At 27.7% G+C, this 72,089-nt stretch overlaps 5 protein-coding genes and 2 long non-coding RNA genes across 17 annotated transcripts in view; 4 read left to right on the forward strand and 3 right to left on the reverse strand.

Annotated features, from left to right (window-relative positions):
* Positions 1 to 10,514: 10,514 nt before the first annotated feature.
* Positions 10,515 to 35,295, reverse strand: LOC126894687 (insulin-like growth factor 2 mRNA-binding protein 1). Of its 4 annotated transcripts, none has more exons than XM_050665877.1 (11): positions 34,981 to 35,295; positions 34,853 to 34,928; positions 21,338 to 21,496; positions 13,309 to 13,476; positions 12,541 to 12,792; positions 12,311 to 12,448; positions 11,968 to 12,084; positions 11,763 to 11,880; positions 11,505 to 11,681; positions 10,979 to 11,440; positions 10,515 to 10,916 (listed from the first exon to the last, which is right to left on the reverse strand). In XM_050665877.1, exons 1-11 carry the CDS (start codon positions 35,156 to 35,158, stop codon positions 10,818 to 10,820), a joined length of 1,944 nt encoding a protein of 647 aa, XP_050521834.1. In that variant the 5' UTR covers positions 35,159 to 35,295; the 3' UTR covers positions 10,515 to 10,817. The 4 variants fall into 4 exon arrangements, with proteins under 4 accessions (XP_050521834.1, XP_050521833.1, XP_050521835.1 ...); XM_050665876.1 differs by having other exon boundaries at positions 11,763 to 11,898; positions 34,981 to 35,293; XM_050665878.1 differs by lacking the exon at positions 21,338 to 21,496 and having other exon boundaries at positions 11,763 to 11,898; positions 34,981 to 35,293.
* On the forward strand, positions 22,978 to 25,755 carry LOC126894698 (uncharacterized). Its single transcript, XR_007701488.1, has 4 exons — positions 22,978 to 23,069; positions 23,480 to 24,197; positions 25,193 to 25,453; positions 25,607 to 25,755. It is a non-coding gene; the product is annotated as an uncharacterized LOC126894698 (long non-coding RNA).
* A 172-nt stretch (positions 35,296 to 35,467) lies between the features above and the next one.
* Positions 35,468 to 39,312, forward strand: LOC126894691 (uncharacterized). Of its 2 annotated transcripts, none has more exons than XM_050665887.1 (8): positions 35,468 to 35,617; positions 35,674 to 35,769; positions 36,003 to 36,189; positions 36,421 to 36,590; positions 36,662 to 36,860; positions 37,317 to 37,456; positions 37,532 to 37,768; positions 37,828 to 39,312. In XM_050665887.1, exons 1-8 carry the CDS (start codon positions 35,563 to 35,565, stop codon positions 37,842 to 37,844), a joined length of 1,101 nt encoding a protein of 366 aa, XP_050521844.1. In that variant the 5' UTR covers positions 35,468 to 35,562; the 3' UTR covers positions 37,845 to 39,312. The 2 variants fall into 2 exon arrangements, with proteins under 2 accessions (XP_050521844.1, XP_050521843.1); XM_050665886.1 differs by having other exon boundaries at positions 37,845 to 39,312.
* LOC126894690 (ubiquitin-conjugating enzyme E2 Q2) lies at positions 39,228 to 44,533 on the reverse strand. Of its 2 annotated transcripts, XM_050665884.1 has the most exons (8): positions 44,291 to 44,533; positions 43,991 to 44,225; positions 43,820 to 43,924; positions 41,431 to 41,667; positions 40,438 to 40,597; positions 39,767 to 40,158; positions 39,571 to 39,637; positions 39,228 to 39,468 (listed from the first exon to the last, which is right to left on the reverse strand). In XM_050665884.1, the coding sequence occupies exons 2-8, from the start codon at positions 44,150 to 44,152 to the stop codon at positions 39,437 to 39,439; spliced, it is 1,155 nt and encodes a 384-aa protein (XP_050521841.1). In that variant the 5' UTR covers positions 44,153 to 44,225; positions 44,291 to 44,533; the 3' UTR covers positions 39,228 to 39,436. The 2 variants fall into 2 exon arrangements, with proteins under 2 accessions (XP_050521841.1, XP_050521842.1); XM_050665885.1 differs by having other exon boundaries at positions 39,791 to 40,158; positions 43,991 to 44,532.
* Positions 44,534 to 48,083: 3,550 nt separating this feature from the next.
* LOC126894693 (uncharacterized) lies at positions 48,084 to 48,947 on the forward strand. 4 transcript variants are annotated; one of them, XR_007701482.1, is made up of 4 exons: positions 48,084 to 48,193; positions 48,299 to 48,479; positions 48,542 to 48,686; positions 48,752 to 48,933. It is a non-coding gene; the product is annotated as an uncharacterized LOC126894693 (long non-coding RNA). The 4 variants fall into 4 exon arrangements; XR_007701479.1 differs by having other exon boundaries at positions 48,085 to 48,193; positions 48,749 to 48,900; XR_007701481.1 differs by having other exon boundaries at positions 48,125 to 48,160; positions 48,749 to 48,899.
* Positions 48,948 to 49,696: 749 nt separating this feature from the next.
* Positions 49,697 to 51,997, forward strand: LOC126894689 (sentrin-specific protease 1-like). 2 transcript variants are annotated; one of them, XM_050665882.1, is made up of 6 exons: positions 49,697 to 49,868; positions 50,083 to 50,186; positions 50,426 to 50,575; positions 50,704 to 50,836; positions 50,932 to 51,036; positions 51,309 to 51,997. In XM_050665882.1, exons 1-6 carry the CDS (start codon positions 49,697 to 49,699, stop codon positions 51,893 to 51,895), a joined length of 1,251 nt encoding a protein of 416 aa, XP_050521839.1. In that variant the 3' UTR covers positions 51,896 to 51,997. The 2 variants fall into 2 exon arrangements, with proteins under 2 accessions (XP_050521839.1, XP_050521840.1); XM_050665883.1 differs by lacking the exon at positions 50,083 to 50,186 and having other exon boundaries at positions 49,724 to 49,868.
* Positions 51,998 to 68,589: 16,592 nt separating this feature from the next.
* Positions 68,590 to 72,089, reverse strand: part of LOC126896808 (von Willebrand factor A domain-containing protein 8) — an 18,809-nt gene continuing 15,309 nt past the window's right edge. For both annotated transcript variants that reach the window (XM_050669901.1, XM_050669902.1), the window contains exon 22: positions 68,590 to 68,895. In XM_050669901.1, the coding sequence (XP_050525858.1) occupies positions 68,787 to 68,895 (109 nt within the window). In that variant the 3' untranslated portion in view covers positions 68,590 to 68,786. The remainder of the gene's footprint in view (positions 68,896 to 72,089) is intronic.

Genomic DNA, 72,089 nt, shown 5'->3' on the forward strand with positions numbered 1-72,089 from the left:
GTTCGTACAATTAATATTTTAATAGGTCGTTATTGGTGTTTTACAATAAATATCTCAAGTCTAATATTAGGAATTTTTAATTTTTTAAATATTTCGTTATAAGGTATTCTACGTTCTTGTTAATGTTACTTGTGCAAATCACAGTTTGGCGATAACTAATCAAAATAAAATAATAATATAACCACCACACGATGTTGTTAATAAGGTCCCGATACTAAAATTATAACTTTTGTTGTTACTTTATGTCATAAGCGTAAGGAGGACCAGAAATAATTAAACGGGACAAAAATAATTGTATGGTGAAGGTGCAATTTGTTTTAGCTTTGGAAAATATCTCACTAAACACAACGCTAATTACGACACCGTTCTGAACTAAGAAGTTTTAAGACGACATTTTTACCTTGGGAAATTTGTTTCTTTATCGAGCTTATTAAAACGGTTTTTTAAATTAATAATATCATATATTTAATGTCAAACAAATTTATGATATACTTTGAATAACGCGCTCCGGATTCTTTCGTGGCATTATACACGAGAAAAATTATTTGTTAAACGCGTAATTATTTTATTCGTGAGATTTTCGTCGCATAACTTTTCTCAGCGCATACCCTTTGGTTTTATGATTATGACCTCCTTGTAATCGATTAATCAAATTTGAATCGTTTTCTTACGGACTCCGAAGTACTTAAACTGGCTTTGTGTAATAATCGAATAAATTATTACACCAAAAAATATTCTATCGGCAAGAATTTAAAATCTAAAACATATTCAAAAAAACTGCTGGCTGTCCGACCCGACACAATTTCAATGAACGCAATACTTTTTAATCATAAATTCTTATGTAAAAACAAGGATAATTTATGTAATAACAACTTTTTGTAATCCGTTTACTTATTTGAATGGGGATTTTTTTTTGATTGTAATAAAAAAATAATTATGTTAATACATTTTCGAAAGAAACGTAGTAATTTTTTTTATATGATTATATTTTTTAAAAAAGGCCAATAAATTAATTAAATTTTATTACAATATTTTTCATTAGCTACAGAAAAGCAGCTAAATGTTTCCATAATTCACCCTAAAAAATGAGTATAACTAACAAAATACGAATACTTAAATAAAATTCGTAACGGTATTAATGGAACGAGCTACCTGCATAAATATTAATTTAAAGATAAACATTTTTGAGAACATTGAATAAACTATTCCTTTTAAAAAACAACAGAGAACGGTTCACCACTTTAACGATAGCATTAGCCTAATAACAATTTCCATTATTTATTTACTAAAACTTTTAAATCAAAGTACATGTAAAATCCTTTTTTAATGGTTACAACACTTTTCAAAAACCTCGACTTCTCGACTAAATAAAGGTTTTTGCTGGATAAAATAATACGTTGCTCTCAACAGAGTTAATTTTTTTATTAAAGAATCGAACCTTTGGCAAAAACATGGTATCAGAGTTGGGTGTAACATTAGATGGTTTTCTTCTTAAAATTAAGTTTCGTATTACTTAATCACGAAACGGTACTTTTTTCGGATTTGGATATCAAAATTGTATTATTTCTCTGGATATCGTTACTTTAGAGTAAAATGTGCTATTATACATTATATACAATATCGTCTGTATACTCTTAGGCGAACTTAAAATATGCATTTTATTATTTATTTAAGATGCTCATTTTTAATTCAAAGATATATAGTACAAATAGACGTATGTCAATCATTTTTAAATTCGATGCCATTTTTTATTTATATTGTAAAGAACAAAAATTTACCATATGTTATTTAGAATATAACGCTTGAACGTTTTTTTTTATTAATAAAATATTGAGAAATGAAAATATGGCGATAAGTAATCAAATTCACGTGATTTATAAACGTTCGATTGAAATCTAAAAAAGTACTTTATTTTATTCTAGAATTGTCAATTTGCTAATTCATTAATGCAAAAATTAATATTATCTCTCGACTGTGGATGAAGACTCAACAAGACTTACTGCTTCCATGTATGCTGCTTAAAACGTGATAATGAAATTAATTGCTTATAGAGTAAAGATAGAATTTATGGATCTATTCGAAGTAATTAAAAATATAATTAACTAAGTCATTGAGAATAAAATCCCAACTAATTTCCCGTTGAAAGTCTGTTTTTTATTGCTTTTGTTTATTTATGTATTATTTACAAATTTCTTAAATTTATTTATATAACACATCTTTAATACAAGTTTATTTCTATAAATTTCTAATTTGTAATTTTTTTTTAGTTATTATATGATAATTATAAGAAAAAACATTAATAAAAAATACTATAAAACAAACGAATTCAGGTCGAGTACCGAGAATATCAGATTCACATATCAAAAGAAAAAATGATTAATTCGATATTTGATTTAGAATGCTGAAAATTGTATACGAATTTACTCTAAATAACAAAATTACGATATTATCATAGTTTATATACAGTGTGTTCAGTAAGTAATGAAACAGGTCAATTGTTAAAAACAATGAGAAAAATAGAAACCCGTTTCCTTACTTATTGCACAATCTTTATATATTTATCACTGAGGAATTGTGTAAGTAAATCAATTAATCAAAACGAGCCAAAAGACTGTGAATAAAATGTTAACTCTCTTGTTAGTTTAATTATTCTTGGGGGGTATTCGGCTCATAAATTTTAAAACTCGGACGGGTATACAATTTCTTTATGAAAAGTCAGTGTAGTGTTAGATTTCTTAAAAATGTTATTTTATATTTTACAAACATAGTATTCGGTAGGCGCTTTGGGATTCCATATTAATGTTACGAGCTGTATCGTTTGAAATTGTTTTATTCCACTGGCTATATAATATATATTAATAACATATCCAATTAACACAACCGAATGTACAGACTACACTTTCAGATTAAAGAAATACAGTAGAGTTTATTGACTATAGTGGTGATGATAGTTTATTGATTAATTTCACGTAGCTGTGGTTCGAGTTGTTCAGGATACACTTGAACGTGTATGTGTTTATTCAATAAATTTCAAAATTCAATACCCTCTTACTGTTTTGATTAATAAATACGAAAGTCAATTTTTCATCCACTTCCTGTGCGTACATGAATTTACTGATAAAGAAAAAATTACACGTTAAAAAGTATTGTTCAATATGTTCTACAGAAATATAATATATTCATTTTTGATAACGTGAAGTTTTTCAAATGTATCTTTTACTAGACTTCGGCTTAAACTTAATAATCATTAGAACAATGTTCAAATGGCTTGATGTTAGTGGTAACTTTATAAACTAACATAAAATTTACACGGATTTGATATGCGCAAACCAAAATCGTATCTTACTAAAAATTATACGCGTATAGTTAAAAAACTCAAAACTTGGTCAAAAACCAACAGAACTTTCAACTTTTAAAACAAAAACGCAGGCGGCAATGAAAGTTTTTTCTCGTATTCTTAACATTTTAATATGTATAGTGGGTGCAGTTATTAATATACAACAGTACGAGCTATACCCACCCGAGCTACATACCCAATCAGTGTTTTAAAACGCTTGTAATTCATTAGGTATTTTTGTACTAAAATTGTTATCAATCTAATAATCATTTTCGTAAGAAAATAAACTACTTTGGAACATAAAAATAAATTAGGTTTTGTTTTTTTTTATATAAATGAATATATTACAGCAAAATATTAATTGCATCAAAAATTATAAAAATTGTCAATTAGATTTATTCCATTCTATATGTATAAATAATAAAAGGAACAAAAAGTTCCACCACTAGTTGTCTATACTGACGGATTGGCTTGTTTTTTACAGTAAAATGATAAGAACTTAATATCATTTTTCGTTGTTGATTTTATTATTAATGACGCTGTTATTCATATTAATGTTAATTATTTATTTTTAAATTAACCAACCTATGAACCATTTGATTTTCTTGCCTTTTTAGGCCAATTAAAGGGTCATAGTGACTTCCCACCAAAGGAAAAGTTTTCTTAACCATTGATACTTTATAACGATTGATAATTCCGTTGCGGGTGAGTGGGATGGCTACTCCAGTTACCGAACTGATCTTTTGTTTGGCATAGAAGACTCCCCTGACCGAGTTTTGAACCCTAAGTAGGGGCGTGACAAGCACTGCCGCGTTACCAACTCGGCCACACTGTTCCACTAACTTTTTCTGTAACTTAATTTTTACTGTATTATTTTAACCATTCTGTAGCAATTTGCAACGAATATTGTAACATACAATGTGACTCATAGATGGACAAGTCAATAGAATTAATTAACTCAAGTTAAGTAGTAACAATGTCGTTAAGACAACCATTAAAAGTTAACAAATTATAATATTAACCAACCAAGTTAAAAGTCAAGTTGAACATTTTTTTTTAACTTAAATCAGTTTTAAAAAAGTTTATTTATCCCACTTGATTTTTGTTTGAAATCGATTTTTTATTGGTCAGTTAATGCTAAGTAAGAACAATATTAATTTTTGTTAGAACCTTTTAAGCAAACGATACAACATTTACTATTTATCTGCTATATTATATTTGCTATATACGTTTTTTTTGTTCACATTAAACTATTTTAAATATTTATTCTCATTTAACTGAGAATTTAGTAGGAAATTAATTTAAACCGCTCGTTTCAATTCTAGCGCATTTGATAAGTAATTGTATTTAAATATTTTTTATTTAAATCACGTGCGAATTGTATAAAGACAAAAAACATTTTACAAAATATTGACTTTAGCTAGCTGATTGTCATTATCTAACTGAAAAAATTTAAGTTATTTCAACGATCAATTAAATTATTTTAGCTGAGAAAAAAAAATGTAACTTTATATTTACTGAATAATATATATATATATACATCTGGGTATCACTATCCAGTGTGTTAGGGGATGTTTACACTATTTTTGGCGCAATAACAGAGTAGTAGTCAGTACTAACAATCTCTAGTACGTGGTAACAATATATTGTGGTAAAAATCTAAACATTCAATGACTGAGATTCAATTCTTTAATTTTAATTTTTGGTTGATATACAGTAGATTAAAAAGGTATATCTATATTCCTTTATAATTTTAATAAAAAGTGAATATAATTACTTTTTTTTTTTTTATTAGTAGTGGAGATTAAAAGAGCTGTAGTAAAATACTACTTATAAAGTAGTGTTGTTTAAGTAGTACTTAAACAACAAAATAGAAATTCATTTAACATAAAAATGAGGGAGGAGAAAAGTAAACAAACAAATTTATCAATAATTGAAAAACAAGAAATTACACAGCTCGACATATTTATGTCGTGATTTGTTTTTATTTGTCGATTTTGAATTTGGTTGACTTTATGGCGCTCATTACAAATATATTGACAGTATTGCTCTACCTTTAATGTTTTATCCGAAAATTGAGTATTTGTAAAATTACGCTTTTTGTCGCATTTATTTGATTCTAATGTTTTCAAATTATCAAAATCTATTTTTACTATGACGCCAATTATTTGAGCAAAATTTAGCCATTTATTTCGTAAAGTTTTGCTAGGACGTTTACAGTTTAATTTTACAGTAATTTTCAAAAATATTAAGTTAAACATTTTTCCAATATAGTTTGTGTAATAATTGTTAACTTGCGCCATGAAGTCTACTAAAATATAAAAAATTTGACTCAACAAATCATTACTTAAAATTTTTTGAGCTGTTTTATTAACATAAAGTAAATAAATAAATCTTATCTAAATAGCATTTCATTGAATATCTTTATCTTATCTAGATAACCAAAAATGTTTAGATTAATAATCATCATAAAACATGTAAAAAACAAAGTAGCCGACTAAAGGGTGGCTCCTCGTCGGCCACCAGCACAACTACCTTTTCACTAAACTCACTAAAGAACGATTAAGCCTAAAACTAGACAGCATGCACACTAACTGTTAAGAACGACTGAAGGACCCAGCAGTCCAATTATGACTCTAGCCGCGCACACACCCACAATTTTATCAACATGGCGGATATGAAGAATTTACACCAAGTGCAGGTTTAGAACTGTTATCTTTTATTTACGTAATGTAAAAAAACACAGTCAAATATAATACAAAAAAATGTAACACGATATAAAATCAATACCGTTTGAAATACAAAGTATCACGCGCTACAGCGTTCTGATCGTAAACAAGACGTTCCTTGTTCAAACGTCCATCAACAACCCTTATTTCTTTTTTCGATTCCTTTTATATATTTTTGTTCACACTATTTTTAATATGCTTACTCTGCATTATCTCCTTATGTGATATTATTATTTTACTTGAAAATTTTAAATTGCTTACTAGAGTTAAAATCTTCTACTGGTACTTAAATGGAAGTTTAATTAAATACCTTTACAGCTGTTTTTACAATCCCCTATGTTACAGAAAAAAATGTGCCCTTATATTTTTATAAAATTAACTTTGGTTATCTAAAAAACTAAATGAATAGAAAGGAAAAAAACGGTTAATGTAATTTTCTTTTGAAATGATCAAATCTTTTAAATAATTTTTATACACAATTTTTTTTTCTAATCTTTTACTAATATTTTAACTCTTTTAATTACAATATTAGCTTCGATACGAAGCTGAGAAGGTATTAATTTTACTATGATGTGTTTCTTTTTTTTTTTATTAATTTATTTTTTTTTATCTCTGTACCACTTTTTCTCAGCTATCACCAAACCGATTTTTTTCAACTATACGTCAAAAGTCGAAGACATTACCCTCAAAAATTGAAAATATTTCCCTCATACCCCACAAATGGGGGAAATCTCCAAAAATATCACAAATTTTAAAATCGCTAATTTTTTTTTTTATATATCCTTTTTGTTGTCATTCACTTTAATTGCATCTATAATTTGTTGTATGGTTTCTTGTTCCTTTCGATTAGCTTCTAATTCAGTCAGTATTCTTTCCATTTGTTTTACTAGTCTTTTGGTCTGATTTCTTTGTTTACGAATTCTTCTTGGGTTTTGTTGTTTGGAATAAGCTTTTTTCGATTTCCTGTTTGATCAATTGTTAAATATCTTACGCTGACAGGCAATGCCATTCTCTGTTAAGTGGTTGTATATATGGTTATAGTAATCTTATGACGTTAATTATTTTTAATATATTTACAATATGGTCAAAAACGCACTTAGTTATTCTTGTGTCATACCTTGGGTTGCGGTAGTTTTGTACACCATGTTTGTTTCCACAAATAAAAAAACGTTTCTTCCCTAGAACCAACATATTACCATTTTTATAACATAACCCTCCTACCTTTGTTAAAAATAAACTTGCCTTGTTTTTAGATTTGTTAAAGTTAAATAAAATACTTTTTATTATCTTTATCTTCGTCGCTGAAATATTTAGAATTGTAATCTCTATGTTAAGTCTTTTTAATATTTTACTGTGCGTATTTCCCCCGAAAACTACTACTACTGGAATTTCTGAATTATTAAAAATTGTCTTATGCTTATTTAACTGCAGCGTTAAATGTATTTTCAACAGTTGTTTTATGGTTCAATATTTATTATGACAAGATTTTAATATGACTTCATGAAAACATGAATTCATGTGGCTTAAAGTTCAACGAGAAAATGAAATTTATTAAATTTCATTTAATAATAAATATTATTATAAATTTTAATCTATGTAACCACAATAATGGATTTCATTTTAAATATATTCTGAAATACACTCATCTTTCAAAAACATTACTATAAGGAAAATATAAAATACAATTTTTATTTAGTTTCACATGTTTTTTATTTATTTTTAAATATATATATAAATCTATATATATAACTAGAATAATTTATTTTTTCCCATGGTAGAAAAAGGAGACTGTAACACAGTGTTTCAAAACACTGGATATTTATACACACATTTATAATAAAATGCACGTTTGTATACAAAACTAATTAACAGTGTGGAACGTCGTTAAAATTAAACAAGAACAAGATAACCGAATACATAATATCTCCGATACATATATATTTATATAATAATAATTAATACAAAATGCAACATACGTAAATAATTATCTTAGTTCTGACTGCATGCAAAGTTATTTTATATAATTCTATTACAAACGACACATTAGAAAAAAAATTCTGCATTCAACGGCTGATGGACAGATTGAAGAAAAAAAAATTCCGAACTGCATCCCCCAGATAAATAATTAATATTCAGATTTAGTTAACTCCTATAGTGTACGGGTGAGGCTGTTTGGTTATTTTCTCCTGGGATTTCTTGAGCTCTTTTCTTGGTCTTACATAACCATATTATCAATTTTAGGAAATAATTATTTTACAGTCGGCTTACCTACCAGTGGTGTTATGGAAATATTGATTATATTTAAAGTTTATAAATTATTATTCATAGTTAAAAACAAATTTTACTAACCCTTTCACCAAACTATTCTATGATAAGTTTTGAAATTAATAATTTTTGTAGAATTATTTTTTAAAAAAGCATACAATAATTTTTTCTATATATAATAAATAATGCTAAGTTCTGTGTTAATTTTTTTATGACCTATGGGTGTTTATATAATATTGATTAATAGGTATACATTTTTTTTTTACTTTTTTGGTTAACTAAATGATTTGAACACAATAATATTTTAATACTCAATAAAAAAAGTATATTTTTGAATCACCACTATTCGCACTAATGAGTTATAAGTTAATTCATGTGTAATTGGGCATTTTTATATTATTTCAGAGAAATTAAATAATTGTATGTTAAAGTACATGCTAGAGAAAATTAGCAAATATCATCGTTAATTATTATATTATTCACAATAACAAAAATAATTTAATTTTCAAATAGGGTATCCCACTAATTTAAAACTCAACTCTTCTACAAATTATATACGCAATGATTGATTTCAGTGGAAAAATTAGTATACAAACATTTTTATCATATACCAATACAGCGAAAATTACTATACTATTTTCTTGATGAATAAATTAAAAGCCCAAGATGATAAAAAAATATTGAAGCACTCAAAAATATAATTATTATAATTATAATAAAAATAAAACTAATAAGATGAGAACTATATAAGTTATACTTGTATAGCATTGTATTGTTAATGTAAAATAAATGTCACAAATTAATTTAACAAAAATTTAAAATTCAAAAAAAAAAAATGGTTTTATAAATAATATAATTGCAAAGTACACATAAATAATGAATAATCCTTTTTTTTTTTTTTTTTTTTTTTAATTTAATGGATTTGAATTTACATGAAAATTATGAGTATGTGGCTTAATAGTTGTATGCATATTAAATTTTTTCTTATCAATCAGCCGTTATAATTAATATTAATGTAATCTAATTTTGACTTATGTTAATCAAAACTTCAATAAAAAATAGTAACAGTATGTACTAAATTAACATTTATGACGGGTGATAAGCTAAAATTATTTTCAAGAGAAAATACAACAAATGAACCCACAGATCTAGTTTGATATAAAAATACATTCTTGTTTGTTTTAATTTTACATACTCAATGCCCATAGTATTTAATACAAGTATATATTTAATTGATGGAAATTAATATTGGTAAGAAAATGTACAAATATATATAATATACTTTAGTAGCCCCTAGTAAACCTGTGAAATGCATTTTTATGATTCTTTGGTTATATGCTTTTAAAAGCTTACAGTTGTTTTTGGACCATTGTGTTAGTTAAACTGAGCACTCTTGTTCTAATATAAATGACTATAGAAAATACAACAAAATAACTGTAAAATAATCTATAGCTCTATAATTTAAATACAAAAATTATTACACTATTGCTGCGAATCACAATAATAAATGTCACAGTAAGTTTTAAATTACAGTTGTAAATAATGCCCATGATATATTGAAGATATATTTAATATTTTATGTATATATTTGTCTAGAACAAGATGCTGAAGACAAAATTAATAATTGTCAACAATTAAATTTGATTTTGTGATAAATGACCTAAAAATTAAAAATTATAATTATATGGACTAGACCTCCTACTAGTCCATTTGGAAATGCTACTGAGGCATAGTTTAAATTTTTTAGTGGGGGATGGATGGATTATCGCTAATTTTTTTACGCCAAGTAAATGTATAAACCTAGTAATTGTTTTTAAATAGATGAATGGATTGCGTTTTTTATTAAAGTTCTTTAATGGGAGATGATGTTTAGTTTTACTGGATTTAATTGATTATTTTTTTAGTATATGAGGGGTATTTTTTTATATTTTTTTGAATTTAATATCTCCATTTTCTATGCAGCCCTCCCTGGGAAACGAAAAGCTGCATCCTAACATAATTATTAATTTTTTTTATAAAATTTTTATAAATATATAAATATATATATAATATATACTTTTTTAAATATAAAAAAAAGTTAACAAAAAAATAATAAATTAAAAATTAAATAACTTTTAACAATTTATCAAAAATAAATTTAAGAAAAAAAACTTTTTTCAAAATGTCTCCCTCTTGATTTATTAAAAAAAAAAAATATCCCTAACTTTAATCATGTATAAAAAGAGTTGATTGTCGTTTTTTGGAAAGGAACAAAAGTCATACCTAACCATAACTGACAATCATTTGTACTCTTGGTCACGCAATCAGTCACATCCCCTCCTTGACCATATAAGTCAATAGTAGCTCTTAAAAATATGGAGTTATGACAGCCAATAAATCCTTATGGCTAATAAACCGACAACAATAATGATTTATCACTTATATTTAAATGATCATGTCGGTGGAGGAGATTTATTTGCCTAGGATCTATGGACGATGTCAATAACTCACTGTTGTGGTGTTTCTGTGGGTCTGCTGTTGCGTGTAGGCCGCGGTGCTGGATTTGCACCAGATGCAACCATAGAGCGAATTCTTCTTTGAGCCGACTTGAAATAAAAATATAAAAACATAAAATAACTAGATTAAGATTGAGAATAATAATAATTACCTGTGTGGCCAAGAAGTGACCAATAATATGTACAGTAGTAGTATCTTCAGAGCCATCAGTTGACCCTTGAGTCGGCAATTTGATAATGGAACCAGTTACTCTTTGTAACTCTCTTACATTAGAGCCTCCACGACCAATGATACGACCAACTTGACTGCTTGGCACTAAAATTTCAACTGTTAATCGCACTTCTTCAGTAGCTGGAACAAAACCTTCATCCCTCAACTTATCAAAAATCATTCCTTGAGCCTTCCATTGGGCTTCTGCTGATCCAACAATTGTAACTTTTCGACTTGCTTGTTGTGCACTATTTGCATCAACAGGAGTACCCGGCTTCTCATTATCTGTTGATGCCACTTTAACTGATGCACCACTAAATCTTATCATACTTCTAATATTTGAACCCTTAGTACCTATAATAGCACCAACTGCACTATTTGGAATAAACAAGAATGCAGTTTCCTAAAAAGTAAATTATTTAAGATAGTTAAAAAATGTGATTAAAACATTAAATAATGTTACAAACCTGCACATCTGCTGCTAAAGCAGGATTAATTGGTGGAATGGTAGATGGATACATTTGAGGATATGGTGCTGGTGCAAATGGTTGATAGTTAGTTGGACCTCCTCGTCCCGGATATGTTATTCCAGAAGCAGACATCATAGCCATTGGATGAAGACCAGGGAACATAACAGTTTGTGGCTAAAATGTAATTATTAATGTGAAAGAAATATGTATTAAAAAAAAAATTAGTATAGATATACTAGGATTATGTAAACTTACCGCCATGGATTGGAGATCATTTTCAAAACTTTGTCTTAATTTAGCACTAATTTGGGCTTCTGCTTTAGACATATTTTCTATTGAGCCTTTGACAGTAATAATTCTTTCATAGTTGAAGCTATTAATATCGTTTATGCTTCAAAGATAATATAAAAAGATAAAATAGTTTGCACATTTGATGCATACATGAATAAATATTATTTACCTGGATACAGTAATTTTAGTTTCAGTCTCAGACATAATTCTTTTGATCGTATTACCCTCTTTTCCGATTATTCTACCAATCAAATTGTTATGAGCCAAAATCTTAAGTATAACATCTCTGTTAAAAAATAATAAAGGTATAAAAATTAAAAATCAAATAGGAATTGTATTTATTTATAGAACAAACAAAAAATATAGCTTTTATATAAAATAATTTATAATGAATTAAAAAAGGAAACTCTATGTTTAAAAATAATTTTTAATTAAAAATGCAATATCAATTTAATATAAGACTTGTATTGTTATGCTATTCTTATTGAAATGTTAAAATTATCCACTCTTACCCTTTATTCGTATTGCTTGCTTCCTGTTGCATAACTTCTAATATTTTTCGGCAAGCATTAGTGCAATTTTCTGGATTACCATAAATAGTGATAGCTTTTTCTAAAGAACCAACATTATCTTTTCTATGAACATCAACTCTGACAAATATAAATATAGAAAAATTAAAATACAGTATAATCTAATTTATATAATTTAAATTTTTTAAGTATTTTATTCTAAATATCATTACCTTGCTCTTGTTTGTTGAGTAATTTGTCTAATAGTTGAACCACCTCTGCCTATAATTGCACCAACCATATCACTATGTACTAATATACGCAAAGGAAACTCAGTTTGTCTATTACCAACACCAGAACTACTGCCAGCAGTGCCAAATGGGACATGGCGTGGTCTGACTCCACTACGTCCTCTTCTTTCCATAGCAGGTTCTATCTTAATTTGACAACCTTCAAGCTCAAAACCTGTTAAATTAGCTAATGCACTGAAAACAAAATAATTAACTTATTTAATTGATGATTACACATTTGTACCATATTTTTTCTTTAGTAATAATTTACTATAAAGAAGAATGAGTAAGTAATAACCATAGTATTAGAATTCCAAATCTTTATTCAATAAAAATATTTCATTATCCGAATAATAATAAAAATATTACCAATCTCTTGTACTTTATAGAATGAATAATTTTGAAGTTTAATTTATTTTAAATTTAATATTNAATTAAGAATGAATAATTTTGAAGTTTAATTTATTTTAAATTTAATATTCATAACATACATGTTCTTCAATTTTAAAAATAATCAAAATAGTTTAACATTTGTGTAAACAACAATAAAAAGCTTAAGAACCCTACCAATTTACTTTAAATGAATATTGTTACATTAACATTAACCATAAATATTATTTTCTATAAGAAAATAAAATAATAAAATTACTATCATTTTAGTAAAACTTTATTAATCAACAATTAATAACACCCAAAACTATGTATACTTACTTATGAGCTTGTTCAGCAGATTCAAATGTAATTTGAACAACTTGGGTTGGGCCATCACGTTGATTTAGTTTTTCTATATCTTTCACCTGACCAAATTGTAATAATACCTGTTCCAGCTGTTCAAATCGAACACTACTAGGTACGTTGCTAATAACTATCTTGTTGGCACTAAAAAAATTTTAAATATCCAATATATATTTTTATGAAACAATTAAATTATATCACGAAATAATACCATATTTAATTAACCTTCTTTTCGGTATACAATAATAAAAAAAACATAATTAATTTTAAACTCCGGTCATAATTCACACATTATTTTTGAAATTTCTATGGCATACTTGAGATAAACTCATTAATTTTATTAATTAACCCTTTGATGATATATCACTTAACATTTTATTTCCCACAGCTTCTTTTATGCTTCCTATCAATCGTTTTACTTTGTACTAGTCAGCATAGTCCCAAAAGTATTAAATCATATGATGTGATATCATATGATTAAAGTAAGCTATTGACAATTTGTACTGTAATCTAAAAAAATACATAAGGGCGGAGTAAAATAACAGTGTCGCCAGGTATTCTACTTGGCTATAGGATATATACAGTGTGACCGCTAAGTAATGTCATCTTTAAAAATTCACCGGATATAATATATCCACTGATATTATCAGTGTTTAACAGTATTCAAAAATCAATAAATCAAATATAATACGAGATGTATATTACTAAGTTAAAAATTGCATTATAGTAGTTCAATAACCATACGGATTGAACTCAATCTCCCGTCTAATTAAAAAAAATATTTCAGAGTTATAAATTTTAACACCTAATAGGAAAAACATTCAAAGATGTTCGATTTATTTCTTATGAAAACTTGCCTAATTGAGGATATTGACGCAAATTATTGACTATTATTAAATTTTAGTTATAAATTAATTTAATTTAATAAATAAAATATTTAGATCATATGGAAAAAAATGTGAAAGACTATTAGATACTAAATAATTACAAGTGAACCTACAAAAATTAAAAAAATTGATCTTATAGCCTTGGATACATTGATGGTATATAGGTGGTAATCAAGTATTTTAAGCAGCGACACAAAAACATTGCATATTCTAAGCAATAATAAATTTGATATCAATTAATTGCAAAATCAAATACTCCATTAGATTAAAATTTCATTTTACTTGTAGTTTGTCAGAAATTAAAACTCCAAATATGCATTAATGTTGAGTATTATTGCTGAATGATGAAAAAGATACAAAAAGAAAGACAAAAAAAATTGCGTCCGAACCACTAATTGGGATTTACAGAGTTCAACCTTGAAACTCAAAAGGCGCTTAAAAAAACATTTTTATATAGATTTAGACATGACAAAATATACAATATTTAATATGATATATNAAACTCCAAATATGCATTAATGTTGAGTATTATTGCTGAATGATGAAGAAGATACAAAAAGAAAGACAAAAAAAATTGCGTCCGAACCACTAATTGGGATTTATAGAGTTCAACCTTGAAACTCAAAAGGCGCTTAAAAAAACATTTTTATATAGATTTAGACATGACAAAATATACAATATTTAATATGATATATTATCTAAGCAATATCACAGAAAGGTACACATTTTTGGAAGGTAAATTTGTTATTTCGTGTTGCTCCTAACAAAGAATGGCATCAACTGAAATTATTTGGTATATTCTAAGAATTTTATTTATGAAAGGAAAAAAAGTTAAGATGTTTCGAATAGTAAATATATGTACAAACACAGAACAGAGTTCTAAACCGAGTACCAATGTTGTGAGCTATGAATTTTTTGTCATGTGACAATAATGTATTTAGTCCATTTTCTAATAAAAATTACACAAAAGCAAATGATTCTTATCAAATGTTATTATTATATTAATGCAAAAAAAAATACCAGCACAGAGGATTGCAGCGTGGTGATAGGATACTGCATAATTGAACAAGAATGATATCTGACAGTGGTTAAATTCACAATCATAAAAAACGATTCGATGCAAATTTGTAGATAGTGTTTAATTTTTAGAATGAATTGTTGGATTTTTCCAATAAAAAATAAATTCCTATTTCATTAATTATAACCTGATTACAAGTTTTATGATTTATAAGTACAATACACGAATTAATACATAATATAACAATTAAATTTATTATGAAATTGATATTTAATAATTAATTGAAGATGAATTTTATAAATTATAAAAAGTTAAAAGTAGTTGTATATTATCCTACCTCTATAGTAAACGTATATCAAGATTGAAAATATGGATTTATTAAAAACAAAGTTAACTTTCTTAATTTGATTATTCTGTAACATTATTAAGTGAATTATAACATCAGTTTTGTAGTTGAAATTATAATTAATCATAAGCCATTGATAGAATATTTTTGTGAAAAAAGCACTCCCTTCTTTTAATTTATCTAATTGGATTTACATCAAATGCTACAAAATTTCTCCCTGAAAATATTTATAATTAACACTTAAATCTTTTTATTACTTTTTTTTAAGATTGGGTTAAAAGGGGATGATTATTCCCACCCACATATATGTCTATACTGTTTGACCTAAAATATATGCATAAATAATAAGTAGAAAATTGTAATAAACGGTTATTCTTTTAACAAAAATAATATTATTTGTTTAACTTACAATATGTAACTTAATTAACAATGATTAAAGTACGGATATTTTTAAAAATAAAGTTTAGAAAATTAACTTTTTATACAAAAGTTGATATTTTCAATTCTTTCCTGTGAAAAGTAAAGTGACTGATTTTCAAAAAATATGAAAAAACGTAAAAAAAAAATTGTTTTAATTCATTCATTTTTCAAAAAGTTATGGCAGTTTTAAGAAAAAAAAAGTTACCGAATTCAAAATTTACGATATTAAAAATCGTACCGGCTTTGGGGGAATTTTTCACATTTACAAATAACGAGGAAATGTTTTCAATTTTTGAGTGTAATATCTTCACGGATTTGTGATATTTTGATATATCGTTCAATAAAATCGGTTTAGTGAGAGCTGAGAACAATAGATTACAGACACAAAAAAAAAAAAATAGATAAATAAATAAACGCAGTAAAATTAATTTTTTTCAGCTTTGCATTGAAGCTAAAAACATAATGATCAAAAGATTTCAATAAATTATAGACCACAAATTGACTAAAATATTTAATGATACTTTAATGTTTATGTTAAATGCATTTTTTTTGACAGGAACATATGAACATATATTGTAAAATTACAAAATTATTTTGATAGTCAACATCAGTAAATACATAAATTATAATCATAACAATGATATTTGTATACGACAAAAAGTCAAATATAATTTCTGAACATTAATAAGTTATAAATTAATTGAAAATTCTACAATTAACAAATTAATTGCATGAACGTTTTTTTATGTAATATTAAACTAAATTATAAAGAGGATAACGAAGAAATAAATTATATTTTTTAGGAAACTTTTAGACTTTTTTCATGAATTTTTTACCTAATGTTAATTTTAATCGACTAAGTTACCGGTTCTATTACGTAAAATGTTCCAATATTATAATAATAATCATTTAAATAAAATACTCCAATCTCATTCCACTGTACGAGAAATTCCTGATAATATTCTTTTTTTGGTTGAACGCTCTAAGGTCAAGGTCATATAATATATGATATTTATTATGTCTGTAAAATTGTACAAACGGGGTGTTTCAATTATTATTAACAAATTAAATAAAAAAAAACTAATATGATAGGCGGCTTAAACAACTATTCAATTCCGAAAAAAATGAACAATAATTGTATTTTGAAAATTTACTAGTTAAAAGAATATCTTGGCGCAGAAGAAGCCGATTGTTCAAATCGGCTTTTGTGTCGATTATTTTTTTTTTATGTTTGGATTAATTCTTAATTTAACCATGAGACTGCCGTTAAAAAAATATAAAAATTACCAATTGCACTAAAAAAAATGTTTGCGTATTAAATGATTATAATTTTAGAACTAAATTATGATTTTTTATATATTAGAAACACCTTTAAAAACAATTTAGAAGGGCCTTTATTGAGCACTCCATTAAACAATCAATAAATAACAATAAACGACTTAGCTTAAGCAATGAATACAATTTCGTGAGTGAAAGTGATGATACAACATAGTTAAATGTTAACAAACATTTAAGACATTTTACGCCGTTTGCAAATTTTAAATATAATAAAATAATGGACAACACGAATGTATTTTAAAACAAACGAGTATTCCTCATATATAAGGCCACTTTCTAAAGAATATTGTCACCAATGTTTTTTTAATCAATGCGAGACTAATAGATACATAAATTTTAATAATAATATCATATAGAAAAATGTGTTCAATGAAAAATATATGAAGAATAGTTTAATGATCAAAGAATATGGTAAATAGATTAGACAATGACTAATAGATATAAATCGATGAAGCACAATTCTATAGGTTTATTTTAAAATTTTTGTTGATATAAATAAATACCCTATAAAATTTTAGCTTCTTCACAATAAACTTAATTCGGTTATTTTACAGCTTATAAATAAGGGACTACATAAGAATATGAAGAAATATCGTCTAAAAAAACAATTTTCGTTGGTAGTGTAGCACTACTAATAACAGTATATCAAACAAAACACTACGAATACACAAATACAATAAAAATATTCTTCGGCGAACAACATGCAAATCAATCATTCATCTAGGAAGACATAAAATTAGCTGGTTCCATAAAAATCTTTAATAGATTATCACACAGCCATTCAATGTAAATATAAAAGATAATCTACATTTAAAAAAATCACTTCCGTAATGGAACTGAAAACTATTGTAACTCAAGGGCAGTTGACCGTCGTGAAAAACAATTATTTTAACTACGGGACGCCTCCGGAAATGCCCGTGCGCGGGACGGGCACGTATTATGCAACGTGCACAACAATTCCCGATTACACACCCCACTGTACGGCAATTGTGGAAGATGAAGAAATGGACAGCCGTCCCACGCGCAATTTTTTCTCTCCCCCGCACACTATTTACCGGGCACGTACGCAAATGCAGTCGGTAGGCGGCGCACGCGATATTTACAGACCGCTGGTCACACTGTTCCCGTACGGTAGCGGTCCATCAACATCTAGCATCCACCCCCACTCAAGCGCGTGCCCTATTATGGATATTATATATTAAAGCGTGCTCCTATACGGTGACGGGATACATGCAAATGAAAATCACATCCGAGAGAAAAAGGGGTTACTCGCATATTTTTTGTTCCACCCACACACAACCCGCTAATTTTTATTTTAGCACACGCACACCATTATAATATCAACATATTGTATGATATATAATGTAAGCAATAATGTATGGAACAGAAGCCATGTTGAGCGATTTAGGTGTTCCAGGAAGTTATACGAGATGCTTATACTAAATATTTATGTACTCACTCTGCCATTGCGTTCATTATCGATTAAAACACACGCACGCACACATTTATATTTTATACAAAATTAGAATACATTTCACACACACGATGGTTAGGTGGTGAATTATTTGCCAAAGATACAGTCATCCGTCGCATCATCAACTATATGAACTACTGAAGTCACATTTTTGATAATACTATGATCATCGACTTCCACGACGATTAAAGTAGTTAACGTGCAGAAAAATACTACAAATATTGAATAATTGCTCAGCACACAAGTGGACAATTTTGGAGACAAATATATTATTAAATGGTCTGAGGAGATTAGCGCCTAGTTTTATACAAAACTATGTATTACGATTTTGGTTAATCTTATTTATTTGACAACTTGAGAGAGAATTATCTAATTGTATTAAAATTGACAGTCACTGTAACTGTCAAGACAGTTTTCATAACTTAAAAATTAATGAAAAAACCTAACCTTGAAATATACATACAAAAAGCATATGATGCAAAATGTACACACCTCCGATACGACGTATACAATTTATACACCACCGATATATTTCTACAGTTAAATGATCGTTTTTTCTTTGCTTATAATTTAAAAAATGATATTCATGATCTGTTTCAAGAAGAGTAAAAATTACAGTTGTACTTCAATATAAAATAACTATAGAACTATCTTCAATTAATAATCTTGTTTTTAATCGAATAATAAAGTTGATCGGTATTGCATTTATCTATTTTCGCTATATTATTTAAAAATTCAGCATTTAGTTCCGACTAAACTCTGCTTTGTCTTCATTTCCACTTGGTAAACTATAAATGAACTAATTAGTTGAATTCTATACAGTCTCATGATCTTGATTTTTTTTTATTAAAAACACTGTAAAATTTTAGCTTGCATATCATGAATTTATAGTAGGTGAAGAAATAAAAATTAATAAATTACTCAATAGTTTTTTTTTCGCGATGCCTTCAAATAGTTATAAAAATAAATCTTAAAACATTCAAAAATTGAAAACTAATTATGAAAATAACAAAACATTACAGTTAATAAGTTGTTGATTAACTTTTGAAACCAAATATTGATTGAAAACATTTAAACATAAATTTTAGGCATGGGTTTGATGACAAAAAATCTATGAATTTGACTTCCAATAGAAAAATATTTACACGACAACTCTAAATTCCAATTTAAATATGCCATCATTATCAGCGTAGTCTCTATCCCAACTGTTCGGTTCCGGCTCAACGATTTGACGAAATTCTACACGGAATGTCCACCTGAAACCTCATTATGGATGAGGAACCAGTATGGTGCGATGTATGTGCTACTGTTAAAGTTCCCGTACGGTCACCCATCCGGGAACCAACAGCAAACAGCGCAGTGGTCGCCTTAGCAGCTTTTGTTCAGGCTGCTAAGGCGACCATCACTGCATAATTCATTTTACCCACATCAATTAAGTAGCAAACTACATTTATGTTGTCAGGTAGACTACTTGCTATACTACAACCCATCGCCATGGAGAATAAGGGGCAACAACTGTTGCTTTTTGTTGCATTCTGATACATTGCAAGTTTACTATTCGTCGTGGCGGCGGTGTCAATTACGTTGCGAAAACGACTTCCGGTCAATGACCATTGCCAAAGTATTCATCAGACACAGCTGACAAGGCCAATAACAGGTTATAATGCTTAAGAATTAAAATCTTTACAACTTTAGTCATTTGAATATATCAATGAAGGAAGTCGTGCTGTCGTTTCACTTTAAATTATAACAAGTGTGTCTAAATTCAACTATAGTGATGAAAAGACAATTTTACACGAACCCATTAAGTTTTCTATGATCAAAAACCATAACATACACGAGAGCAGCCTTAAACTCGGTTAACAAAGCCAGAATTCTAAATTGAGATCAGACACGCGTACTCTCATCAGTGTTGTACGCTGTAAAATATAATGTGTATATTTAACACATGTTATTTTCAGCGTTAGCCGGCGGCAGTTAAAAAGCGAGAAGAAAGACGGTAAAAATGTGAGATGGTCGGATAAAAAATTGGCAAAAAACCTAGTGACGCAATGCTTTGGAGTAACTTGTAAACGATATCATTCATAGCTTCGAATTAACTACTACTGAACTAATTCTCCGTGAAGGTGAACCACCAATCAAAACTTGAATATATTTCTTTTAAATGAAATTTTCAAAAGTCAATAATATTAGATGATCTACTAAAATAGTGGAGTTATAACTATGTAAAACAAATAATAAATTATCGATGGCAAAAAAATCGCCTCGGCACCGCCTAGTGGGGTGCGACACAGACCCTTTCGCAAAAAAATCTCGAGTATTCATTTGTCCATCACGGTCCCCTATGCTTGACGACAACGACTGTCATTGGCCAGAGCGACCGCGTGTGATGTGATAACTATCGATGACTGAACCTTTTCATACGAGACGTGTAAAAAGTATGCAACTTTTATGAATAATATATCTTTTACACGGCGACAATGGTAAAGGAACTACGCTTATAAAGATGAACGCTTAGTTACCTTTGAGATGGTTGTCTTTGTTGGTATTGAGAATTCTGGTTGTATGCATAACCGTTGTAATCCTGTGTATTTCCCTGGTTGGCCTGTTGACTTTGATCCATGTCGTTTGGGGTCATTGTCATGAATGCGTTAGCGATATGTGAAGGAAGATTCGCAGCACTATTAAAACGGAACAACAGATATTTTAGTACCCAAGTAAGATTTTTAAACTGGCAAGAGTTCCGGAGTCGGTGTTGCGTGCGTCCGGCGCAAAAGTGACGGACAGCGGAGAACACTAGTGAAGGAACAGATGCGGCATTTGTATAGGGAGCCAGGCACGACAGAAATACTACACTATTATTACTTCGGGCATAGAAAACTCGATCGCATGGACGACGTGTGTTAGCTAAGCCATAAAGAAAGCGAATGCCAAGCAGCGTGGCTAGCGCTGATATAGTGACTGCCGTCGCCAACGCCTGTGGACACCACAATCAAGACTTGTTGGTTGTCGCCACGACGCCGGTCGTCCACATGTCCCACCGTCAGCGACGACCTCACGTCTATCCTCTCCCTAAACTTTTACGTCGTTTTCGATTGCACTAACGTATGAACACGTTGTTCTTTAAGGATCCCATCAACGATTACTGCTTGTCGATTATGGGGCGCTAAACATGACCTCTTTGAATAATTTCCCAACCCTTCCTGCACGGACCAATAACACTGTTATTAAAATATTATTGAAAACAGAACACACAGTCACGATAAAAGAATGTGCGTGCGTGCAATTAGTCATGAGGAGAAGGCATCGACCGCCGTAGACGTCACCTGCGCTGCGGCGAGAGGGGTGGAGTTCGATCGGAATGCTCGCGCGCGTAAGCCACGTGTGGGAAATGTGACCGAGGAGGGGAACCGATTCATAGTCGAAAACGAAATTACATTATTACATATTATTAATAGATGCAATAATAATATTATTGTTATTACTACATTTGATAACAAAAATAATATAATACAAAATTATGGGGCCCATGGACTGTAACGGTGGGTGACGTTTGTTTGGAATTACTGTCAGTCGACACGTTTACGTCGGTAAGTGAAAAATTTAACTTAAATAAAACGAGAAATGATAATTAATTGTAAAAGACACACACACCGAACACGCGACTGAGGAAAAGCTAATATCCGACAGGAACATATTTCAAATGGTATACAGCGAACAGGACGGGGAAAAGAAAGAACCAACAAGAACAACATTTAGATAACTATTTAAATAAAAAAACTCACAGGAATTTACTACTGCGGTGTTGATGGTAGTTATGCCAATGATGACAGTAACGTTAAGCAGAGTAAAAATTAACACACATGAACACGTCACAAAAATAAGAATTTCAAAAATGTAAAAAATAAAAATCGAAATACGGTTACAGTAAAACGGGCCGGTAATGTGAAGAATAAAACACTATTGACGACGGAACAAAAATTAATTAAATCACTACAATTCACTACTAGTAAAACTACTTAATATTTTTAATCAATTATTATGTTTTAAGTTGATAATATTGTTATTTTATGGTTAGTGTGTGTGTATGTCGGCCAGATTCGGTGGTCGGAGCGCACGGCGCAAAACAACGATACGGACGGACGGGCCGCGATAGACAGAGAGGGAGAACGCAAAATAAATTCTTATAACTCGTCCGTAAGGCCAAGTACATGGAAAGCAGTGTGGCCAACCACAGCGGTAGTAGACTTCATTGTATGTACCGCATAGTAATAGAATGGTGTAGTAATTACACTAAATATGCTAAAATTAATTAACTTTTTAGAGCCAAAACATTCATCATTTGAGCACTAATAACATTTTAATTTCTATTTTTCCATTTTAAACATTTGTAAATGCGCAAAGCGAATAACAAACATTTGTAAGTTGATGTAAAAATAATAATATAGTCAACATAAATATTATATTCATTTTATTCTACACTTTATCTTGGAAAGTTAATTAGAAAATAAATTACCAAAAGTTGAACATAATATACTTTTTTCCCTTTAATATCATATGTTATTCATGTAGATAAATAATTTGAGAAACAATAATATTAGACATTGAAACAAATGTAACATATATATTTATACTATATAAAATGTTTAAGCTTAATTTTTTAGGGGATTGAGCTCAATACACGACTAAATATAATATCTAACATTAATAATCGAAAATATAAGACCATAATGGAGTAATTATTGGAGAAATCTTGTTAATTTAATAGACAATTTCGAAAAACAAGAATTTGAATTGTTAAACAACGTGCCATTTAAAGTAAAATATGAGGATTTTTCATATTTAAATATTAATAGTGATTTTCATTTATTTCCAAAATTAAGGTAACAGGGAAAGTCAAAAATTATTGGAGCAATAGAAAAAAAAACGCACTCTGCGAATTATGTAAAATGTAACTAAAATGTGCACATTTTTTTACAAATTCAATACATTAAGAAGTAATTCATTGGGATTTAGAATAGTGCCATAGTGAAACAGCTGCATACTCGTCCATAATGGTCCGTTTGTAATGTTTCAAACATTTATTCAATTGGGGAATAAAATCTAATCCAAAAAGTGGAATTAACAAATATTAACTAGTGTCATCTAAAGTCGACAGGTAAAAATTGAAATACCTATACAAAGTTACATCCATGCGAAATCGTAGGACATACTAGCTTAAATTTACCTGAATATTTAAAAAGTGGGGGATATAAAAACCTCTTCCAATAATCAGGTCAGAAGCCATAAAACGATGGTATGGTTTACCTACTGACAATAATACTCGAGATTGAAATAGGTCATGGACGTCGAAAATGATAGCATTATAGCAGACTACTATAGGTAAGAAAAGTAAAACGATAAAGAATTTAATAAATTATTCGCATTGTTCAGGATTAAATAAAGATAATCTTATATTACCTGTAAAAGTAATGTTTGCTACTCAATATAATTTAAAGCAATATTTCGTTATGGAAGACAATATAGCATATAATCACATATTTTAAAATGTAAATGTGCGCAGGCACTAAGAATACATAAGTTAAATTAAAATATTAAGTTAACAGCTACTAACAAATAGAAATACAATGTGTAATGTGACTATATTTAAATTATGTTCGTGTACATATCATATAAAGCATGAAGCAATAGCAAAGTCCATACTGTAATATTTTTTAAATATATAAATGATAGCACTTCTCTATGTTAAGTTTTAAATTACCTTATCATATTTTATGCATTAGTGTTATTATTGCATATTAAAATAGATAATTTGAAAAAATATACATATAACATTAAATGAAATTCGGAAGAATTGATTGAGATACATAGAACCAGTCCGAGTTAAAGGAGAGGACCATACTCTTTTTAAGTTAGAATTTTAAACAGATCAGGTCAAATTTACAATATTGGGAATTTAAAATATTTTTATCAACTAGTTTAGAAATAATTGGCACAAATTATGTTTTGTACTTGGAGTTTTCCGTTTTCAAAGACTTATCTCTATGCTCAAAATAATGTACTCAGCCTTATTTTTGTCTATTAATTGGTGTTACCTATCTTTGTAGGGTTATTAATAAAATTTAATATAATAGTATTAGACAAAAAAACGCTTTTCAACATTTGTTATTACAAGAACTTCAACTAGCTCAACTTTTTAAAACATACTAACGAACAAGCAGTATAAAAATAAATTATAGCTAAGTAAAAAATAAAGTCTTATACTCTTTTTATTAAAAAAATCAGTTTAGCAAAGAGCACATTTGTTTATGTTCAAATGAACAAACGTGAAAAAAGATATAATGTATATAAATTTAAGTATAGACATTTTTTTCCAGGTTATGAAAGTAATAGGTACGCACATTTTATGTGCGATGATTGCCTCCATAGCCTCCCCAGGGACACGCCTGATTCTAAAACGAAAATTAATCCGATTGTCAAACGGTTCCTTTAGAAAAAAGAAATTTTATCTGCAAGCAGGAGAGATATATTGAGAAATAGATAAGTGAATTACAAATATACTGGTCTTAAAAATAAACTCAAAAATAGATCCAATACTTTGTTATTGTTATATGTTCATCAACGATCATCATATTTCGGTAAGCTCTTCGGTAATTAACTTCAGAATAATAAACAATTTATTTAATAGATTTATATATGACATAATTATAACGATAATGTATATTAAATGATGACAGCAGACCATATTGAAAAAAAATTAATTGATAATAATAAAATTACTATTTATTTAGCGTATGTTAGCAGATTTGTATACAAAAATGCAAAACAGGAAGGCATTAATATTTTTCGTGATAAAATCAATCAATAACGCCCATTTATCGTCAAACAATAAAACATTCTCAATTTGAAAATTTCTTAGGATTTATCAACGTATATTAGATTTAACATAAAAATCAAATATTCTTAAGAACTTCATTGTTAATTTAATAAAAAGAAACTATTTGATTCATAAAGTTTTAGAAAAATAAAGTGTTAAATTCAATTATCAAGTTTTATAGAAAACAAAAATTTCAAATAAGTAATGAAAATGTTTAAAATTAACTTACTAAGTCAAGTGGAACTTATTAAAACCTAACAACCACAAAAAAAAATATATTTTTATACAACTAAAAAGTACTTCGTTAAAATTTCGAAACACGTCATTGTTATAAAAAAAAAGTACATTTGTAATCCAAAACAAATTAAAAAATTTTGAAACTTTGAAAAATTAACGAGAGGCTAAAATTGTTCAATTAATACTTTAATTTTATTATAAAATATTAAATTAATCACATAAATTAAAAGTTGAAACAGGCTCAATTGTCTGATATGTATCCAGATTTTAGAATTTTTATGCAAATCATCTTATAAACTCATACTGTCCATAATAAAATTAAATGCATACAATATATATATATGAAATCTTTGATATGTGAAATATACAGTACATTTGAATATATATTACAAGTATATAATACTATATACTACTACAAAATATAAAATATCAATCTCTATAACACAAAAAATATTTTTATTTTTAGTCTTTCTAAATTATAAACATAGATTAAAATTAATGAGATATCTATATACTTTATTACCTTAATTATACAACACATTACTAGTCCAATCATATCTAAGTACATTAGATGACCTTTGAACGAAAAAACTTCAAGTTTTGATAGCAAGCATTTATAAAAATATGTTTTGTGACATTTTCATTGCGACGTTATAGTGTAAATAAGTCTCATATTTTCAATGCGTTGATTTACTTATAATTCTAAATGATTGTTGCATTTATTTTTTACATATGTTATTCTGGGGTATTTATGTTCACTACTCTAATAGTATCTTCGATTAAATGATGTGTTCACATTATATGGTATGTTTGTATGAAAACAATTACCGATAGAAAAAATCGTCAGAACAAATAATGCTTAGAAACAAAATTTATTTTTAAATCCCATCGAACATGAATATGTTTGAATCTGGCTAAGTTAAATGGACCCTATTCATACATTTTATACTAGTAACATCGAATATCCTGATTTGAACTTAATATATGTACGTTATACATTACATACACAACAATCGTATCAATAAGGGGTTGAGTATGAAAAAACGCAGTACATAATAATATAATGCAACCGGCGCAATGAAATCCGTTCCGTACCGCCATTTTTTTAGATAAAGTAATTCATGCGATTTTTCTTTTATTTTATTAATTTCTTCTATGCAATGTCGCATAAAGAATAAAAAAAGTGTACTTGTGAACATTCAGTACGTTATAACAAAATGGCGAATGTGCAATAACTTTTTGTTTGTCAAACTATAGACACAAGCAGTAATTTTAATTTTTAATCAAAATTTTAAAAAATTCTAATAGTTTGAATTGAAATAAAAACAGAAACTATAATTTTAATTCAATTCTTGTTAAACCTCTTTTTATGTGCGTAAAAAAGCTAAATCATTTTAAGACGAGTAATTAACAGCATTCTAATTTTCATAAGTATTTAATTTAATATTACAGTCTACATGTTTATTCTACAATTTACATAAATAAAATGTGTATTAATAAGAAAAAAAAATTCTTTGAAATAAATGAAATATTTTTAATACCTCTGAAACCCACGTGTCCGCTTGCGAATAAAAAATAAAACAATTTTTTGCAAGTTATTAATGATGCAGAAAATGATTTCCTAATTTACAACATCAATGTAATTCTACAACTTGTACAACAAAAATCGCAAATTCATATCATATTTTACATATTACATATGTTCATCATATATAACTTCCAATTGTTAACTTAATTGATATGGCTCGTGTTACTCTAAAAAAAAAATGCAATAACCCGTTTCAATTCAATTCATATTAAAGGACACCTTACGAGATTTCATGATAATCTCTCGCCACCCTCATAGTTGTCTTGTGCTTGAATCAGTTGATACACTTATTGCGGGGGTGTCCGGAGCCAAACTAGTTCCAAAACAATTGACCAACACCCTTGTCCCAAGCCAAAAACATCTTTAAGCTGCCCACAGTAGGACAAGGACACGTATCGTTTTTTGCACACTCCCCGCACAAAGTGTGGTACACATTAGGCTCGTGCACAACTATATACACCCACGTAAAGGCACGAGGGAGACCGGATCGGAAAACTTGTTTTTGTACACGCGTAAGAGAAAATACACTATTTAGGGTATGATAAAAGAAGACGATTGCAATGACAACACGAGTGAATAAACCAATGTATATTATATGAAAAAAATAATAATTAATTGTCCATTATCAAACTTCTATTTTCACGCAATATTTTTTGATAAATTTGATTTAATTATTAGAATTCTAAGAAATACTTTCTGAACACACTAAATACACAATTTGCAAAACATTTAAAATTATATTATAATCACTTATACTTGATATATAGAAAAAAGATTCAAATAATCCCAAACAATCAGGTAGGTAACACGCCCTTAATAGAAAAAATACTGCATGACATTTTAATGTATGAAAAGAAAAAAATTATACGATACATTTACAATTAATAGTATTTTGAATAAACTGAAAGGATTACACAATGTTTTATTTAATCAAATCGCAATGATTTCGAATTTAGTAAATGGTTATAATTACTAAAATTCTTTTAAGATTCTCCCATTTAGGAAAAATATTGACTTCAACACTTTCATTAATACAATTGTTTAATTGTGTACCTACACGGGTGCAGAAATCTACCAATGAAGTAAAATACACAGTATAAATTTTTAAAACTTCCGTTAGTTGCAAAAATGAGAATCCATGGCTTAAATAATCGGCCAATACACAAATATTTTGTATGTCTATATTGAAAAAACATTCTTCAGGTATAACTTTGTAGGGATATCTCCTTTAAGTCTACGTGAATTTTGGGAACCGCTTGTCAATAACGATGTTGAATAATACTATGGTAAGGGTCGTATACAATGTATTGACTAGAAATTCTTCCCTATCGAATTTAAAGGAAGAAATTCAATACAATACAGTAAACGTTATAGGTAGTCAGACTACCTATGTAGTAGTAACCAAGTGTAAATGATTTATTTTGGGAAAAATAAGAACTGTTTATAATAATTTGTGGTAAGCACAGACAATTTAAAACAATACTATTTTATTTAGTGATTAGTACATTGATTAGAAAACAATAATTTCACTATTTAACTAATCAAATAAAGTAAAAAGATTACCAACAGAGCATAAAAAGTTTACATCCTACGCTAAACAAAATATATAAAAAGAGATATAAAAAGATATAATGATATAAAAAGAGAAAAAAAAAATGAAATTTAAGGTTAATTTATCCAAATATCTGTGTAAGCTAAACGAAAATTAAGTGAACACCACACAACATGTGAAGAGAGGTATATTTACAATTGCAAGCTTGCGTACGTTTGTAACTTTTTACGTTATTTTATTAGCAAATGGCAAGTCAAGAAAAATTTTTTTAATGCATAAAATTTATTAAAAAGTAAAAATTTTGTTTTACAGTATTTCATGCTATTATAAGAATTTCGGTTCGGCAGATATTCTATAGTATACCTTGACAAGACGGAAATCAATTAATAAACTAATAAATAAATAGTGGTCAATTAATAGACTACAGAAACAAATCGTAAAAAAGATAGTACTAGTTAGAAGTACCCTTAACAATACACTAATAGTAGCGTTATTACATTTTGTACAGAAAACATATAAGACAAAAAAATACTATTTTTACTAGAAATTACGGAAGCAAGGTGAAACTACCCTGTTTTCAGTTCATTTTTGATACGCCTTCAAGGTGTGTGCTTCACTACAAAACAAATAACATAATAATATTAAGGGTAAAATTTCACAGGCACGACATATTTTTATAAGAATGATTAATATATAGTATAAATTACATGCAGTGTACAATTGTGTAAGCATTTTTCACTTATTTTTTGTATCTTATGCCCTTCTGTCTGCGACAGCACAACAATGTAGAAGATAATGTGTGAGCAAGCATCCAATGTGCGGATGATTGCAGCAAATTAAATGTTTCTTAAATTCAGTACAAGTTTTAAGTTATCATCAGTTCATCTGATAAGTATGAATAATTGCTGGGATAGGATCCAATTGGGTCTAATTTTTAATTTTTTTATAGTCAAACAACGACAATGTCTTTCGAATTCATTATTCGATTCATACAACCAAACATTTAAGAGTGAAACTTTCATTCAATAATCTCCATTTTATTGAGCAAGATCATTTCATTATATTATTATAAATACATATTAAAATATATCATTATGCAATAAAAAAATCAGTGTAATATATATAAAATATGTACAACTAAGATTTTTAGTTTCGATGCAAAACTGAGAAGGTATTATTTTTAATATAATGTGATTTTTTTTTTTTTTGTGTTTATCACCACTTTTTTAGAACACTAATATTGATAATAAAACTCAAATGATCACTCCATAATAAAAATTTCAAAAAGGAGAAATTAGATATAATCCAAAATTTTTGTTGAAATTGTGCACATTTCAATTATGTAAAATTATTTACTTTTATCTTTTATTACTTTTATCGAGATAATTAAAATACTTGGCAGTTTTAAAAAGTATAGTATAATTATTATTGTAACTATTTTAACATCTTTGAAAATTAAAGGCCGAATGTTATTAGTAAATCAATATAAACTAACACAATAAGACTAACAACAATCAATAAAATTAATGGAAACAAAACAATAACTAAGTTATAAGAATTTTTAAATCGACTAATCTTGACAGTTGTTTAAAATTAATAAAAATAAATAAAACAATTTTAGATCGTAATGAATAATATAAATAATTTAAACTTTTATAGAATGATATATCTATTCAGTTTTTATTTTTATTTGAAGAAAATTAAAAAGAATTGAATGCAGATTAACTTATGTAAAATGATTAGGTGACCTCAAATATAACTAAAAAGCAGATAAAAAATGTGTTTATAGTGCTTAGAAATTTTGTTTATAAGAAAATAATTTAATGTTATCCCATCAGAATTACAAAAATGAAGCTTCAATACGATCAATTTTGACATGATTTGAATAATTTACATAAATATTTAATTTATTTATATTAAAAATTACATACCATATAAAAAATATTAAAATTCATAATATGAATAATAAGTTTTTTATTTATATATTATTTTTGGGTGCATAATATCATGATCTCTTTAATAGTTACGTTATTATTCACAAGGATTAACCTTAGTGATGGAAAAAATATTTGAGTATTTATTTAAAAATTAAATATTATATTTAGTAAACAAACTCTACTAAATGATTTAAAAAAAATCTTAAGATTCTCTTAATCTTCATAATAGTTCACTAAGTATAGAAAAATAAACAAAAATAGATACAGATAATAGGTAGATTATAATTGCAACTAATGTTTTTGTTTATTTTAGAATTTAATTATAGAAGTAGAAGAATAAACGTATCACAAAACAAAAAACAACTTAATGTTTTATTAACAAAGTAGAAATCAATACAAACTATTAAATATTTTAGGATTTAGGAATAGGAATTTGTATATATACAAGTAGCGGAGATAAAATTATATGTTTAATTATGTAATTGGTAAAAAAATTTAGTTGAAATTCATAATTCGTTAATTTTATCATAAGCAATCTTAATTTGTAAAGATGAAAATAAACACTATTACACACTTTATCCTTTTGCTATATGTATTGCTGTTCATTTCGTCGTCTCTATTCAATACAAAAGTAGTGTCCTGGCTAGTCGTTTCATTGGGGTGTAGAAACAAGATGGCGACCCCATCGAGACGGCAGATGGATCGCGTACACGTTTGGCACATGAAAATCGGGGGATTAAATGCGCACCGACCAAAGGGGTCGGTCCGGCCCAGCCCCTCCGCGCGCGCTACGGTAACTAGAATCTCACCCCCTATGTTAGCGTGGCACCTAACCCGGCATCCGACATACCCTCCTGCCGATTGATGAACACCGCCACCAGCTAACCGAATTCCATTGTCATGTTTGGCAACACAACCAAACGAAATATGATGCGTTCCATAAAAAGATTATCGCAACTATACAAAAAACATTGTTCTTAACAGCTATAGTACGCACATATATACAAGGGAAGTTTTTTTATAAGAACTGTGTGTTAATCATTACTTCATTTAGAATAATTTATCACAGCTGATGCATATTGCACAAAAGCAGAAGTAATAAGCGTACAAAAATAAGAATATTTTTCTTTTAAAACGATAAAACGTGGTAAATTTCAAATTCTACACGCTAAAAAATATAAATCAAATAGTAAAATAACCATCATAACATGAGTTTTTCTTGATAAGGTTATTATATGCAGTTATGTCAAAAAAATATCGGTTCAATTAAATTTTTAAAAATTAAAATAAAAACTATAAATTATATGTTTGTATAAATTTTATCTTAATTATTAAAAAATACGTTGATCTCCAATATTATAGACAATTTTTTTTACATTGTAAATAATTTATAATATAATAATATTTATAATTATAATTACATGTGTAATTATAATTTTCATTTCAAGAAATTTAAAGAACTTGTAATTATGCATTTTAAAGCATTGAAGACTTAAAGTTTAAGTGACTATTTTAAATCACAATATTCTAGTTTGAAAGACAAATAATAAAGCAGGGATTTGAATAATTATGGTTATATTTCAATTATCATCATGAAATTACAACGTAACGCTAGAAATTTAAATTTTAACTTTTATTATGAAAAAGAATTTCGTGTTAATACTAAAAATACATGATATGCTCAGTAATTTTTGTACAGTGGCATATGAATTGAAATTAAATCGTAAGCATATACGATTACACAAAAGCCAAAATAAAATGTTTCAACGGAATTTGGCGTAAAGCCCGATAAAATTTTACACCGAAAAAAATATTTCAGTTACGGTTATCAACTATATAGTGAAAACTATATAGTTGATCCGTGTAGAAACGAATAAATTAGTTTAATTATACCATTTAAAGCTAAAAGCCGATATTTTACAAATATAATTAAGTTATAAGATAAAACAATATTTTCATTTTACTTATATTGATATTGGCTGAAATTGAAATTATCTTAACTGAATAAAGATATTTAAAGAAATTAATACTCCAACTACAATATAAGGTTATTATAAAAGATTTTCGATATTGACATATTTAGATAATCTATGGGGGCTTAGGTACCACGTTCATATTTTAAGTGTTAAAAATAGAACTGATAAAGAGCTTCTTTGTCATATTGCCTTTTCTCCACTTCTTCAACCCAAAAAACAACATTTATTATTAGTAACTTCAAATGTGTTGAAGGAGACTTTAGCTCCAACATAAAAATAATAACATGATACTTTTATTTTTTACGAGAAATTATAAAGTTTGGTGCAAGACCCAGCAAAGATTGATTTTCCTTAAAAAAAATGTCGTAATACTAGAACTTCTACAAGTTTGTTCTTTAGTTTAATACCGTTAGTCATTTAATGATAATTTTGGGTAGCTACAAGTATAATATAATATAATATATATTAAAATTACAAACGATTTTTTTTCTTTATGTAATAGTGACGAGAAAAAAAATTGAAGAGTATAGGGGAACAGTAGTAGTATATTTTTTTTCATATTGACTTTATAGATTGATTCGAGTAGCAGTAGCATCAAGTTTATTTTCTTATAATAAAGCGTCTATTTTTATTTTATTATTAAAGGGGTAGAAATGAATGTATTTTTTTATTAGTTTTAATATATTAAAACTAATAGTTTTTTTTAGTACATAACTGTTGATGATAAAAAAATAATGTAACTAAAAAGTATCTAAAATTAGATTAAAACTATTGAAAAGCAGCAATTTAATATAATTATTATAATTTCATATAATATAAACCTTTTAAATAAATGTTCTGATATGAAGATATAGATTTAATATTTTATTAGAAGAAGAGCTTTTTTTTAGGGAAAACTTGTATTCCTCACAAAATGAGTTTTTTGTGATAATAAATTAAAAACTTTGAAATAAAAAAAGTTTTTCAAAGCCAAGAAATTTTTAATTTCTCACAATATATGTGGAGATTAGAGCAAAAATGGTGCAAGTTAATTTTTGCTTAAACGAATTTGACCTGAAAAAAAATACTACAAACTTAACAATTTCTTTCTATCAATAATTACAATAAATTTATATAACAAAGCAGTAGTATTACATTTTTAAAAACTTCATTTATATTTATACATATTTATTGGTATATATGGGATTAAAATATTTAAATGACTCTTCTAAAAAATGATGACAATTTACTTACATTACTTTCTTGCTAGCCCCACCCCTTATCTATGTATATTTCTTTACTATTTTGGCAACATCTAATATCATACTGTTAATTGAAAATAAGATTTTTATATTTAAAATCTAGTATCTGAGTAGAATGAAATTTGTGGATTCACATGAAATACCTCAATATTTTATGTTAAGTTAATAGCATTTTTTAAATTATTTAAGATAGTCTCTACTACAAATAATTTAAGTACAAATCAGCTATTAATATTTTAAGTATTTAAAAATTAGCAGGTTGAATATTTTAGCTATTCCAAGGATATTTTTAAAATATTGAATATTCAGTGTTATTAGATCATTTATGGAACACTAATTTTTAATAGAAAATAGTGTAATGTATTAATTTCAAACAGTCAAACTTAGTAAAAATATTCTACATAATTTTTTTCAAAAAAACTAGAAATTTTAAAACATTTCAAATTATTTTTATTAATACAATAATACCAAACAAAAAAAACATGAATTTTTAATGATAAACCTATAGTAAGTTATATACGTTTTAATAGTTTCTAGCCACAAAAATATTCTTATTTAACTGAATAAGTTGTATGTGTTAATATCAAAAGTCATGATTACAAAATCTCGAACAAAAATTAATTGCTTACCTTGCTTTTTTAACCATTTGACTATGAAGCCCATTGTATGGTTCTGCCACGAGTGTACAATCTTGTAGTTGCATACCTTAAAATTAACAATTATAATATATCAGTAGTAATAATTAAGGCATATTTACCATTCAGTAGTGTCAATGCATATTCAGCAGTAGATGAATCCATGAAGTCTACCGTGGCACATGCTCCATTAGACTTAAACATAATAGTGCCACACGGCAAATTTTTACTATTAATTATCTGTCTAAGTGTAGGTTCATCTAAACCACGAATATTTCGTAAAAATAGTAGTTTGCTCATGATGTTACCAATGTCACAAGAAGATTTCCACTAAATAAGTAAATTAAAATAGAAATATATTAAAAAGTAGAAGAAAAATAGATTAAAGTTTCTAAAAAAAAAAATTCAGAAATCAATTTAAGTTTTACGAGAAAATTAAGAGTATGGATATAGAAACCGCTGATAAGACACAGAAACGCAACGTTTTTCATATCTAACCTCAAAAAGAAATTATGTCTATGAGTGATATCATGAAATTATCACAAAATTCATAATTTCACAGAATCCTTGAAACGTTATTATCCCTTATCTCGTGTTATCATTAAAAATATGATAAACTAAGAAAATATTATTCAAATGTTGGAATTAAAAATAAATATAATTATTAAAATTATATTGATAGTTTAAGTTATTGATTATTTATAATGGAGACTTATTTTGTCTATAATGGCAATTTAGGAATCCAAAATTCTGTTATGGGTATGGTTTTTCATTTTTAATTCTAATTCTAAATTAAAATTGAATATATTTTTTAGATTCAGATGATATCTTTGTAATAGAACAGCCTTTTGAATCCTATAAAAATGATGATCATCATAGTGATTTGCAAACAACAACTCCTCCTGAAACTCGTAAGTTATTATCGTTTATTTGCCTATTATTAATCTTTCACTCATTAATTGTAAAATTAGATCAAATATATTTTTAATAACTTATTAATTTTATATATTGTATTATATATAAATATTTATAAATATATTTACATATTTGTAAATATATATAAATGTGTATTTATTATTTACATATATTCCAATATTATTAAAATAAAAACTAATTATAATATATTAATTTATATCATGTGAAGGTAAAAGAACTTGGCGAGAATGGACCCAATATGAAACAAAGATTCTTATGGATATGTACAGACGAAATGCAACACAAGTTGGACCAGCTAAAAAATTTAAAAGCAAAAAAGAAATGTTTAATTTTATTTCAAAATCATTATCCATAAGATTTAATTTTGTCAGGACTGCCCATCAATGTGAAAATAGGTAAAAAGTTTAAAAAGATTATTATCTTATATTTAAAAGAACTAAAATATTACTTTTAAAAAGTTTCAACGTGACAATATTTTAATATTTTTAATTTACTATGATTAAAAAAAAATTATATCACTAAAATTCTTATTCTTGACTCAAATGATATTATTAACAAAATAATAATTATTTTCTTATTAATTAAAAAATGTAATATTTTTTTATTAATTATTTCATTATATAAAGGTATAAAACTGTAGTAAATCATCGAAAAGTTGGCAAATTTGAAAAAAATTTAGAAAACCAAACAAAACTACATACAATGAAACTTTACAATGGAAATGAGAATCTTATTAAAGCTGCTACTGCCTCTGTATCTGCTGACCATGATTATAATGGAAAAAATTCAGTAGAAGGTAATATTTCAATTTAATTTTAACATTTATTATACATCAATAATTTTGTAAGTGTATTTTCAATTTTTTAGACAATACTTTTACTAAAATAATTTCTAATGAATGGAGTGTTGATGATACAAAGTTACTCATGGAGTTGTACAAAAAAAATATATCAAAAGTTGGTTTACATAGAACTTTCCGTACTAAAATAAAAATGTTTGAATTTATATCAAAATCTATTAATGAAACTCTACATATTAATAGATCTGCTGAACAGTGCATTAATAGGCAAGTTCTATAATGGTTTAATTTAAAATACTTTATTACAGGGCTAGTACAAGTAACAGGTTTTAGAAACCAAAATAATTTTGGGTTTGGAAATTTGTCTTATATCTAATAAATTTATTCTTCTACAATGCATATTTTTTAGTATATATTGAAAAAACAATCACAGAAACCAAAATTAGTTTTAGATCTCTAAAGCCATAATTGAACATTTAACTTTAAAATTTGACTTTAAAAAAGTTTTAAGAAACAAAAAAAAATATGGTTAATTTTGGTTTAATACTTTTCAGTCAAATTTTAAGGTTTAATGCGATTTTATAATACTTTAGTTTCTACAATATTAGTTTTACAAATTTTTGAAAAATATTTGTCAACTAAATTACTCGATACGGTAAAAATTTTCAAAAAACTGAACTAATTTTAAAAACCCTGCTTTAATATATATTTACCTATGTTTAGATACAAAACTATAATGAGAAGAAAACATAATAAACTTAATGATGGCAGTTCATCCCCTGTGTCTGAGCTAAAAGAAGACAACTCAAACACATTTGAAATATCAAGTATCGATCCAATTTGTGACCTTAGATTGAGTGATGGTAATTTTTATTACTTATATTCTACTGATAAATTGCTGTAGCATAAATTATTCAACTATATACTTATTCTGATAGATCAAAGTGATGAGAAAGAATCGATTCTAAATGAATGGAAAAATACCAAAAAAATAAAAAATAGTAATAGTAAAGATTTATCTGACGAGTTCGAAATTAAACAAGAAACAGAGTTAACAAGAACTCTTAGAGAAATAGCTGACCAAAAGAAAAGAACTAAACTTAAAATTGCTGCCCACAGAGAAGAAGCAGAAGAAAGAAGACACCAAGAAACTATGGCTTTAATTAAACAAATTGGTAAGTGTTTGCATCAACCTATAAATAATAAATACATGAATATACTAATAAATTAGTAGTTACTGTGTTACTATAGGTGAGAATATTATTCAATGTATTGGAAATTCATTTAATTCATCAGAACATTACTAACAATGAAAATATAACCTATATTAATAATTTATATGTAAATAAACTAAATGCCATTAAATTTAAATATCTTTTTCAATAGATCTTAAGTAATAATAAAAAATATCAGATAAAAATGTCAGATAGGTTTCAAATATAGAATTTTAAAATAGTTCATTAATATTTGAGTATGAGTGTACTCAGTGTAATGTATCAAATATGAATTACTTTAATGAGTGGATATTGATTCTATTCAAAATTTTAATGTACTAAACTAGCTAATATATTTTTATAACAGTTATTACATAATTCTTAAATTTTAAATGTGGGCCTTTGTTTCTAAAGGAAAATGTTTATGAACTCCGAAAAAATTAATTTAAGCTACAAGTATTAATTAAATTTCTTCTTTTATTAAATACAATATTGTGATAAAACATGTATATCATCATTGAATTTTCAAGTAGAATAATAAAATAATATATTCTTAATTATACAATAAAATATTCAAAAACTCATTTTCTAATGTACAACATTTATTTTACATAAGGACATTGATCGAACTGTGAAATGTAAGACTATTTGTTTATGAAAAATCATAAAATAGTTATACCAACTAAACTTTACATAAAAACAGTCTCTTCATAGCAATTATGTATGAATTACATAAATTACTTTTCAGAAATATATAATTTAAAAACTGAATAAAAGTTCAAAAAATTGTATATTACTTAAGTTAATGATAGGATGCTTAGACATTAGCAATGTAACAATTGACATAAAAAGTTATTATTTATATTACATTTAGTATAAAAATTTTAGCTAAAATATTTTACTGATATTTGTGGCTTTTTTACACACATCAGGATTTTTCCTGTATCAGTACAAATAAATTAACATTACAATAAATTTTCAGTTAAAAACCGATTTTCATATATACATTAAGTTGATAAATAGCTAGTAAGTACTTGTTAAACCAAGTGTTTATTTATTTTACATTAATCTTTAAGCAGTAGTAGTAGAATTTTTGAGCATTACACATGATAATATAAGACTATAAATGTGTAATATATAAACTGGTGTTATAATTACTGAGTGTAAGTAAATATTAATGCACTTCTACTTATTTTGCATGAGACTTGTGTCATTTATTCACATAAAAATTATATAAATTAAAAGGATACTTGAAAATGAATGCTAAACACTATTAAAGAAATCACAGTAAAATTAATAGTTTAGTTGTGTACTTGAAGTAAATTATTTAATCCTGAAAAAACCCCTCCAATGGCAGTTTTTAGCATATTTTAAGAATACACAATCTTTTTATATGCGATATGTGAGCTTAATATTCACACTAGAATAATTGAACAAATACAATATTGCTGAATATTTGGAATTAAAGTGTTGATCAAATGTAGTTAACACAAACTAAAATTAAGTAAGAATAAAAACTTAAATTGTATGCTGTAAACGAACAATATGCATTTTTTTACAAATTAGCATGTGATTATTATTTTCGTTGAGGAATGAATAATTATACTTTAAGTATTGTACAACTTTGGATTAACCATCTTCTTTTGGGGGTGTAAACCAACCTAAAATAATTAAATCATTTTATAATATGTAAATAATATAAATGTATCTTAAAATATAACTTATAAGGATATTAAACATTTGTTAGTATGATGAAAAATTACCATTTTTTTCATGAATTTGAACAAGAGATTTGAATGATTGTTGTGCTCTAGCTAATGAGTATTGACCCTGAAAATTTATTTTAAAATTACTAATAGTATTTAAGTAAAAATAGTAAACTAAAATAAGTTAATTGAATAAATTATATGTTTAATATTTTGAATATTCTTTATAAATTAAAAAATTAATTAAACATACTATTGGATTTGTTGCTTGAGATACCTGGTTCATAGTTTTTGGTACTCCAAATTGAATTCTAGCTTTTCCTTTGACTAAAGTAGCAGCAATTTGCATGATAACTGCTTCAACGGTATATGCTGAACTCCAACCTTGTTTAGTTAGAAGTTCCATACAAATTGCACCACCAACTAAGACATATCCACCTTGAATAATTGGATGAACTACACGAACAAATGGTGGCTCAAATGGATAAGTTTCTTTGAACGTGATGTTTAAAAGTACGAAGTCTTTTCCTTCTTTCTCCTTTAATTTTTGTAAATCATGATATAAAGCTGAATCTGGATCAACGGTCATTAACTTGATGTTCCATTCATAAATACTATCACAAACTAGTTCAACACTATACATGCCTATGAAGATTTGATAAAAAACTAATATTATCAAAGAAAATAGATATTTAATTTGATATATTTCTATAAATACATACTAATTTAAAAAATAGTAGCGTGCTAGAATTTTTTTATTGAGGGGAGGACTTACAAAAATAAAAATATTTTATATAATTTTATAATATTATATTATTATATAGTTTCATTGCAAACTATATCTTTAATTCATAATTATTTTAGCTATGATGAATTTTTATCCTTCTTTCTTGGGCATAATCTTAATTATATAAGTTATCTTACCTTTCTTAAAACTATCAGATCGATATATATCCCTTAGTTCTTTCATCAGACGGTCAGTTGCTTGTACAGATCCTGTAACAGCCCCTTTTAAATAATCTTGACGTTGATTTTGACGTAGTCTTTCTAGAGTTTCTAAATGTTGAACTTCCATATCGTCAATCTAATGTAACACCAAACACAAAGCATTATTAAAAGTTTTCAACATTTTCATATTTAATTTTTTAAGGCTACTTATTTGTAAATGTAACTACATTTTATTAATATTAAAGACATAATCTTAGGATTATTAAATTCATTATTTTTTATTTGTCTAAATACTTTACAATACACGTATGTTGAAAGGATGAAGTTTTAAATAATTATGTAATATTCAAGTAGAAAAACAGTATCCAAAGCTATATTAGTTTACTTGAAACAGAACCTGAGTAATATTATCCAGTTATAAATACTAACACAGATACATAAGAAGTCTATTAGGTTTGAATAAGAATGAAAAGTGTGATATTGTCCAAAAAATATTATATATATGCATATTTGATAATTGAACACTTTTTGTATATAAAATATGACACTGCTTCGTCAGCATTAAATATTTTCAGTATAGAAATTAGAACAGTAAAAAATCAATGTAAAATTTAACTATATTAAAAGGTTTAAGTATCAATTAATTAAATAAATTTATTTGATTAGGTTTAAAATAAAGGACTGCATAAAAAGAAGGGCCTTGGGTAAATAGCATATGGTCTAATGCTAATTTAATTTATGCATTAAAAATTTTTTTTTTGCTTATCACTTCAAAATAATTTAAATGATATAAAATGGTTATCAATATTTATCATAAATTGACAAAATTCAATACCCTTTCCTAAGCGTTCCTCAAATGCAGTTTTAATTAAATCATTGTTTCAAAAATTTATTATAAATTAGATATTTTATAAGATAAATTTTACTACACAAATTATCTAGCTCATATTTAAGTGTTGATATAAAAACCTGTTTTTTAGTAGACTCAGTAATAGGTTCTTCCATTTCTAACTGTATATATTCTTCTACTTCTTCTTCATCTTCATCATCATCATCTTCTTCATCAGTAAGTTTACTAGAACAGGAAGTAGAAGTTGATGCCCCTGAACTACAAGGCATCTGTATCAGTCTTTGAAGCTCGGACGGCTCAGATAAACAATATGTTCGACAAAGTTCACTTATCAATATACTAACTTGATTAATAACCTTAAAAAGTTTTTAAAAAATATAGTTAGAAATTAACAAATAAATATAATAAAATAGTTAAGATTTTTTTTATTTTAATTGTATATAATTTAAAAAAAAAACAGAGTTTTGATAAAGAGAATAATTAACTCTGAAAAAAATGTCTACAGGACAAATTGTCACATCCTAAACAACTAAATTTAATCGAGATTATCTTCATAATACTAGACTAACCAGCTAATAATAAATTTTATTTGATATAAATTTGTATACTTTAAAACTGGATTGTTAAAAACATGATTTACATAAAAAACCTGTTTAAAATATGAGTTAACAATTTAAAATGTTTAAGACCAATAAAAATGTTCAAATTTTTGGCGTTTTACACACTGTTTATTTAAAATGTTACATCCCTGCTTTGAGGACCATTTACACATAAAAGATTAACTTTTTTTACACATGTACTACATGAGAAATAATCTTTATTGTATAACCTTAACTGTTTTAGCTTCACTTAGAATCTAAAATAGAAAGACTATTGGAGATAGCGGTACAACCATAGTAGAACTTAGGAGTTATAACTTTTATTATAGTTCACCTTTCTTTCCCATCAAGTTTCTTAAGGTATCTTTTCTTGAAAATCAAAAATAATTTTTGGTTATTTCATTAGTGAAAGAGAATAGAGGACAATACTCTGTTTGGGCATTTTCATTTGCAGTTTTTGTAAAACTACATTACTAGTTAAACACTAATAAAATTTACTACTTTCAACCAATAATAAGCAATCTTTTTTTTTAATGGTAATCATTGAGAAACTTGACATTAAAAATTTTAGAAATAAAAAAATGTATGATAAACCCAACCAATAATTTATTTTACAAGAAAAAACAGTAAAAAGTTTTGGATAAATTAAAAAAAACAAAAGTTAATCAGTATTAATTTCTAATATTAAAATTCACTTTGCATTTATTTTTCAAGCCTAATTTTTAATATTTTTACAATTTATATTTAAATAGAAAATTAGTTTTGAAATTTAACTTTCATTACCACCAAGCAACTTTATTTTAAGTTTTCATTTATTAATGAGGCGAATCATGTGTTTTAATTAAATAATTTTCTAGTCATTTTCATTTGAAAATCTAACTAATAAAAATTTAAAGAATTAATAAAGGAACATAACACAGTTTTATTGAAATTTGCTGTAAAAAGTAATATAAATTAAAAATAAAAAAGTTATTTTTTGTTTTATAACATTAAACATATTTTACGAGACATAGTTATAACCAGTGCTCAAATTGGCCAAAAATAAGTAGGGGAGCTCAACTTAACAATTTGAAAACTGCGTCCCTAGTATTTTGAAGACATTTTTTTTTTTTTTACTCATTACTTTATTTAGTATTTATTAATAAATCATATTTCATTATTATACTAATATTAAAAAAAAAAAAAAAGGGGGGGTATTTTCTACCGTCCTCCCGTCCCAATAAAAAAAAGTAGTTGGGGTGCGCAAAAAAATTGAAAAAAAAGTAGAGGAGCTACGTCCCCCTGCGCACCCCCCCAATTCGAGCACTGGTTATAACCCTTTGTATATATTACCAACTGTATATGATATATGATATAATAGTAAACTATTATTATATTTATATCACATTATTCAACTAAAACAATGAATAACTGTTATCATTATTTTGATGTTAATATGTAGAATTACTTATTTAACAAAATAAATTTTTGTTTGTATATTTATTTTAAGACAACATTGATGATCCTTTACATTTAAAATCTTAAATATTTGTTATATGAGGTCAAGTTAAGGAGTTTTAATAATCAGTTTCAGATTGATTAATCTAATGCAAATTAACTATGAGAAGTTATTTCAAAAGTGATACATTATTTTGTTGTTAAGAAATAAATATTAAGAAATATTCTTGTTAATTCAAATTAAAAATATATCTTAAATTTAACATTTTTTAAATTATAGAGATCAAAAATATAAAACTCAATTAAGAATTAATACTTTCTTTGAAATTGTTTATATCTAATACATTATAATACTTATACATTTTAAATGGTAAATTAATAAATATAAATAATTGTAATAAAATAATAATAGTATCAACATTAAAATGATACTTTAATTATACTTTTGATATGTAACATTAAAAACACTTACATGATTATTAAGACCAGATGTTTGACCAAGTTTTTCAATTGCATTAGTAACTTTAGAGTCATCAGTATCGGCAAACCAAACTGGAGGAGTTCCCGGGTAGGTTTCCTGAATTATGTTAAAATACAATATTATTAATTTCTAATTAAATATTTGATACTTGAAAATTCATACTGTAATATTGCCAATAATTTCGAACTGACGACCAGTTGGTCCAACGAATTTACATATCACCTCATCAACAGTAGCTGTGTGAACTTGAAATCGGTCATGATTTTTGGGAAAAGTAGATTCCAATACTTTGATTTCCTGTTTCAATACGTTCAAGCAAGCCATTCTTAAACGGTCTGCATTGATCGCAAACTCGTAAGTTTTTGAGTATTATTAAATTTATATGTTTGACGAAAGTCTAATAACAAATAAGTTAATCTGGACACCACAGTCATGAACGAATAATATCTAAAACTATTTTACTCAGAACTTCTCCAAAGTAATTTATACAACGGATCATGTCTCATTATTGACAAGCAGCAGCATTGATGTAATTTGGATAATTATGACTTCTAAGATTTAATGTTTCACAATTTTCAGGATGACAAAAATTATCACAAGTCGTCAAACAGTTCTACCAAAAACAACCTAATAACAATATCGTACAGTATATGAAAAACAGTCTCAGAGGAGTTGGGCGACAAAAAGAAAAACGTGGGGAATAGATAAAGAAACATTATTTTCTCCAGAAGAAAAAATATAATCAGGTGGTAGCACTCACTAATTGTTTCCCAAGTTTATATTTTACATAATTCTCTGTAAGATGGCGCCACATTTGCTATTTTAAGCGCTACAAATGTGTATTGCTATTTGAGGTGTTGCGCGGTAAATCAGCTAATTGCCTTATTATAAAATCATATAATCAAGCATATTGAATATAATGGAACAACCACCTAACAATCACATTAAAAAACATTGAAGGTCACAGAAACGTCTTCTGTGACTCAATGCACCTTAATGAATTTTTTAATAAAATCTTTATAAAACATTGATCTAAGAACTTCATTAATAAATAAAGTTAGTTAAAAAAAAAACTGAAATTAGTTCATAGTAATTAAACATTTCTTATTTCAAAAAATCTGGCCATGATTGTATATTTTCACAATATAGCTTATTATTCTTATATAATTTTAATCACTTTATATGTTTTTATTTCTAAATGAGAAAAATGTCAAACTAATTTCGAATATTTATACAACTTTAAGAGAATTAAGAAAAAAATGCAAAAATATTTACTATTACAGGCGGGATTCTGACCTATGTATCCAAAGTACAAAAGACAAAAATGTGTACCGATGCGGCACCGTACTCTGTATTTGACGGTAGATAAAAAATACAATTTAAACTAGTTCAACATTTCAAAGTTGTTTTTCTCAATTTAGAATAAGCAAGAAACTTAAAATGAGTTTAACTTTAATTTTTATGTCAATTAGATTCATATAATCTTAATGAATATCAGTGTACTCCCATTGTATGGTATTTTAAAATAAAAATATCGTCGTTTATTTAAGTAAACAAAGTATTGATTTTGAACGAGTATTCATTAAAATAAAAAACATAGCCTAGTAGACAGTTTCCACCTATCGCGTATTTGGACAAATATTTATAATCGTTTTGATTTGTGTCACAAAACCGACAACCGTCGTGAAGATGACAAATAACGAATGCCGATGAACGAATATCGTTCAAGTACACCATTCCCTACTCCTTGATAAATATTGACAAATAACGATTACTCGGAAAATTTACGAGTAATGGGAACCCGACTTTACACGATTTAAATGAAGATGGTTAAAAAACTTCACGTGTTGAAACGCTAAAAAGTGAAATTTAATTTAAGTCGACTTGGACTGTTTCTCTACTTAGGTATAGAAATAGTTTCTCAAGTTATCTTTGACTCATTTGTTATAATTGTTCCTGAGTCATCAGTGATAACCTTTTCCCCTCACCATTCATTGATGTAACCAGGAGAAAAGCCAAGGGGATCCTGATTCCCTTGAAATCTTAGTTACGCTACTGTCACCCCTCGTATAAGATTTACTAGTTGGGTAATGTATTACCGAATATACATATATATAATTCTACTGAATGACATATGCATAACTGAATACTATCGAATACCTGATGAAATATTAGTAGTTTTCATTAAAACAAAAATAACCGTATATTTTATTTGATAATTCGATAGTCAAAAGTATTTAATCATGAAAATTTTCATTCAAATAAGATATTTGTTATTTTATTTAGTCGTTTAACATGCATAATATTCTGAATGGTTTGTAATAATTAATGATGGGAAAAAATAACAGTAACAGTGATTTATAACAGTTACTGCTTGAACAGCAATAACAATCTGTTACTTGGAAGAAATAGTAACAGCTAATGCTATTTTGTGTTTACACAAGATGGATTCATTACTTATAATTTAAAAATTCAGTACTCTTATGTATTATTTTATTATTTTCATGTGTATATTTTTTTAATACTCATATGGCATAATTAATTTTTTTTTTTTTAGTGTCATTGTGATAAATATATACACATTTTATATTTGCTCAACTATATTTAATGTATCGATTAAGAATAAGACACTCGTTTTCTCGGATCTATTAAGAATTTTTAATTTTCGTAAAAGAAATAATATTATTTGTCGTAATATACTCGTCACTGCCATAAATTGGGATATTTATACATGATTTTGTTAGAAGGACATAATTCTTTTCAAACAAAAAGTTTAAATAAACATTTAAGAAAAATAATCAACAAACACATACTGTTTAGTTATACAGGGTGTTCAGTAAGTCAGGAAACGGGTTTCTATTGTTCTCATTGTTTGTAACAATGAGAACAATAGATACCCNAGTCAACAAACACATACTGTTTAGTTATATTGTAATATACACGATTCAATCATAAATCAATTCATAGTCACTTTTAAAATCCTTCCTTCCGAAAAGAAATCTATAAATTATTTTTGTCATATTTTTTATTCTAATTTTAATAATTAAATGCATTGTATTAATCCTAATCTTATTTATAAAAAAACTATGTTAATGTTATATATAAAATGTCAAAATGATTTATATACTCCATGATGAATGTACTCCATTCATCTGTAATAATTTCTGTATTTTATGCTTATTTATCAATGAACAGTTATACTGTAAGACCAGTGGCGTATTTTGAATGATTTCTCGGGTGGTGTCCAACTTTTAATGAACCTCACAAACGAAAATTATAGAAATGTTTACTGACGTAAAAAAAACTTACTATTTTTCTAATTACTATTTTAGGAATTGACAAATAATTTGAAATTTGAAATTTTGGTACTGTTGTATCTTAAAAGAAACAACCCTAGTGTCTTAACTTAAAGTAATAAAAGTTTAATAATAACTCAAATGTATTTATTATAGATATAATTAAACAATGCAAAACATACAAAATAAATATACACTAAAAACACAATAAAACAATACACAAAATGAAAACTTAATGTCATAAACGTACCGCACGAAAAGAGATTACCTTCGGTGCTCCTTAGGTCCTCTCTCCTCTACGATTCATTCCATTTCGTCTTATATACTAAAATATTTTGTTTAATATTTCTTCTTTTTTCAAAATTAATAATACTATCGTTTTCAAAAATGTTTATAAATATTTAATTCCTGGTCTAGTAATAATAGATCAGGAAATTACAATTAAACGAAACATTTCAATAATGTTTTACTTCCAGCTTTACAAATGATAAACTATATTACAGTATACAGACTGATTTTTTTATCATAACCCACTCATTTACTTGTAGAATAAATATAATTTAAACATTATTTTTGGTTTTCTTTAGTTACACATTATTCTTAATTTATTAACTATTTAAAACTTTTTATGTTCATCCCTTATGCCTTGTAAGGTTGTCAACTTTGTCTTTTAAATGGGGACACATATTTTGAATATAATAAAATGTTTGGATTTTTAATTAAATAGTAAATGGCATTTGAACTTTTAATATAACTTTATTAGTTTATTAGATATAAACATTTAATGTTTCAAATTTTTGAGTTAAAATACATGTATAATACACATGATGATATGATTACAAATTCAGGTAGCTAAATGGTTTATATGATATCAATGTCGCAGCCACTTATTATTTATTATCAATTATGACTATCATAGATATACTTTCTGTATTGTCAGTTAGTGTATTTTTAAACTCACAACAATGTGCCTTACTACCATTGATAATAACAATGCTGTGTACCTGCTAATTTCTTTGAAGTTGTTTTAAACAAAGTAACTCATAACTAAATACTTTATTTATAATAAGTAAACAAATAATAAAATCTCCTTTCAGTATTGATGTTCGNCAAATAATAAAATCTCCTTTCAATATTGATGTTCGAAAATGACTTGCTTTTGATGATGTTTCAGTGTCATTCCACTTCGAAATTATAAATAACGATTCAATTAGGTACACAAAAAGCTCAAGAAAATCATTGACAGCATAAAAACGTTCAACTCATTTAGTCGCACATAATTGTTTTAATGATTTTTTAGTTATACATTTTTGACTTTCTTCGATTTGACTTTTCAACACATCTTTTCGCTTTGGGTATATGAAAAAATCTCTAACTTTAGATGTTGTTCCTAATCCATTTCGTGTTTCTTGTATAGAAGATGAATAAGAAATAGCAAGGTTTAAAACATGAACAGCACAATGAACAAACGTCGCAAGCGGATAACTTTGGTGAATAAGAGATTGAGCTCCGTTAAATTGACCAGACATAGAAGCACATCCATCGTAACACTGTCCTCTAAGGTATTTTGTTTCTACACCAAATGAATGTAAACTTTGAATAATAATATATAAACCTTTTCCAGTAGTATCTGTTGTAGGCACAAACTGAAGAATTCTTCCTTGATAATCATATTTTCAACATCTAAATATCGAACACACAAGGTTACTTGTTCGCTTCCACCAATATTTCTCTAAAATTTCCTTGATTTTCTTGGATAATTTGTCATTTTCATTGAAGTTACAAAGATAGCCGTTATTGTCAAAAAAAAAAAATTAAAAATAATAATAACATTAAAAATGCAAATAATAATTAAACCTATAAGGTAGTTAAACCCTAAAGTTATTTTCGATTTGTTAAAGTCGTTAAAATTAATTCAAATCTCCTGTTATTTTCTTTTATCAGGATTATTATGTCATTAATTCAATTATTAATTAAATTGTTAAACTATTTTATATATTCAACTTAATAAATTTTTATGTTGATTATAATCGCATGGCATGATGTTTTTTGTTAATAACTAAATGGAAATAGCAATTTCACATGGGCAAAATTTTTAATAGTTGCAAGAGAATAAATCCAAACGTTGATATTTTATTTCATACAGATTAAATTTTATATGCATAAATATTCTGTTAACCGATATCAAATTTATTCCACTTGAACTTTCATAAAAAAATCTCTATCATTTGTAAACTAATGTAATAAATAAACAAACAAATACAAAAGGTTTTTCTTCAAAATATCTTTAAAATATATATATATATTTTTTTTTTTTGATAATTCTCTGTATTATTCTTAAAATATTGTATTCTTTGACCAATAATACAATTAAAATAAATAAGTATTGTTTATACTAAATTTATTTATAATTGGCTTATACATTTTTTTAATGAATTTTTACAATTAAGTTTCCTTGACAATTAGATGTAAATGTTGATTTTATCGACATTTCAGTTCACTTCGTTTTTTCCCGTGAAAAATAAACTATCGTCTTGTGTAATTATTAAGATTTATTTAATTAGTTATTGATATGGCAAGTGAAAAAAATATTTTTGGTCAAACAAATGAATCAAACTTACATAAGGTCATACGCAGAGTTGAAGAAATATGGAATCGTCGTTTCATGCATTCCAATTGTGTTTTAAATAATACAAATAAAGGACAAATATCAAAAAAGTCAACTAAAGATGGAAGAATTATCTGTAAACACTATTAAGATTAATAATTAAACTAACTATTTCGAATAGAGAAAAAGTTTTTTAATATAAAATATAAGAAAAATTAATAATAAGTTCTCTTATTCATATATAACAATAATTCAGTCGCTTTACTTTAATTTAACTATTTTAATATTAAAAACCTTTTTCGAAATTGATTATTTAATTAATAATTATTAAAATTATATTCAATTTGCAGCAATTATTAATAAAAATATTTATCCTATAAAAAATTCCATTATTCCAAAAAAACGCACGTATCGAAAAACGAATAAAAATGATAAAATTATTCCAGAAAAATTGGTAACTATAATTATATTAATATATTTATTCGATTTAGCTATGTTATTGGGGTTTGTCTGATTCAAAAATATAAAATAAACTATCAACCCCCTTAATATAAATGCGGTAACATAATGTTTAATATTATTCTGCTATTTTTTCTATTAGATTTTTATGGGAAATTCAATTTTTATCGAAGATAATAATATAATATTAAGTATAGTTTATTTGTTTATTTAAATATCTCTTTGGTTACCTAGAATATGATGCAGCAAAGAGAATTCGGAACACTTTTTCAGAATGAAAAATCTGAAAAATATAAAAATGAAATTTTAAATTCAACAGAAAAAAAAAATATAGCAATTTCAAAAGACAATCCGCTATTAATATCAGCTGATTTGTTAGAAAAGGTATATTTTATTATGCTTTATTTCAATAAAAAGATTTTAGGGTATACCCTAAACCATTTTTTGGACTTAAAGCAGATTTCTTAAATAAATTTATCATATAATTAAATATATTTTTATGATCCGTTAAGAGTTTTCATAAGAAAAATTTGGAACGCAAAAAATCCGAAATAAAAAAACAACTTTTTGAGATATCTTCTAATACTACTGCTCGACCAAATTTAAAAAGAAATTCATCCGAAGAAGATGAAAAAGTCATAAAAAGTATACAACTTTTAAAATATAATTCATTTTTAAAAAATATGAAATTTTGATTTTTGAAACAAATATGTAATATTTTTAAACATAAATTATTTTAGAGCCAAAAGTTAGTTCTAATCCTTTGACCTTAAATACGCCGAATGACGTAAATTTACTTGCTCTGTCCACTATTGAAGTAATAAAAGTACCAGAGAAAGAAAAAGGTAATTAGTTATTTAATCTATTTATTTTATGTAAAATTAAATAAAAAAAGATTATTTATTAAACATAATTAATTATAATAATACGAGTTAAATTAATATAACTTCTGCAGAGGCGTGTCATTAAGGGGGTCCATGGACGTTTTAAACAAAAGTAATTATACGTGTTTAATTTCATATTCCAAAACCTTAAATAAACCTAAATAATAGTAAACTGTTCAACAAAGTCTTTTATTAATTTTATGAAAAATGTTTAAATATGGTTACACTTGCAGAAGTAATGCAATATCAGAACACAAAATCTCTTGATCAGTATAATGCACCTTCATTTAAATCGCCCACATCTTGGTATACTTCAGACACAATTAATGAGTACATTAAAATGATAGTAAAACGGTCAGAAGGTGAAGTTTATGCAGTTGTCACTGATTTTATTGTAGCGTATCTTCGAGGAGGTTATCCAGCTGTAAGAAGATGGATAAAAAAAGATATTCACACAATAAAATTACTTTTTGTGCCCATGAATGTATATGAGAGTCATTGGATATTGACAGTGGTTAATATACCTGAAAAGACTGTGACATCATATGATAGTCTTAAGTCGTATGAGGGTCCCTATCCAATGGTATTAAACAATTTCTTAATTGAATGGGAGATAGACAAAAAAGGAAAAGCTTCTACATGGACATTACAAATAGGTGAGACATCTCGCCAAACCAATGGACATGATTGTGGGCCATTTACTGTTGAGCTGACAGAAAAAATGTCTCGAGGAGATACAAAACCAATAAATGCAAATTTTATGCCTTTTATAAGATTAAGACACAAAAATGAAATTATTGCTGGCGAGCTATTCAATTAATATTTTTATGAATGAAATTTTATTTTTGTATTTTATATCAATTTTCTTAATATTCACTATAAATTGAAATTTTTATTTGTATACCACCAAACATTTTTTTACTTTTTCTATGTTTAATTGTTGTCTTGTTATTTTTTTTTGATCTCATTTTTCTTTGTAACATTTCATTTAAGAAATTCAAATTTAATATAAATTTATCTTAACTGAAATAATTTAATGTTCTTGTTATGTGAATATACAAATATTATAATATACAGTTATGGATACAATTAAGTTAAAAAGTCAGCCAATTATAAATTTTTAAATTAACAAGCGTATCTACTATCTTAACAACTTAATTTTAATTTTACTAAATGACGATTCATAAAGAATTTCATAACTTTTGTTTATTTTTTAAATACTATTTTAATTATAAAAAATTCTTTTCTGTATTTTTTATGAATGCGGTATATTGAATAGGGGTAACTAAACTTATTTGTTTATAATTCTCTAAACTGATAAACTATAAAATAAATTTAAAAATGAACTACAAGTTCAGAATATTTCCGTTGTTATTATATTTTTGCTACGGGTATTTTTGTTATCTAAATGACCCAATGAAATCCAAATAATTTCTAGAAATCTCTGATAAAATGTAGATAAATACGTGTCGTCGAATCCTATCAAATTATCTTCAATTTTGTTATTTATTTAAAATACCATTTATTTTATAGTTAATAAATATAGTATATTATAAAAAAAAGTTAATACCAATATATTAGGCATTTTTTTTTAAGTCGGTGGGTGTCCAGACATGGAGGACACCCCCCAAAATACGCCACTGAGTAAGACAGTGTAGGCTAGTGGGTGCTGGTGGAGGGGGGGGGTGCGGCTTTAAATATAATACCGCTAGTTNGGAGGACACCCCCCAAAATACGCCACTGAGTAAGACAGTGTAGGCTAGTGGGTGCTGGTGGAGGGGGGGGGTGCGGCTTTAAATATAATACCGCTAGTTATTGATATAAAAAATTGTCAAATTAAATATAATAAAATAAAACACATACTATTATTTTAAAGGTCGCAGAAGAAAATATAAATGAAAATAGTAATAATAATAGCGATTATACTATTATAGAAACCGATAACGACGAGAGTACGTTAATTCTAAAAATGAATTACCCAATTTAATAATATACTAATATTTTACTGTATGGACGACGCTGCCGATCGTTCAAACACTGTTTGCGTATGCCTGCGAACTCGCATATACTGAGGGAAACAACTTAAATGTTCGCACACGACAAATGTTTTATAACTATTTTACTACTTAACAATTTGCATTTTTAATAAAAATGTAGAATTAAGAATTTACAATTAATTTTCTTCTTTTAATTCATTTTAGTAGGGGGTACGATCGTCCAAGCTACGAGCCGCCACTGTTGTAAGAATTAGACAATGATGATTTTCGAGGGTAAAAAGTACTATAAAAAGGCAAAATATACCTTTATTCTTACGTTCTTGATTTGTGAACAAAAACTTGAATCTGTGTTACTTTATTTATCATTTTATTAATATTATCACTGAAGTTATTATAACAACTGAAGAAATATTATCAAGTAAGATTTTTAAATCCGTAAGAATATTTATATTGTTATTCTGTAACCCTCGAATCACACCCCGAATCAAAAATAACTCTCACTTCAATTCTCTCAATCAAACTTTTTCTTTTTATTTTGTTAATTTTCGAGTTACGATATTTTATTGTAATGTTTCTTCTTCTTTTTCCTCGCCTTAATCTCAACTACTTGGGGTTGGNCCCGAATCAAAAATAACTCTCACTTCAATTCTCTCAATCAAACTTTTTCTTTTTATTTTGTTAATTTTCGAGTTACGATATTTTATTGTAATGTTTCTTCTTCTTTTTCCTCGCCTTAATCTCAACTACTTGGGGTTGGCCACCCTTATCCTAAACTTCCACTTGACACGATCATCTACACTAATATCATTCGTCCTCATATCGCATTCAATTACATCCCTCCATCTTTTTTTTGGTCTTCTCTACCTCTTCTTCCTTCAACACTCATTTCTATAACTGTTCTTACAGCTTCCGATTCCTCTCTCCTCATACCATGACCAAACCATCTAAGTCTATTTTCTCTCATCTTATCTACGATTGACGTTACAATACTCCCTCTTATAAATTCGTTCCTTATCCTATCTTGTCTAGTCACTCCACTCATCCATCTAATCATTCTCATCTCTGCTACACTCATTCTTTGCTCTACTTTCTTGTAAACCGCCCAACACTCTGAACCATACATCAAAGCGTGATAAATTCAGTATTTATCAAAATTAATCAGAGCAGTGCACCCTAGCTAACATAAAGTAGTCTAATGATACACTTAGTTACTGGACTGCATGTTGACAATATTAAATATTAAACCCAACCTACAAATTTTGTAGGATTTGCTTTTTACTATTATAATTTGCGTCTATAAATTTATGGGAGCCTATTGCCTCTCTGAGCAACCCCTAAAAACGGTCCAGAACGGATTTGACGGAAGGTTTTGAGGAAACTTGCCACGGAGCACACATTTTTGGAATCTTTGGATGTCAATCGAAAAAAAATTTAACTACTTAAACCTTTAAACTAAAGGGGTTAAGCTACCCCTCCCCAAATCAAATTAGACGTTATGTTAACGGTTACATAAAAATTTTTTAAGGGGGTTTACAAAATTAAAAATATTGGGATGGGGTTATATTTTTACCCTAACTTTATCTCATGTATTATTTACGACTCTGTATACATTAAATTTGAAGAAGGCTGCTTAAAATTATTTATGCGCTCCAATCATTTGAAAATTAAAGTTTAAACAAATATCAATAATTTTTGAGGTATTCAACTTCATAAATATATAAAATTGTTAGTTAAAAATTGCTTGAAATAATACAAAAAAAATTTTAATTATGTAAAATTAATTTATAAGTGGTTAAATATGTTTTAGATCCGCCCCTGCACCTTATAATATTACTGATTTAAATTTTTTGAATAGTTTATAAAATAGACAACTATTTAATTAAGAAGTAAATTATTGATCGATAACAATTTTTCAACCAGTACTTCGAAATCTATAAGCATTTAAACACAGATAGAAATGCGCGGCCGAGAAACTTCTAATGATATAAATAGTTATATCTGGTCACAAATATATTAAATCAATAAATTGAAAACTAAACAATAAATTGGGGCGACAAATTCATTAATTAGTTCGAATTCGAGCTAAGCAGTAATAGCGACAAAATCAAAATTAAAGAATCATATATGTATAGTACAATGAAAATATTGCATGAGAGAACGTGACTGGGCGGCCAAATGGTAAGATACAAAAAAAAGATCTTACATTACTCAATAGTCACTAACAAGTTGCATTCTTTCGTGTCCTGCGGGTTAGAAATAAATTCATGAGCACATTGGCAACGTTGCTTTCATATGTCAGTATAATTAAAAGGGACAAGCGTTGAAATCATTCCTTATGTTTATAAATTCCACACGTTGACAGTTTGCCTATTAACTTATATTTTATTTGAATTTTTTAAATCTGTACCATCTGCTGAAAATGGTTGTTTTAATTTGTCATTCAAATGTACTAAAATTATTGCTATTAATAGACCGTCCTGTTATTTTTCTATTTGTTATTTATTGCCCATTAGTATTGTAAATAAATTGTATTAGTAAAATGTATATTATGAAGGCTTTGACAATTTTTAATAATAATTATACTACAATATAGTTATTTTTTTTTGTTCTACTTTTAACTGAAATTAATGTTTCAATGGATGTTAAAAAATTTCATTTTAAATCATATTTGAGATTAAATATATAATGTAATTAATAATAATTTAATCAGTATTACATTCCAATAATATTTAATTTAAAATTATAAATAATGTTTTACAAAGTTTTGAACTTAATAAATGTATGAAACAATTACTTAAAAATTGCCTAAAATATTACTAAACATATATATGTTATTTAAAAAGACTTGCAGAGTGACTGATTTTTCATTAACTACTAAGTTTCTCCTAAAGTAATAGTTTTGTTTGGCTTTGTTGAGTACTCTTGATCACTCAAATTATAAGAGATAAATATTTTTTACGTCTGTCCTTTACCATTATAAGAATACCAACTTTATTTTAGCTTCGATGCGAAGCTGAGAAGATTTTACTATGATGTGTTTTTTTTTCAAAAATGACCAAATCAATATAATTTTTTTTTTATAGTTACATGAGGCATTTACCTATCATTTAATATATTATTTTTATAAATTTGACCCTTTACCTGCCCACAGGAGGAATTCAAAATGACAACATTTTTACCAAAAATTAACGTTTGAAAGTGTTCTGGAAATACTGACACTTTTATATATGTCTTAAATTAAAGTTTATGTAATATATTTTATTATGGGAAAAAAAAACTTTCGTACTTTATTTTGTCTTCATGTTGAAAATGGCTACCGTATGATATTTTTGTGTTAAAATTTTCAATTTTAATTTTATTTTATTTTAAAATACCCTACAAAAGTTTTTGGGTTAGAAAAAAATTTTAAATCATTTGATTTTTAACTCATTTCGATTCAATAAATTTAATAAATATCAAAGACCATATCACTGTAGTCCCCTCTTGTTTGAAGAAATTTCCAATTGACATTATTAAAGTGTTTTTACTTATGGCTCTCATTTATTTTTTCAGCTCTCACTTGACCAATTTTTTTTAACGATACACCAAAGGATCACAAATGTTGTCTAGTTAGTGATATTACCCTTAAAAATTGAAAAAATCTCCACTTTATCAATTAAAAAGTTACTTAGCCCAAATTCTCCTTATAGACAATTAAAATCATTAATTTTTAATGTTTTTAAAGTATTTATTGTCGAAAAAGGTTTGATATGGTAATAGTTTTCAACTACAAAATTAAATAATTGAACTTCGTAATATATTAATTTTTTAACTTTCTATGTGTGTGTTACTAACAGTCTTATAATATTCCAAATTTTTTGGTAACATGTTGATATATAAATCAGAAATCTAAAAAAAACGATTTTTATATTCATCTAAATTTAACAAAAACATTTTACAATTATATCCAATTTTTATTATACACTTCATTGAGTAGATTTTTTTTACACATTTTGATTGTTTTTTTAGTTAAACTAAATCATTAAAATTAATTAAGTTCTGAATATTTCAATTGTAGAATCTTTTTAAACACCAAAAGTTACTTAGAAATGATTACTATGATTTTTATTTAAGTAATCTATTACAATAAAAATGCAAAAAAAATATTGAGCTTTTCTGATAAATTTACAGTAAATAGTAATTGTTTGGCCTCCGATCATATGCAGCGCCACCTACTAACACAATATAACGTGTGTGTGTGTGTGTGTGTACGGCGAGCGAGTTTTGGCGCATAATACGTGGACGATCTAAGGACAGATAGCAGTGTGCCTCAACTTGAGGGCTCATAGTTGATATCCATGATCGTGTTTTTTGGCAACAAGGAATAATTTTGGATGTCCATCCGCTGGTCCATGTCATTGAGAACATTTCTTGTAAGGACGAACTAAATGAACGAACCAGATTGCATACAACTATATATATATTTAATTTGTGTAGTAATAACGGTATAGTAATTTATGTAATATTGTGATTAACGATAATAAATTTGCATTTGTTCTGTTAATATTGAAGAGTATTTTCATTAATTTTTGTTACTTAAAACTCAAGTCGTGTCCATAAGGCGAAAATACTGAATTCCCAGGCCCAGAGGTGTAACGATTCGGTGGCATAACAGTAATTATAAAATTTCCTAACTACATATTAATCTTTACAATACCATTTTTTTAATTCTCATAAAATTTTCTTTTTAATGATGAAAATTTCAAGCTTTCAAGTTGTGCTAAAAGTCATGGTAATAAATTAAAATTTTTTTAATCGTAAGCTTTCAAAACATCAAATTTGAAGGACCAAAAAAATAGGTTAAAAATGATATTTTATATTGATTATTTTTAACATATTAATAATCGAAATCAGTAATAATTTAAACACAATTATTTTTGTTTTTACTTATTTTTTTACAATATAAAAAAATGAGTATTTACATATTATGTAAATACTCATTTTATAATAATTAGTAATAACATCAAAACTTAGATTGATAGAAAAATTCTAAGTATTGCATCAAGTCCTTTAAATTTTATACAAATTTGTCATAAAAGAAACAAAATATACTACTTTATCATTTTTTATTATTTCTCCGTAAAATTACAATATTAAATTATTAAATATTAATTACATACTATATTTTATTTCTATGACAAATATTTATTTATAAATTATACTTTTAAATATAAGAACTACTTATCGGGATATATTAAAGAAAATAGGAATTGATGTTGATTTTGTAATTATGCCCCAATTTCTTACATATAAATTTTATCTAACAAATTCGCATCATAACATTTTATGTGATAGTGATTTTAAACGCAGTCAAACATCTTATATAATTATTCCACGTCCATCATATTCAAATCCAATATTGTAGAAATTTGTTTGTAAAACATCATGGTAAGAGTCAGTATAAATGTTAATAACTTCTGTTATTCCGTTGTTATCGATGAATCCTTTTTCAGTGTTATCTCTATAGCATATTAAAATGGGAATTATTGAAAAAATTTCAAAATCTTCTTGCCTTAATTTACAATAATTTTTTTTTATAAAACCAGTCAATGAGACATTTAATTTTGTTAAAAATTTCATTATGTCAGCACTGGCTAAAGATTCATAGCTTAACATCAATGACAAATTTATTATATTATTTTCGAGAAAAACGTATTTACCGTCGTAAAGAACTATCAAATTTTCATTCATTTGGTCTATGTAATATTTCAGATAATTGAATATATTACGCAATGTATCATTCTCATAAAAAGGACTAATGTATTTAAATGCATATGCTAATGGATCAATTAATAATTTAGTGTTTTTTAACATTATACGAAATAATTCGTAGCACTGTACCTGTGCTTTTAATTGGCATTTGGAACTAGCATTTAGGCAAATATAACTTTAATTATTTAATACTGAAAATAAATTATAAAGAATAATACTGTAATTACAATTCAAAAACATATTCGCGTAAAATATTTGTTTAGTAATATCTGGATCCAGGCAGAAAAACGCATCTTTAATATTTGGATTAGGTTTCTACAGAAAGTCCCACAAAACATAGGGTTTCTCATCTGTTTTAAAAGATATCGTTTCAAAATGTTTCCATCCTGGTGTTTCAGTAATTTTTAAAAATTCTGTTTCTGTCAATTCACATTTTACATTTCCACGAGCAATCAAGATTATGAAAATAAAATTTAACATCAATTTCATTTTTAACGAAAAATACTTCTATTGCGTAGATAAATTACTAAATAGTTTATATGATCTAAATAAAGTTTCAATTGAGTTTACATAGAATATAAAAATTATGCTATTTTGATATTTAAAAAATAAATGCGAAAATAATCGCAATGTAAGCTTTAATTTGCTATTAAACTGTCGAAAAACTAAAAATAGCAACCATTTTTTTAATATGATAAAAATTTGCAGATATATCATACAAATAATTTTTGTCTACAGTGATATTACTTTTATAATTTATAAGAAACAATATTTTATATTTGTATTAAATGTTTATTTATAAACAATATGCGCAATTCACAGAATTAATTTTTTTAAATGATCTAATACTAATGTAATAAATAATCAGTGTTGGGAAAGTTCCTTTTTAAATGGAATTCGTTCCGTTCCCCGTTCATTTTCTAAAATATGAACTCGTTCCAGATCCTAATTCTTTATATTAAGAAGGAACTTGTTCCAGATCCAGTTCTTCCAAAATAAGAACTCGTTCCACTCTTCGTTCCTTTTATAAGTTATTTAAAAAATTGTGGCAATGAGATCATGATAACGGTCATCAATGATTTTCATCAGCAGTCGAATACAAAACAAATTTGTAGTATTCCTTATCTAAAAGTATTCGAAAATTATATTTATAACCAGGTAGTAAATGCTAACGACTTGTGTCAACGCGACCAATGTCTATTGTCTACATATAAGTTAGAAATAATAAATCAGAAAACCCAAAACCTTTAACATAAATTAGTTAACAAGAAACGACGATAATATTCGGTGCATTATTTAATATATGTACACATATATTAAATATTTACTGTATACCTACATGTGATAATAACTCTATCTATAATCAATTGATTCATTTAAACAGCCTACGATCTCGGCTGGGTATATAGGGGACTTCCATTGTCAAAAGTCAACTAAAAATACCATAATATTTTAATGTCTAGATACGAAGAAAACTACACTAAAACATGTTTATAAAAAATTTTAGGAACTGTAATTTCCGTTCACGTTCCTTAAAAAATGGAATTTGTTCATTTTCCTCGTTCCTTTATTTTAAAAGGAAGCAGTTCCTAGCATCGTTCCTTCAAAAAGAACTCGTTCCAGGAATCCGTTCCTTTTGGAACTAGTTCCTTCTCAACACTGTAAATAATTCATTTAAATATAAATTTCTAAGACTAAGATCAAATTTTTCAAACCAATTTTTATTTCTTCAACAATTTAAATTTGTTAAAGAATGGATTCTATAATTCCTTCAATAAACATTAATTTTTTTACACAAAATTTGAAATTTATTTAACCCTTATTGAAATTTTACGTTTGAAAAATATTGTTTTAATTTATAAAAAGTAACTGATAAAGTCTTAAAAATCAATTTTGAGTTTTCATATTTATTTTCTAGGTTTATTTTTTCTTAACTTACTAAAGATCCAAGCAACATTCTAAATTGTTTATCAGCACTCTCATCAAAAATAAACTCCAACTAAGTCACTGAAATATTTAAAGAATATAAAATTATAATTTTCCATTTGATATATGATGATTTTATTACATCATGGTGCATGGCTTCCAGTTTTCTTAATAACTGATGAATTATCAATTTAATAATTAAAAACTTAATAGTTCTTTTTATTTTACCATGGCATCTAGAAAAAATACCAGAATTTTAAAATACTATAGAAATAAATTACCGAAAAAATATTTCTAAAAGTGGAAAAAATCAACAGTCGCCGCTATCTTATCATGATAACTATCAAGTAAAAGTATTATGTATACTAATTCGCAATACATTAATTTAATAATAATAAAACTAGAATTTATTTTCTTTGATATAGGAAAATAAAAAATATTGTTCAATAAATAAATGTGTATTGTAATAATAACCCATTTTTTTTATAGTGTTTATTTATAAATTTATGCAATTATAACAATATGTAAATATGACAATAGATAGTGAATATAAGGTTGACCTGACGGGTAGAAATGATAATTTCAGAATATTTTAACTACTAGAATTAAACCATGATTATTTATTAAAATATTTTACAATATTATCATAATAATTTAATTAATGAATTTTTTATTTTGCAACTAAAATACTGAATTGAATAATTATAACATATATAATAATTATATTGAATCATAATATATTACATATACAATAATATATAAAACAATTACAAAAATGTGGTTTAAAAACAACAAAAAACTATCATTATATTATTCCCCGTAAAGAGGAATCATAACCGGCCGAAGGAAATTAAGGTAAGAGGCTTTGAGCTGGTTTAGTTTTATTTCTAATTATATTAGATTTTAGTTTTAACTTGGAAGGGTGAAGTCTCCCTTACAAAGTTTTATTGTTCATATGGTTATTTGAACGAATTTCACTGGTGACAGCAGTGAATTTTTTTACCTGGGTTATTCACAGTTACGTGTTCGCGGGATTAGATTTAGCCTTGTCTCTGGGAAATATTTATAAAAATAAAGTTTGAGTAGTTTATCTAATGCAATCCGCTGTAAATATTGTCGTTGGAAAGTGTTGTTTACAGTTTGTTATAAAGACCTTATTGATGTCGACAAAAGTGAATTTCCGTCCGATAGTTACTACAGTCTTCTGATAGATAAAAATAGTATATTTTCGTCTGACCTTGTCAAAGCGGCCGATTCTCAGGTAACCGTTATTATTATTGTTCACTCAGTGCCATATCATAAACAGCGGCCCCGTACCATCTTATCGCGGTACTTTATAACAACAATAGCGATAACAATAACACTTGTTTTTCTATAGCAGTAGCAAATCTGACCGTACACACAGATATTGTTTATCTCCGCTATTAACTTAGCCACATTAGATTATTAAGGTTTGTAAACAAACATAATATTTACGGTCAATATGTCGGGGAAATCATTGGCTCAAATGAATTGCGCTAAACTACGAATCTGATGTCGATCAATCGGCGGAAATTACGAGCGCAAGCGGACAACTAGATGCGCCGTATGTTGAGGACGTATACGCTGCCCGTTCGATAGCGCACACGGCAGAGCAAGTCAGGACGATCCGGCAGAACATTCGCGACATTTCGAATAACGCGCGGATTGAGGCACGTATTAGAAAGGTCGCTGTCGCGTATGTCAATGGAACAGCGACAGATTTCCAACATGCTCGAGCGAATCAGTTAAAATATGCCACCGTCCTCGCATGTCGCTGTACAACCGACTATTCGGCAAACTAAAGTTGAACAAAATTATAGACGAATCGGACGCGCATCGCGTTACATTCGGTCCATCGGCAGCGACAGACACGACGCAACACTTCACGAGCGACTTGCGGACATCGAAGCGCAAGAAGCCCACAACTTGCGACGGTCGTATGTACAAGCGTTATGCGCGTCGCTACCACAGATGTCTGACATGGGTTGGTAAGACGAACATTGTCCGCGCGCTCATACATATGAGAACGAGCCGACAGACTTTTCGTTTACGCGCCAACCACAGGAGGGACATTTCAACACAACCGACGTTATTTTAGTGATTTTTCACCTACGCGTCTGTTTACCTGACTATTATGGAAGAAACGAAGAGGACCGGGAGTTTCTAGATAGAGCGGAGGATCTACTCTGTCAGGGCGGTATACACCCAATCACGTGAGTGAACATCGTCGTCTCGTTTTTGAACGACAGGATAAGTGATTGGTGGCGAGCCATAAAATTAAATAATATGCCATTTTAGGTCCGAATTACTCAAGGAGTTCGACAATATCGACATCTGGACTACGCTTGAGACAGACTTAAAAACAACGCTACAGGGCCCTCGACAAACGTTAACCAAGTTTATTATTCATAAACAACGTTTGGCCGCGCGAGTACGTTGTAGTTTACCAGAACAACAACTTGTGCGACAGTTAACGATTTACATATCGCCCACGATCTTGGCACTTTTTTGGCATTGCACCCTTCTTATCGGAATGGAGGGTTGCCGCGGTAAAATCGGATGTAATCAGGGTATCGGAGTTCGAACACACTGCCGACACGACCGACAATAGTGCGGGTCAGGTGTTCAAAATTTTTTCTGACACAGTGGGAAGAGGGTGTCAGTCGACCCGGCGAGTCCACTAATGTCAGTTAACGCTGTCAGTGGGCGAACCGGCGTCGTGGTTAAGAACCAGCTGTCCCCCATTCGAACCGTAAACCACCCGAATAATGGCCAACGAAAATGCCCGCGTAGAAATACTACTCCAAACCCAAACCCAACCAACGAAAATGCCCGCGTAGAAATACTACTCCAGCAGTCGTGCTAGAATTCGAAACTGGCTTCGTCACAGCTTTACTCGACTCACAGGCGCATGAATAGTATGTAAAACCGAAAATCGCTCATAAATACGGAACTGTTTACAAAGGACACACCGACGCGGTTAGACTAGCGGAACACACTGCCGACACGACCGACAATAGTGCGGGTCAGGTGTTCAAAATTTTTTCTGACACAGTGGGAAGAGGGTGTCAGTCGACCCGGCGAGTCCACTAATGTCAGTTAACGCTGTCAGTGGGCGAACCGGCGTCGTGGTTAAGAACCAGCTGTCCCCCATTCGAACCGTAAACCACCCGAATAATAACCAACGAAAATGCCCGCGTAGAAATACTACTCCAGCAGTCGTGCTAGAATTCGAAACTGGCTTCGTCACAGCTTTACTCGACTCACAGGCGCATGAATAGTATGTAAAACCGAAAATCGCTCATAAATACGGAACTGTTTACAAAGGACACACCGACGCGGTTAGACTAGCGGACGGACACGTCGCCACGACGAACGGTACCGCCACGTTTACCACCAAAATCGCGGATTTAGAAGTGCGTTTTTCAGCAGTTATTTTAGACGAGCTGTATTGCGACGTATTGCTTGGCCATGATTTTCTGATTGATCAGAAAGTTACCTGGGACTACTCAGCAGGAACAATACACTTGGACACTAAGAAACATGCAACCGCTTGTTGGAAATCACGTTGGCGCACGACACACGATCCGCAAACCAGATCTGACGCAGTTAGATATAACCGGCGACTCACAGACGCGCGCGTTATTAATACAGACGATATCACCCTCGCTTGCAAGGGACCAGACAGGTCGAAGGCCTGCTACAAGTGCAGAAAGGAGGGGTATCTTTCAATAGACTGACCCAGCAGAAAAGAAGGTCGGGATTCAAATCCAACTGACACCTGTGACACGATGATGGCCTACCCCCACCTCCACGTGGTCCAAGCCTGCCAACCACAAACAACTCAAACAAAGTTGAGACGGAGTACTATAGGAACCCGAAAAAAACAAACTGGGACAACTACAGGGCAGATCTCTCTCGTGACCTGAATAACCTACAGTTTAGATTGAGGTCGAGACAGAGTACTGAAAGGGCTGTAAATATACTACAAGACTCCATTGTCTCGGCTTACAAAGAAAAATGTCCTTCAATAGAAAGAAAAGGTACAGAACAGGGTGTAGCTTGGTGGAATGCTAACTTATCTAAATTAAGAAAGAGTTTACGTAAGCTCTTAAATAAAGCAATGAAATCAGGTTTAGAACAAAATTGGGAATCCTATAAGGACGCCCAAAGCAACTACAAATCTGCATTGAAAAAATCCAAAAGAGAAAGCTGGAAGAAGTTCTGTGGGGATATACAACAACTCCTTATAGCAACTAGACTTCTGCGATCACTAAGGAATAGACCAAATAAAAATTTCGAGACAGTACTACTGCCGGATGGCATGTTTACCAATAACAACAATGAAAAATTATTACATTTAATGAACACACATTTTCTTGACTTTGGAATTAACAACAGAGAACAGTCACATGATACACAGGACAAACGTGTGACCTGTGCTGATTGGAAACTAACCAGGAGAATGTTTACTTCAAGTGCCTAACGACTAAGATAGGAAAAGCTGTGGAGAATAAAATGTATGCAGTAGGTATATTCTTGGACATCAAAGGGATTTTGACAATACTCCCTTTGATGCTATGTGTGAATCTGCACTTATTTTTAAGTGGATAGAAATCATGCTTAAGGAACGCTTCATTTTGGGACAGCTCAATGAAACCAAAGTAATCAAGAGTGTTAAATAGGGATGCCCACAAGGCGGGGTAAGGGAGATAGACTCCCTTGCTATGGTGTCTAGTATTGAACTCGCTTATTAAAAAGTTAAACAAATACTGTAACACAAGCCTATACGGATGACTTAGTTATAGCAGTGGTGGGTAAATTTCCAGACGCTATTATAAACTTAGCACAAGAGAGCCTTGGGAAGAACATGAGGTCTTAACCCAAGAGTTATGAATTGGTTGTACACTTCAGTGATTAAACCTATGTTATTGTATGGTGCCTTAGTCTGGTGGACCAGAACAGCACTCGTTACAACTATGAAAGAACTAAGTCGCATACAGAGAATGGCTGCCATAGCCATCTCTTGAGCATTTAGAACTATACCAACAGTCGCATTAGAGGCACTAATCGGATTGCCTCCTGTGCATCTAGAGGTCAAAGCTCACGCCAAAGAGACAATACTAAGATTCCAAAACTTAGGTATGTGGACTTTGGAGAGTGACATAGCAGAACACAGTAAAATAATAAAAGAGATAGACCAGGGCTTTTTGGAATTACCCTTGCATTATATCAAACTGATTCTTAAGAATAACATTCACTACAAAGTGGAAATCACTACACGGAGTATTTGTAATATACCAAATATGTATACAAATGGATCCATAAAAACAGGAAAGACAGGTGCTGGTATTTGGGGTTTAAAGTCCACGAATAAATGTCAGTATGTCATTGGGTACAACACCCTCTGTTTTTCAAGCAGAGGTAAGGGCGATACTGGTAGGGGCTCAGAACCTGCTGGTATACAAGAATAGGAAGATAACTATCTTAAGTGACAGTAAAGCGACTTTAAAAGCTTTCTGTAATAATTAGTTGAATTCAAAGTTGGTTCTCAAATGCAGGGAAACTTTAGAATCACTATCGAGGTTCAACAAAGTTACACTATCGTGGGTACCAAGACACAACGGTGTCACTGGGATTGAAAATGCTGACTTTCTAGCCAGGAAAGGAGCAGAAAATACCATTGTTGGACTAGAATCATTGGTAGGACTCGCTGAGCAATCGCTCAAAGCGCTACCCAAGAATTGGTGCAGAGAACAATACAGGGAAATCTGGAAGTACTTGGTAGTACCTAGACAATCTAATATGTTTTTTCAAGATCCCAAGNAGAATTGGTGCAGAGAACAATACAGGGAAATCTGGAAGTACTTGGTAGTACCTAGACAATCTAATATGTTTTTTCAAGATCCCTGGTCTAATGTTGGGTGATCTTAATAGCATGACTAGACATGGTCACCTACTTAAAAATCTTAACGCAATGGGGGTATCGAAATCACCATTGTGCACCAAATATGAAGTAGAAGAAGAAGACTCATTTCACATTGTGTGCGAATATGAAGACTTGTCCACACTAAGATCAAACTACTTGAGTAAATCTTTTTCTGAAAAAGAAGATATTAAAAACCTAAAACCCTAAAGAGAGATACTTAATTTCGCCCAAAAGACAAGACTCTTTGGTCATCTATAGGGATGACTTTATGGTAGCAAAAATAGCATTTGGTAACTATTTTCATCGTGAAGACAAAATAAAGTCCGAAATTTTTTTTTTCCATGATAAAGTATATTACATTAGTTTTAATTTAAGATATATATATAAAAGTGTCAGACTATTCGGAACACTTACAAAAGTTAATTTTTTGTGAAAATTGTCATTTTAAATCCCCCCCTGTGGGCAGGTAAAGGGTCAAATTTATAAAAAAATATACCAAATAAAACGTAAAGACACGTGTATCTATAAAAAAAATTATATTGAATTGGCCATTTTTTAAAAAGTTATGGTAGTTTTTAAAATAAAAATATTATTTAAAAAATTGAAAAAATGTCGAAAATTAGAGATTTTTAAATTTGTAATTTTTTTTGGAGATTTACCCCATTTACGGGGAACGAGGGAAATTTTTTCAATTTTTGAGGATAATGTCTTTGACTAGATACGATTTGTGATCTTTTGACGTATCCTTGAGAGAAATCGGTTCGGTGAGAGCTAAGAAAAAGTAGTAACAGACACAAAAAAAAAATAATAGTAATCTAATCAAAAAATGACGGATAATTTTAAAAAAATGACTATTTTAATAAAGCTCCCATGCCATATTTTTCGTTCATTATTGTTTTAAGCTTATTTTAAAAATTATTTTTAAGTTTTTAGATCCATATGCTTTAAAAGCGTGTTTTTCAGTTTTTTTTAAACTAATTATTGTTTTAAAAAATACTTCCATAAAAAGTTCACAAACATTTCTATATTTTTTTATATCCAATAAGAACACATTGTCCCTAACTTGTCTCCCCTATACTTCGAAAAATCTAATATTGAAAAAAAAGTTTATGAAAAATTCGATATATTTTGTTTGTAGAATGATTAGTTATTACCAAACAATGCAAATTAATAACATTAATTAAGTAAAATCTGAATTTGTTTGCAATTTACCGTAATTGTGAGGCGAGCCTAAACATTTGACCGTCACTGAATGCATGTTAACTCGCCCAAATTAAATCTTGGCAAGTTGACACAAAATTTATTTTTAACGTTTTCATTTTTGACTAAATATATAATCTAATTAAGAAAATGTAATTTTTTCATGTTAAAACATGTGTGTTTATGAAGTTGTGGAGTTGCAAAACACTAATTGACATATTATTGATACGAGTTCAAAAAAGTGTGTCAACTAGGAAATGTTAACATGGATTTTATTAATTATAAGGAAAATACAATTAATAAATATTTTTTGTAAAAAAATCGTTTTTAATTTGGTTTTCATAAAATTATTTTTTTCGATTTTTACGGCCTTTTACTATTATGAGTATTCCTATGTTGACATTAAATTGCTTATAAATATTTATTAGTAGTCTATTATAGACTATATTTTTATTTTGTATTTTAACATATAAAACAGTTGTATTGTTTTTAAGAGTTTTATACAACATTTTTTGAGAAAATAACAGTAACTGGCACAAAGTTCACACCACTTTTACTTTTAATATCTGACTTCTCTTATTAGCGCCAAAATCATTTACTAAAAAATAAAACTCTATTAAGTGCATAATTATAAATGGAAAAAATGAGTTAAAAGATTGACATTTGTAAAAAGAAAATTGATTTTCAGTTTTATCATAACACCGTGGTTTTATTTTAAAAAATTATATCAATCAATAACATTAATAAAATGTGATTATTTACAAAATTTTACAATTTTAAAACACATTTTTAACAATAAAAACGGTAACCATTAGTCTCTAATAGCTAAAAATATAATTTAATAATATTAGCAAAAAAAGTAAGATATTTCGAAGTGTTATTCTTCATTAAAATACATTTATGATAGAAGACATGAATATTTGTTGAATAATTTGTGGTATATGTTTAAGATCCATGCATACAAAACTTTTACCGGTTGGTAGACTCCTATTTAACCTGCAATACGAGTAATATTTATATAAAAACATTTATTATTTATTTTAATGTAACAGAAAACAAGTATACTTTTTGATAGGGCACCTAAAACTAAAAAAGGCTTAAAATGTATTTTGACATGATCTTCCACATTAGCCATTATAAAGTATTCAATAACATCTCTCCATTTCTATTTTAATCTTTCACTACTTCTTTTTCATAACTGCTTTACAGCTTCCGATTTCTTTCTCCTCATAACAGCTATCTATAATTATTTTTTCTTAACTCATCTACGATTAACGCTACACCTATACTCCTTCTTCTGTTTATTCCTTATCTCATCACTCCACTCATCCATCACCTATAGACACTTAGGCCAGTTAGCAAAGGAAAAATGGCGGAAAAAATTCCCAACCACATTTTTTTTTTTTAAAGTTGAATTAAGATATAAAAATGACATACTAAAAGTCCTCATTGATTCGAATTGAGCTTTTTTTTACAGCCTTGCAAAAGTTCAAAAGTATGAGTTTTTTAATTTTCTCAAAAAATATTTAACTTACAAAAAAAATTTTCGTACAAAAGTTGTTTAAAAGACAATTTTAAAGAAAACATGTATTTTATATTTTTTTCATTTAAACAAATGTTTTTCCAGTTACATTACATTTAATATATGTACTAAAATTTATTTTCCATTTTTTTCATTTTACGGTTACTTTTAATCATGTTATACATTAGACACAATGTTATAAATGCATATGTGTGTATGTGTGAGTTTATTTATTTATAGTATCATTAAAGTGAAGTGTATATTAAGATACAACCGATAGAGGAGGTAATTAATTTAACGCTATATTTTTTAAACCCAACCAAACGCTAAATTGTACATTCCCAAACAACAATTATATTATGTCAATTGCCACCGGAATTTCTGGTAATGATAAAGATAATTGTCACAAAACGTATTGGCCTTTAGTCTGGTGCTGGCGCTAGTAAAAATTGTGCCTGCCGAAAAACAGGGCTTAAATGTTCTATTATATGTGACCATTGCAAAGGTCAATGGTGTACAAATCCAATAGAAATAAAGATTAAAAATTAAGAAGATTGTACTTTTGTTGAATATATATTCTATCTAAATTTAGAATGAGAAAATTAATAAGGAAATGGAAAAAAATTTTGTTTGATACTACAGTTGTCAAATAACTTTATAGAGAAGAAATTCTCCATTGATTACATACTTAGCACTAGTAATGCATATAACTTGTATTTAGGATATAAATAAAGAAATAGGAGATGATGTAGCTTTTGTAATAATCCATTAAAATTAAACACTATCTACAGATTTGCATCAAGGCGTTTTTTTATGATAATGATTTTAATCACTGTCACATATCATCTTTTTCACATTGACTTTCCAGGCAAAAAACCAAATTAGTTCTTTGTTACTGATGTTTCTCCTTTTATTATTTTGTATATTACCTTTTCCCAAATCTTCATGCTATGACTTATGAGTAACCTATAAAATAAACTTTATACCTCTATAATTTCCACACTCTTGTATATCTCATTTGCCTTTAAATATCGGAACCACAATACTAGTCCTCCATTCTTCATTTTATCTATACTTTTACTGATCCTACTGCTTCATTATTTTTCATTAATACCTTCCATATCTCTTTCTAACTAATTAAATCTACCAGTCCCTCGTTCCACAAGATATCCTCTAAGGTCTCTTGGTTTGAGTAATTTTTCAAAATATTCTCTCCTCCTTTTTTTTACATCATCATCACTTTACAGTACCCTATTATCAAAATTTTTTATGCACATTACATAATGATAATCTTTAGAATGTTTTTCTTTTACTATTTTAAGTTTATAGACTTCTTTTCACCTTTCATTGTTCCTAGCCTATTATAGAATTCATCATACCTCTTAAATTTCACCTTACTTACCGCAAACATGGCTTCTTTACACAAACATTTTACTCCATCTAATCTTCTCTCATTTTGCTCTTTTGCCATACTTAGAACTGTTTTTTTTACTCTATGATTTTCTGAACGTTCTTACCCCACCACCAGGTTTTCTTGTTTCCTGGCATTCTACTCCTACTCTCATCAACAATCTTCTTTGCAATATGCTTTACATAACAACAAATCTATTCCACACCATCCTCTCTTTTACCGTCTTTAAAAACTCCTTTTCTTTTTCCCCTTTCAATTTGATTCTCATCCTGAATTTTTTTTTTTTTTTTACTTTCTTCCCACTAAACCACTAACTTCATTACCATTAGTGTATGTTATATAATTACACAATCTTTTCCACACAAAATAATCAATCTGTGATCTATTATTACCACTCTTATAAGTTTTATAATGTTCCTTCCTTCTTTCTAAAATAAGTATTAACCACAACAAGATTATACAACATTAAGAAATCCAGGGTTCTTTTTCTTGCCTCATTCTTCCCACTAAAACCATACCCTTTGTGTACTCTTTTGTATCCTCTCCTCTCATTTCTGACATATTCATTCATATCTAAACTTATTACTGCATTATCATTATCAAGTATTCCATGCATCACCTCATCTATCTCCCTCCAAAATACTTCCATGTCTATTTCATCACATCCTACTAGTGGTGTATAGGCACTTACTACATTCAACACTTTTCTTCGAAAATGAATGTTACGACTACAATTCTGTCACTTTTTCTAACTACTTCTAATACTTTACTTTATACCTCTTCATCTATTATTATCCCTGCACCATTCTTTGTATTGCTTTTACCTGAGTATATTATTTTACAACCTTATTTCCATTACTTTCCCTCCCTTCCACTTAGTTTCCTGCACATAACAAATATTAACTTTTTTCCTCTTTAATATTTCTACTAACTCTCTATTTCTACCAGATAATGTTCCAACATTCCACATATATATTCTTACTTTGTATCTATCCTTCTCGCTTTTACTAAAGTTGAGTGATGATGTCCCTACACCATTGTCACTACAAGCGTTATTCACATAACTAGTGAAACAGTTACAGCACAAGTTATCCGGCTGGTATCAAACACTTTATTCTTTAAGCATTCTCCATCAATAATTATTTTATTTCCTCTCACCTGTTGTCACCGGGTATATCCAAAATGGGACAATCCACCTAAGTATTGTTCAAGACCTAAAAAAACCTCATTTGTCGCCTTTTATGACTGACAGAGGGG

Source organism: Daktulosphaira vitifoliae, unplaced genomic scaffold (genome assembly GCF_025091365.1).
Source record: "Daktulosphaira vitifoliae isolate Bord-2020 unplaced genomic scaffold, ASM2509136v1 Scaffold_1, whole genome shotgun sequence".
In the NCBI taxonomy this organism is placed as follows: domain Eukaryota; kingdom Metazoa; phylum Arthropoda; class Insecta; order Hemiptera; family Phylloxeridae; genus Daktulosphaira; species Daktulosphaira vitifoliae.

What these genes read in the sequence shown, in the direction of transcription:
- LOC126894690 (XM_050665884.1), bottom strand. Translation starts at nt 44,152, where the DNA reads ATGGCTTGCTTGAACGTATTGAAACAGGAAATCAAAGTATTGGAATCT. An exon ending in CTGAGTCTACTAAAAAACAG is followed by an intron (nt 40,598 to 41,430) that starts GTTTTTATATCA and finishes GTGTTACATTAG; the next exon opens with ATTGACGATATGGAAGTTCA. An exon ending in CTCAAGCAACAAATCCAATA is followed by an intron (nt 39,638 to 39,766) that starts GTATGTTTAATT and finishes ATAAATTTTCAG; the next exon opens with GGTCAATACTCATTAGCTAG.
- LOC126894689 (XM_050665882.1), top strand. Translation starts at nt 49,697, where the DNA reads ATGGCAAGTGAAAAAAATATTTTTGGTCAAACAAATGAATCAAACTTA. An exon ending in TAAAGATGGAAGAATTATCT is followed by an intron (nt 49,869 to 50,082) that starts GTAAACACTATT and finishes TTCAATTTGCAG; the next exon opens with CAATTATTAATAAAAATATT. An exon ending in AGATGAAAAAGTCATAAAAA is followed by an intron (nt 50,837 to 50,931) that starts GTATACAACTTT and finishes AAATTATTTTAG; the next exon opens with AGCCAAAAGTTAGTTCTAAT.
- LOC126894687 (XM_050665876.1), bottom strand. Translation starts at nt 35,158, where the DNA reads ATGAGCAAACTACTATTTTTACGAAATATTCGTGGTTTAGATGAACCT. An exon ending in CAAAGACAACCATCTCAAAG is followed by an intron (nt 13,477 to 21,337) that starts GTAACTAAGCGT and finishes AAATTTTTTTAG; the next exon opens with TGCCAACAAGATAGTTATTA. An exon ending in ATGATCTCCAATCCATGGCG is followed by an intron (nt 11,682 to 11,762) that starts GTAAGTTTACAT and finishes ATTACATTTTAG; the next exon opens with CCACAAACTGTTATGTTCCC.
- LOC126894691 (XM_050665886.1), top strand. Translation starts at nt 35,563, where the DNA reads ATGGAGACTTATTTTGTCTATAATGGCAATTTAGGAATCCAAAATTCT. An exon ending in GCCCATCAATGTGAAAATAG is followed by an intron (nt 36,190 to 36,420) that starts GTAAAAAGTTTA and finishes CATTATATAAAG; the next exon opens with GTATAAAACTGTAGTAAATC. An exon ending in GGCTTTAATTAAACAAATTG is followed by an intron (nt 37,769 to 37,844) that starts GTAAGTGTTTGC and finishes GTGTTACTATAG; the next exon opens with GTGAGAATATTATTCAATGT.